General features: G+C 37.4%; 2 protein-coding genes across 2 annotated transcripts; one reads left to right on the forward strand and one right to left on the reverse strand.

The window, feature by feature from the left end:
- Nucleotides 1–5261: 5261 nt before the first annotated feature.
- Nucleotides 5262–20129, reverse strand: ARV1 (ARV1 homolog, fatty acid homeostasis modulator). The gene is made up of 5 exons (XM_058021465.1): nt 19993–20129; nt 10749–10868; nt 8954–9107; nt 7556–7780; nt 5262–7071 (listed from the first exon to the last, which is right to left on the reverse strand). The coding sequence occupies exons 1-5, from the start codon at nt 20089–20091 to the stop codon at nt 6965–6967; spliced, it is 705 nt and encodes a 234-aa protein (XP_057877448.1). The 5' UTR covers nt 20092–20129; the 3' UTR covers nt 5262–6964.
- A 200-nt stretch (nt 20130–20329) lies between these two features.
- Nucleotides 20330–59667, forward strand: TTC13 (tetratricopeptide repeat domain 13). Its single transcript, XM_058021170.1, has 23 exons — nt 20330–20528; nt 24057–24151; nt 26919–26994; nt 29777–29847; nt 32129–32194; nt 33676–33768; nt 34804–34920; nt 35741–35851; nt 38245–38327; nt 39435–39576; nt 40807–40981; nt 41401–41557; nt 41828–41958; nt 42262–42394; nt 42887–42979; nt 47101–47184; nt 48621–48705; nt 50990–51099; nt 52433–52568; nt 53238–53317; nt 54446–54524; nt 56028–56107; nt 59517–59667. The coding sequence occupies exons 1-23, from the start codon at nt 20330–20332 to the stop codon at nt 59638–59640; spliced, it is 2520 nt and encodes an 839-aa protein (XP_057877153.1). The 3' UTR covers nt 59641–59667.
- The last annotated feature ends 249 nt before the right edge of the window (nt 59668–59916 follow it).

Here is a 59916-nt window from a genome sequence, read left to right on the forward strand (position 1 = left end):
TCATTCTCTGAATTACTTTCATTTGTAGGCACTGATTGTATTTTTGTTTCAGCTTAATGGTGTGTTAACCAGTGCCCGTGTCTTTACAAAAAGTCTGTAGTAGATCCGAAGAGGTGCAGGCTGCCTTGTTCATTTAAAATCAAATCTCCAATGCTTTGTGGTCTTGCAGCCAAGGAATTTGATGGATTTTCATGTCACTGGCTTAGCAAGGCTAAGCAGGGGGTAGGGGAATAGGAAGCAGGCAACCTGGAGAATAAAATTGAAGGACAGAAACTTTCTAAAAGACCTAGCCACCATCTTCACAATGGATTCCTCAAGTAAAATCTTGTATTTTCACAAAATCATATTACTTGAATAAATGGTCATAGTTGAAAAACAGCTGGGCATCAGACTGCTGCTGCATGCAGTAGGAGCTGATAGGTCTCCTAATTTGGGAAAGGCAGCTCAGGTTTGGTCTCTGAGAGCAGAATCTCTGCCTGCCAGGGAGAACATCTGTCAGGAGTGCCTGTCCATCCCAGCGGCTGGCGGAAGGACCAATGACCTCTGAGATCACTTCTAGCCCTGTCTGATTCTGTGAAAACAAAACTGTTCCCAAGGGGGTGGCAGAGGCAGCTGCCTGCTCAGGACAAAGAGCTGAGCCTTCAGGAGCAGCTGCTGCAAGGAGTTTAGAGGAGACAGCACTTTCCAGTATAATGGCATGAAATGACAGATGGCACCTTCCACCCTGCCATTATGGGGAGGAAGGATCTGCACACGAGGGCTTCCTGTTTTGCCATCCTCTATTAGGTTGTGTTGGAGAGGATTAAAAACACCTCTCTGAACTTTCAATCAAAGTGCTTGTGCAGCTGAATTAGATTAGAATCACCATGCTGGCATTTTGTTACATAAAAGTGGCTGAGTAACAATGAGAGAAGGGAGACATGATCTCTGCATGCTTCTGATACTGTTTTGTCAGGGACCTGACTTTTTTTAACACTGATACAATCTGTTATGTTGCACAATACTCAAACTGTTGTGGGAGGAAGGTGCCTTTCTTGCTGTTGGCATTTTCTTTCAATGTAGGACCTTTAAACAGACAGAAGGTGCACCATTTCATACATAGATAAGGCAGAAAATGCACAGGCTGTAGGGTCTGGTTTGACCTTCCCTCTCCTTCCATCTACACGCACACACACATTGTTTACATAAATTGCACAATGCAGTTGAGCAGAAAAGTATTTTAGGGAAAAATCCACTTACAGAAGTGCAAAATCCATTTGAGAAGATGACAGTTCTAGTACAAATTAAGTCTTGTCATGTGGTTGTGTAAAGAAATGAATACCTGCCATTGTGTTCGTCCACAGCAAAGTTAATTTGCTTCTCTAAAGAAAAAGGTTCAAATTATGTCCATCATTCCTGAAAAAATTCTTCATGAGTCATCAGTGTTTATTTTCATTTTGCTTCCTCCCAGGATAAAATGAGTAAGACATGGATTGTGCTTTCCTTGCCATGCAACCCATCTGCCATTTTCACACTACTAAGTAGGATAAATGTCCTTAGACAGAAACAGATTCCTGCTTTGAACAAATTTATGAGGTGTATGCTCAATGTAATACATTCTCTTTTGGTCCCTATCCTGCAAAATCCAAGACATTTTTTCTGGTGCTGGTATGTGGCATGTTATTATCCAGTGCATGTTCTCAATGGGAAATGTTTTCTTCCTAGTTATTATTACACTTCTGTTGGCTTTTGATTTTCAGTGATCAAAAGAACGCTGTAGCCCTACTGAGAGAAAGAGAGACTATTTCTACTGTAGCCAAGACATGATACATGTGTGGCTTTGATGGTTAGAACCAAAGCTTTATTCTGGAAGAGAAGTGAGAGACCAAAGAAAGGATCAAAGTTAAGGGGTGATGCATGTATGACAGTATCAGATGGGCTGCAGCTTGCCTGGCAGGGAATCACTATAAAGGTAACACCCACAGATGCTCACAGAGTGGATAAGCAGTTCTGAGGAAGGAGTGCAAGGTGAGTAGAAGTGCTTATATGTTGTTGAGGTCTTGTTTAAATCTGTGCAATGTTATTGAATTTGTTTACTGAAAAGATACCAATGGTTTGTAGTATTTTTTTAAGAAATATTTTTCTGGAAAATGTACTAGTGCTTTCTAACTCAAAGTCTCAAACTGTCAAATAAAGTATCTTTTTTTTTTTTTTTTTTTTTTTTTTTTTTATTGCTGAAAGTAAGATCAGCTAATGTGCCAGCTCCCTTTGCTCGTTTTTTAACTAATTTTAGATTTATTTTGGCACACAACAGCTGCAATAACTTCAAAATCATAATAAGGGATCAGTGATTTGCTGTATATACTCCTAAAAGTCTTCAGATGTGTATGTTCCAGAACTGCATGCCAGCAAGGGTCAGAATTAAAGCTCCCCTTAGTATAACAAAGACTTTAAACATGTCACCTTTAATATTCACATTCTCTGGCTCCTGGCATGTCTGTTTCATATCTGACATTCACAGTGTTGACTGACTCCTAACAACCTGCAGCTGAAAGGACTTAATGCTTTTCATCTTTCTAAGCAGACATGAACAAATTAATCCTCCCCCAAATCCTGTGATGGTGGAGATACAATCATTTTATGGAGCCACATGTATGACTTGCTCAAGGTCACAGCACTGCTCGGTCTTGGAGCCAGGATTAGGATTCAGGTCTTAATTCAGGTCCCCAGTCCTGTGCTGCACTTCTGTGCAGCAAAACAGTTCTTCTGCCTAAAAATGTCCTCCGAATTACAGTCAGAGATTGGAAGAAATCAAGGGGATCATCTGGATTTATTTCAGCAGCAGCCAGCACATGTAAAATCTCTTAAGTTCACACTCTTATGCTCCTGTGTAAAGGAATTTAAACCACATTTTTACCCAGGGAAAAAAACCCAAACAAACCCAAACAATAGCTATTATTCTAATGAAAAGCAATTAAAACATCATTAGCAGTATTCCTTAGTTGCTTTGCAGACCTGTCATTTGTCTACAGAGCTCAAAACAAACTTTGCAAATTTAGGACAGCAGACCAAGATTTTGTGAAGCTCCTTATGTTCATATCTTCTTTCTTGCCACCTCAGTAATATAGTAAGCATTACTGGAAAGACTAAGAAGGTCTGAACAGCTAAGAGGCAGGAGAGAAAATGGGAATCTTGTTATATACACCTTCTTGCAAATTTTAACTGCAGAAACATGAGTTTCAAATAATTCATAAACAAAAATCCTATTGATTTTTAGCAGTGGAGGAATGTATTCATTCTCCCTCTTACCACATGAATTTTTGCAGAGCTCAACAAGATTCAGAATAATCCCAGCTTGTGGGACTACTTAGATTTTTAAAAGATGTCATCCTAAAATAATTTGAATTTTATAGCTTTTGTGGTTGTATCTTGAATTGACCTTGATACCAAGTCACCAAAACAAATATTTTGCTATCTGTTTGTCATCACTAATTTCATTCTCACATTTCTCCAAACTGAAGATGGATGTTCATTTTTTAAAGCTTGGATTTGTGATTTTAAAAAACAAAAATTAATCAAAGAACACATATGTAAGAGTGTCTGTATGTCCCTTCCAGTTTTGAAATCAACAGTGTTTCCTCATCAACTCCAGATTGGCCCTGCAGTGCTCAGCACCACTCGGCTGGGGAGTGCCCAAGGAATGCAAAAGCAACCAAGCCCCTGAGAAACAAGGGCCTGCTTGTTTTGTGAGAAATCAGCTCATAGTTTTCCAGTACAGATGTCCTGCTTTACTTTCAGTTTGCTGAAGACTGGGGTAACAAATGGCAGCTTATATGCCTCTGAGATAGGGTTTGTGTGGAAGAAAGGGCTCCCTTGTCTGTATGTGCAGGAGGGCACAAGGGTGGTAGCCCTTGCACCAGCAAAGCCTAATGCAGCACAGTAATGCAGAATGGAGGGAGAAGCTCTGCTGTTGCACAGCTCTTCCTGTTCACTGACTAGTTCTATCACTGTACAATTGCTAATTCTGCCTTATAAAAGTGTATTTTCAAGGCTGTAGTGCAAACCATTGAAATAACGAGGTTACTGGGACCTTTTCTAGGGAAACCCACAGACTTTACTGCTTGGAAAACATCTTTTGCTATGTCATGTTGTCACTTAGACTATTACAAAAATGTTTGCAATTAATACTACTCTTCTTTCATGTTCATCATTTGTAAACTTGGTAGCAGGATGTTTTTATATTTGCTTCATGATACTCATAAACATCTATACTGAGTATTTCCCTACATATTTTTCTTGAGATGCTATCTCCTTAGTTTTTACTGTCATCTTAATTTTGTAGAAGTCTGCCCGACTCCTATCTTCTCTTTTAACCCTCCTTAGCCTTTACTCCAATTCTCCAGTTTTGCATATGCTAATTTCTAAATACTTGCTACATGGCCTGTGGACCTGCAGGAGTTCCCAGCTCCCACTGCGCAATCACTGAGTCATTGCTCAATCCCAGTCTCAGTAACAGCCCTGGTTTTTCTGTGCATTTCATACAACACAGTTTTGAATTTGCTCCATAGGCCACGATACTCCTTCTGATTCCAAGCAAAACTCAAAAGTTTCTATAGGTTCACTTCCAGGCTGCTGGATTTTTAACTCAAATAAATCCTCTCCTGTAACTTAATGAAACAGATTATGATACATAGAAAGGGCTATTTGCCATCCATATTCCAGCATAGGTAACCGTTTCATTACAGAAAGTTGACAAAAAAGAGTAAAAGCAAGAGAGATGTGACAGTTTTAAACAGGCAGAAACTTAAAAGAGTCTTGGTTGTCTCTGAAGCACTATATGCTTTCAAAGCATAAAAAATGCACTCATCTCCCTCCTCTCCCCCAGTGGGTGTCCTTAAGCTCCCCCTAGATGTATGAAATATTAGTGTATTTGTCATGTTATTTCAGTAAAGGAGTAACTTTAACACCAAATAATGCTGAATGCCCTACATTACTAATGATGCCTCTGAAGACTGAGAACCTGTACCACACCTGCTTTTGTTCCACACCTCTGTAGCTTTTAATTGTCCTCTCTTGCTTCAAAGTTGTGTAAGGGCAGTGGTGGCTCCTGGCAGCGTTACAGAGTGCATAACTGATGCATTATCAGTGTATGTGGCACAATAGGTAAACACTGCTTCTTTCAGAATGTGTTAGTGTCCATTCTAGGTGTTCTGGAAAAAAACCTCAAAAAATACCTGAAATCAGTTTTTAAAAATTCAAAATCAAGTTTAATTTAAGAAGACTGTTCTCAAATAAAATTTATTTACATTGTATTTACACTTTTGCTGCTGACAGCATCATGTTTACATATAACAACCTGCATTAGTTACACCGAAATGGGCTCCACTCAGCCTCTAGACTGAATCCACTGCCAGTGCCACTCTGGATGTCAGATGCTCACCAAAGCTGCTCTGTCACTCCCCAGCTAGGCACTGGAGACAAAACAAAAGGAAGGGCTCATGGGCTGAGATAAGGATGGGGAGAGTTTAGTCACCAGTTACTGTCATGGACAAAACAGACTCAACTTGGGGAAATTAATCCATTACCAATCAAATTAAGAGTCCCCACATATTTAAAAATGTTGCAATTGGGGTTTCTTGCTTTCTCTGACATGCTCAGGAAGTTGCGAAGTGTAACACAAACAACAAAATTGCTGTCAGCCTTTGATTTAATAAAAGAGAATCAGCAACCATTTGCTTTTCTGATCAAATAACTTGCATAGCATGGGCAGTTCCATCAGAAAAACATGTTTGATGTCTTTTGTGGTCATAATCTAGACTTACTCTAAACCTGTTGGGAATTAACTTGAAGATGTTGCAAAATGTTTTTTGATTCATTCTGGAAAACACAGACATGAGACAGCATCTGAGGAAAACAAAGAATGGAAGTAATCCCTATGGACAGTACAGCCTTCCAGAACTCAAGCAGGAGAGTTAAATATTGGATGGGATGAATAGAAACTGGCCTGCACAAAAGTGGGTTTGTGCTCTTTTTACTGTCTTGTGGAAATGGATTCTGTCCGTTCCTTTGTGGGCCACTTAGCTCTCCTTTTGCCTGCTGAGGAAAAAAGTGCAGAACTTCTAGAAATGTTTCTTCATTAATTTAGGCCTGAACATTTTTGTTTGTTTTATTATTTTTTAACTACTACCCTACTGCTGAATGGCCTCACGTTTCAATTTTTGCTTCCACTAAATGTGCAGCCAGATGAAGACTGGGTGTGGGGGATGTGACTTAAATTCAGAAGAAGCAGTATCCTGAACAGCCCTGCATGTTGGGGGTCAGTCCTTTCACTCTCTCTTCATCTTTAAGAAGAAACCAGCATTTATGAGATCACATAAAATTTCAAGTACTTATGAGATCACCTAAAATGTCAAGCCAGTTTAAAACTATCATTCCTAGAGATTACTCTAGAACTAGATATTTTATTATTTTGGATTGTTAACATAAACATTCCAGAGAATGCAGCTTGGCTTTCCCACTGTAGTTTCACTCTGGAATACTTGCCTTTTCTCTAATAAACTATTTGCAAATGTTCACTTTTCTCTTTGAAAATCTGGTTTTACGGAAATATAAATTTTGGCTTTTACATTTTTCCACTGACTCCCTTCCTCTTAAGGGAACAATTCATCCTCCTCTCTGCCAAAATGCACTGATTGGTAGCAGGGCTGGGTTTTTTAGTGTACCTTTCTTCTTAGAGCCACAGCTACGCAGCCAGATTTATAAAACTGTTAGGATAGTGAGACATTCATATTTTTATTGGGAAAATAAACAACCTAAGGCTGAAGTTTTATGGCTCAGCACAGGAAATAGCCAAACTTCTAATGCTTTTTTGTTATCTATCACCTTCTTTATCCCTATGAAAACAGTGCTTTTGGAGCCTGCTGGCAGAAATCATTCTGAGAAAATTGTCATCACGTTGTTGGTATTTCTTCATTGGGCTGACACTTCAAACATCCCATCCCATTTTCTGGAACAAGCAGACCACACCATTTTCCAAAATTAATCCAAAGAAGATGGCAAACCAAGGGAGTATTCGGTTCAAGTTCAATGTAACTGCAAAAAAAAACACCAGAACAAATTTATCATGTACCATTTAAGAAGATCACAGAAATCATATGAGAATTCACATTAATTTGTGTGTATTAGAAATCACACAAATTTGTTAAAAGTCTGCATTCCAAAGACATGAATAAAATTAATATGAAATTTTAATTTTTCAGAAACTCAAAAAAAAATCTACGTTTCAATGATCCATGAGTTGCCTCAAATTGTAATAGATGGATCTGGTGGATATAATACTATATAAACAAAGAGATGATGGTGAGATAAGAGGTACTTTTTTTCTTCCTTTTTAAATTTTTTTTGCTTCAATCACTTTTTATTAAAGTTTAAGGAACACAGTTTTAAACCAGAGCTATTTCAGTCAGGTATCTGATATAGATTAAAATGATAACAATAATAGTGACTTCTGTAACATCAGCAGTCTCTCACAGATATTCTATACACATAATGCAGTATAATAAATGCAAAAATGTACCTCTAATTGCCTGAGAGTTTGATATCAAGACAAACACTTTTATAAATGCAAGGCACAAAGGCGTGTAGTCGTGCTCCCAAATAACAGCTGGAATTAGCAGGAGCTTTCCATAGGTGGACAACAGCAGTGCTTTGAGAAGTAAGATGAAGTCAGACTTTGTTTTCAGCATCTCAGGCGTCATCCACCACAAGGTAATGAAAATACCAATGAAAAATGAAGTTTGTTCTGAAAGGAAATAAGAGGTGTTGGAAAGAGAGAACAAAGTGCCAAAAATCAAGTCCAGATCTGAATGAATTTCAGTAAAATGGCATGTCCCAAATGCAATGAAGTCACTTTTTAAAAGCCACAGGCAAATACAAATGTTCTCTATCTCCTGTGTTCATTTTAATAGCCAAATATTCCTTAAATGACATTCAGAATAATTCTATCACAGGATTCTATCTGTAGGATTATCATATTTGTGACTTCTGACTCCGTTTAGGGCAAGAAGTTAAGCACAAAAGCTCTTCACTTTCACTTTTTAGCAATGAGAGGGGTTTTTTCCCAACTGTCTGTTAGGCTGTAAAACAAAAAAACAAAATCAATCCTCCTTTGCAAAGGATCACCAGCAATGAACCCTTTTCATCCAGCATGAGAAAGAACACCAAGGTGAAAACACCTTTGAGCTACCAGACTTTTTTTGACACTGCTCCTGTGATATGCTAGCATTAATGCAGATGTCAAAGAAACTCCCACAATAATTGTAATAGATGAGTCACTACTGAAAAATCAGTTCAATATTTTTACTGACATATTATAAAAACCTACTTAAAACAATACTAGACAATAAAGGACTTAATTTAAGCTCTGAATGTGTAAGAAAAATACTAGTTTTAGTGTGCAAGTTTGACTTAAACACTATCATCTGAAAAAGTATGAGAAAAAGTGTTTTAACCAGCAGAGAACAAAACCACTTCCCTGCCTTCAAGCACAGTCTTAGAATACACTGCTCTGTATTTTAGTGTATTTGTTTAAAAAAACAACCCCGAACAGATACAACTTTTCCCAATTTTTTACTTTAGTAAGGTTGTATCACCTTAATGAATAATAAACCTTGAAGTCAACATGAAACATGGAATAAGGCTGAGCTTTACACTGATCTTCAAACTATGTCAAGAGATATCAGGCAAAGATTTCTGAATATTGCCACTTTTCAGTCTCTTCATATCTAATGCTGATCATATCAGTCTGAACTGTAATCAGTTTATTTCCATTAAATGCAGGCAAATTAGAGAGTATGTGTGTAATTGTTTAACCATACTGGGTTGGACATCACATCCATTCTCTATCAATTTTTGCAGTATGGGCTTGAAGTTCTTCAATGCTTAAAGAGTATACAATACAAATCACCAATCTTACCTAAAGAAGCTATGCCAAACATTCTATAAAAATCCCATTCTTTGGCATATCTGATTAAGTCATCAGGATCTGTATTTTGGCTTGAATCCTGTAGTTGCAACCACCTGATATAAGCTTCACAGAGCAAACAAAATACACAGAGCTTCCCATGAATCTGGTAAATGAAAGAATAATAAAAGGAGTACTATTAAATCAGCATAAATTAAAGCATTAGTAAGAAATGAGCATTTAAAAAACATTTAAACACCTCCACACAAACTCTGTAGGTGTATTACTTCTCTTTGGCATATAAGCAAAATTACTTCTGCTGAGCACTAATTTATGCCATCATCCTTTTAATATCTACTAACATGATAGTCAAATTATAACATGCACAAAACTGCATCAACAGTTCTGTACAGAAGAAGGTATATAACTGTGGTTAAGGCCTGATTGGGAAGGCTATTCAGCTAGGAATGAAAAACCAAAATTGTACCATTGCTAGCATAGAATTATACTATCTAAAATTTCTGTTTAAGGGCAACTACTCTATTCAGCAAACTGGTTTAAGTAGCCTTGTTTCTCTTTTTCCCTGGGACAATCTCCATTAGAAGAAACTGGTAGTGTAGTTATACCAAAATATTTCTTACCTCATCTAAGAGTGAGGCACCAAAAATAAAGGCAGCAATATAACCAAACAAAGCTATTTAAAATATCTTCTGAAGTGACATCAAAAATTATGTTGTGAGGGCCAACAGTTAGCATGTTTCCACATTATACAGTCTGTAAGCCAGTGCATATATGAGGTGATTTCTGGTTTTAAACAAGATTTAAACAAGCCATAACAATTTCTGTGCTGGATTCTACTTTTTCTGTTGGAGGAAATAGTTATACCAACTGCACATAGATGCATAGGCTCTGCCAGTTTAAAATTCAACTCAAATTATTTTGATAGATGAACTTTTCACAAACAGTCCTTGCAGAAGCCTCACAGGAAACATCACTACAAGTGTCCAGAAGCACCGAATTAATTACAAATGTTTAGATAGATTTATGCTTGAAAGATGAAGCGAGTGTATTTATCTACACTGGCTAAGAGGTACCAACATGAACACAGCACATACTTATGCTTAGAGATTTTGCTCTAGATTAGCTTCCCTCTCCTGGGAAATCAGTCCTTACAGTAAAAATATGTAATACTAAAACACTGCACCTCCAGACCTAGCCAGCCCAACTACATAATTCTGCATCAACCACAATTCAAGTGAAAGCCACCAACTTTTGCTCTGGCTTTGAGGACATGGTTAATTACACAGTGAGAAACTTGTGAGAAATTAGTACAGTATGTTTAACTGGCACAGGATTGTTAATTTGGTATTTTATACTCCTATTGCTCATTTGAAAAAGAATTGTTTGCAACAGAAATTCAATTTGAAAATTAATCTGCAATTAGGTCTTTCTCTTACAGTGGAATTTAGCACATCATCCTTTTAGCATCAATTAACATGATAGGTTAAGTAGGAAACTGCATGAACAGTTCTTTGCAGTTCCTTCTCTTCAACATGTAAGATGACTTTGTATTTGCTGGTACTGCAGCATCACTGCTGTGAAGACAGAAGCTGTCTTAGTAACAGTGGGAGTTTGAGATTCCATGTGTTCTATTCATCATGTAACTGGTTCAGCTTGCTGAAATCTGTGGAGGGGCAGGAGATGAATATTCTTTAAAGTTTTATAACTAATACAACAGACTTACCAAACCTAAATATATTTTTAACAAAAAGAAAAAAAGCCACAAGGCAGGGACATAGCAACTTACATTTATCTTTGTGTTGAAAAGAATGTGCCTGTATGCTTGTGCTTTGCATAAAACAGCATTAATCAAGATGATAACAGGATCATACTCAATGTATTTATCTACAGGTTTCTGGCAGGATTTCTGAAAATCACAAAATAAGAAGAATTAGGGGAAAAAAGGAAAGGAAGAGTTTATAAAATTTTCCTCTGATCTTAGTACAACTGGATAAATACAAATTAGCAATTCAATTATAAGTAGTTTTTCCCTAATGCCATCTTCATTTTCAATACAGTTTTAATCCATCCAGAAAAATTGCTTCTTCTCCCTTGACACTTTACTTGACACACAGAATTCCCTTATAAAGTAGAATGATTTATTATTGATTGATTTTTGCAGGCTTTGGATTAAGATCGATAATGAAATATGCAGGAATAGACTTAGTTATCATTTTGTGCTCCACAGATGCAAAAAACTAAACTACTTCCCTAAGACTCAAGAAATGCACCAGTATCATGCTAAAGGTTAACTGATCATGGCTTATCTGCATATTTGGTGTTATTTTGGGTATTTTTAGAAATAAAATTAATTTCTTCTATCACTTGTTTATTTTCAGAGATGCTTTATCCTCCTATCCTACCTTTTTCTTCCTTTCAAGGAGACAGTAAATGTTTTTTGCTGTTGCATTGTTCTTCCATACTGTTAAATTGTCTGGATATTTCAACCAGTTTTCCATCATTAAGCAAACAGCAATACATTCAGAATACTGATAATGTAGTTTTCACACAGATCCACAGCCAAAGAGTCATTTGCCTCTAAGCAGTGGTAGGACACTAAACCATCACTTCTCCAACACATCTGCTGTTCTGCTAGAGAGGTTATTTCACCCAGACCACTGGGAGCTGCTTGCCATCAATCCCCTCCAGCTTCATTGACTTACCTGCCTGCCTGATCACTCCTTGATTTGAGCTAGGGCTAATAAAAGGCAGTTATACTGTGAGCAGGGGGGTTAAATAATCTCACAAATGGCTCATCTAGCAGACCTAAGGGGGAAGTAACTTCTAGCAGAGAGCTGAGGAGCAGCAGAGCAGCAGCAGCCACCACTTCAGCTCAAACAAGTGCACTTGCAGCAGGGTGCTCTCCTGCAGGCCAGCTTTCTCCTGCTGCTCATCCTCTGGTCTGACTGCTTGTTTCCTCCAAGCTGTCCTTAGCTAATCTTGGTCCCCCACGCCTTCACATTAGCTGTCATGCTGAGAACACAACAGTCACAGAAATTATCTTTATTTCCATTTTAATGAGTGCATGGTGGTGCACTGCCAGAAGAGAAATGTTGGCACACCGCTTTCTGAATTGCTGGAACATTAAAAAAGGAGCATCAGACAACACACATCTACAGACAAACTCCCAGGACAGAACATATAGGTTTTTCAACTTTTATTTTTCTGTCATACAAAGACCAACTGAGTATTACACTGCTGCTCACTTACCCTGCAATAAGATGAGGAGGAGGCTCAGAAGAAGGTAAAACCCATGGGTGGTTAAAAGAATAGTTTCATAATTGAAATAAAGCAAAATATAAAAATAATAATAGTAATGAAATGGAAGATAATAAGAGGGAGATAATGCCCAGGAGAAACAAGAGCTGCACAACACAATTTCTCACTGCCCAATGCCCATTCCATCCCTGAGCAGTGATCAGCCCCTCCTGGCCAACTCTCCCAGTTCATTTACTGGGCAGGACACTCTCTGGGCTATGGAGTGTCCCTTTGGCCAGTCTGGGTCAGCTGTCCTGGCTGTGCTCCCTCCCAGCTCCTCGTACACCTGCTGGCTGGCAGAGCATGGGAAACTGAAAAGTCCTTGGCTTGGGGTGAGCACTAACAGCAACAACTAAAACATCAGTGTGTTATCAACATTATTCTCATTCTGAATCCAAAACACAGCACTCTATTGGCTGCTAGGCATAAAATTAAACCAGCCAAAACTAGGACAGTGTCCAAAGTTAACACTGCCTTGCTATTTAACAGAATCATTTTTGTAGCATCTTAGAATGCAGAATTTCACCAGCAAATTGACTCAGAAGTCCAACATCAATGTCAAGGAAAGCATCTGAACAAAAGCATAAACTGAATAGAGTGTCTAGAGAATGCTGCAACCTATAATCAATGTTTCTTTGTCCAGCTTAAGGAAAAACTAATTTCAATAAGACAACACTGTGTATGACAGTATACAGGTTGGACATAATGAATTAAAGAACTCCCTCAACTAACCAAGAGTTTGAGAAATCTAAAGATAAAGTGAATTAGATGGAAAAAGGACATAACACAAGACCACAGTTAAAGGATTTAATAGAGTGAAAAAGAAATTGCTACTTTGATTAGAGGCAGTGTCTTGCTTCATTTCTTTCTACTGGGAAATCATTAACAGATATTCTTACAGGTGACAATTTGCATATGTCAAATCTCTGGGTTGATGTAGCATTGGACAAGCGCAATTTTTAAAATAGGTTTATTCACACAAGCACTGGACAAGTCCATTCAAAGTAAGATTATTCAACACAATGGGTGTCATAAAGGTTAGATGAAGGGTATCCTACGCACACCCAGTTTTATTATGCTCTCAAATTCTCCTACAACAGAACATTTTCTGACCAGGACCAAAAATCTTTCTGAGTAAAGAATGGTATTTTCAACTGGAGGATCCCAATCAAACACTAATTAAAAATTTGCAGTTAAGAGGTATTGAAAAATTTTCACTGACAGCTGACATGAATTTTAGACAATGAAAATTTATCAGACCAACCATCCAGGCAAAACCAACAATTCAGAAATTTACTGTAGATATATATGGAGACTGCTACAAATGAATACACAAATAGTGGCGTCTTCTGCCCCACAGCTTCTGGCAGCCAAATACCAAACCTCCTCTGCAGCTGTGAAAATTATGTTCAATTTAGTATTTCTGTCTTCTAGAACTAGATGAGAGCCCTATTCTTAATATACATTACATTCCTAAGATACTTTATTTCTGAGTCTCTGCCGCCAGAAGGAAAAGTCCTCTGTGCTTACCCAGCCAGTGACCTAGCCAGCGTGAGTTCACCCAGGGATTTGAGAGACCTACAAACCACCTTTGCTGCAAACACTTGTGTGTGCACTGCTACAGACTAACTGGATGATGGCTGATGTATCATTAGTACACTACAGAACTAAAATGCCCTCTAGGAAGAATTTTTTCCGTACCTGGCTATTTCATTATTTTTTCCAGCTGCACAACTAAAACATCTGACACCAATTTCAAATGCCTAGGAAGGAAACCTGTGAGTGAAGCCTGACTTCAGCAAAATCAGTGCAAGCAAGGACTGATGCAGTTTAATACACATATGTTTCACTAGATGGTTTCAGCTAGTTAAAGGGATGTAACTTTGGGGACACTAATAATCACTTACACTTTGAGAGCAGATTGGTATGAGCAGCTCAGCTATGGAGAACTACTTGCAGACTCACTTTAAGATTTTAGTCAGGCAGTTTAACTCCAATCCTGGCGCTCATGTCTTGTTCCTCACTGCTGTTCTGCACAGCTGTAGTCAGTGGCCTGGGCAGCATGAGTGAAGAGGGCACATCTTTAACATACTGAGCTTTCTAATCCTCTTTGGACTTTCTCAAAGATGTGCCTCAGTTATCACAAAAGCAGTAAAAAGAGGTAACTGGATTTCTCCATGCTTTTAGCCATTTCCCAACTTCTGCCTTAAATATGTAATTGGCATCAGAAACAAGTAACTGGTAATTTTTTCTTGAAAAACTAGACAATACTTTGATTAAAAGGTACTTTCAGATTACATGTCAGAAGAAAAGTCAAGCTTCACACTATAAATTCTATTTACACATCTTCTTCTGATTTGGTAAATTTAAGAAACATTATGAGTGTTTGATAGTGACATACAAAAGTCCAACAGATACTGTGCTCCCCTAAAAAAGGATGTTAAAAGTATATCAATATTCTAGCAAATTTAAATGGCTATTACTTTAAGAACTGTTTGATTAATCAAATATTTAGAATAATCTGACTATGCTTGTTTGTTGTTTGAAAAAAAATCTTCCATTTTCATAACTTAGAAGTTTGCTTAGTCATCTTAAAAAAATTAAAACCAATTATCAAAGGCAAATTAAAGAAAAAACAAAACTTCAAAAGCCAGTACAATCATCTTCATAGTGTAGTATATGAAATTCTTTTTGATCAAAGCAATCCAAAACATTTAAGGAAAGTAACATACAATTTAAAGTCTCAGTTGTATTAAATATGACCAAAAAAAAGTACTGATAAGTTAATTCAAACTTCATGTCTATCAGGCTTTTATAAATCACTACTCAAAAGACATAACCCTTGCTTTGTTCATCAAAGATACTCAGCTTGGAAAAAATGTGTGCCCAATACAGTACAGTAAACAAATATTTGAGAAAACACCTTCTGTCTCTGAAGGATAAAGCTTCTAAAGTATATGAGCATGACTTTTTTGGATTCATCTCTCTAGTTTTAAAACATTACTTATTTTTAAATAAAAATATTTTGGGATGGGGTTTGTGGAAAGTAAAAGAATTCTTGAAGAGGAAGCCATAGGACATGACAGAAAGTAAAAATATACAGTCAAGAACTAAGCTTCATCCTGATCTAAAACTACCATGAAAACCACACCAGGAATACATTTGCAAATCTCTGGGCATTAGAAATATCAATGAAACAATCTTATTATAGCATTCCTTTCTCCAGGGTTTGGAGTTTGGCAAAATTAAGCTACAATTTTTTGCTGGACTACACATACAGCAAATTGTAACAACATTTACATAGCTTCCACATGAACAGGGGTCCATTTGCATAGATTCATAGGCAAATTAAAGACTCTTGTGAGAGTGCCCTTAATCCCAATTGCACCCTTAAATAATAAAACACATTAGCTGTGCTGCTTTCAGGAATGGATTCTTTATTAGGGACGCAGCCAAGTGTCACAGCAGACTGAAAAACAAAACAGCCCAGTTTCAGAAAACAAATTAAAAATATTTTTTTCCAGTAGTGATTTGGTCTGTAAACAAAGTTATGTACAATTAGCATATATCATTTTCCAGGATGATCTTTGTACTCTTGACAGATTCTTTACCATACCATATAAATGCTTTGCATTCAAAGCAAGGTCTCTCTGCCTTGCTGCAAAAAAAAAGAGCTTTTCAATTATTTTTTAATTGCAGAAAAGCTAAATGAAGTGTGCACTGCTCAGGCAATTTGGCTTTCTTATTACAAAACACAAGGGGGATCCTGACTGTGCTCTATATATTGCAATAAGTAATTTATTTTCCTTTGTTATGGTCTGAAACATTTTTAACATTTTATTTTTAAACATAAAAACATATATGAAATGGAAAACCAAATTTTAGAAATGTTTGTATGCTTTTCCTTCCATTTCTGAATAACTGAAGTTTGCCAATTTCTTTCTGTATTCATTGCACTTCACAGTTTATTTCAGGTTAGGCAATCGTGTTCCCACCCCATGCCCCAGAATTATTACTGTAGCAGCAGTGTTATTTGAACAGTATTTTTTCCTTACTGCTCTTAATGGTTGCTTTGTAATATATTCAGTGAGGATTTGCTGTATTATTTACCGATTAATTAAATTTAAGGGTCTCAAAATAAATAGCAAAAAACCTTCTCTAGAAGGAGAGCCACCTAGGCTTACCTTTACCACAACTTCTTGCTGGGAATAGGGAATATAACTGTAATTCACAGATTAGGACTAAACCCAGACCCAGGAGATGAAAAGTGTGTGCCAACACGCTCATCCTAACATGCCCACAGATTCCACAGCCTCCCCTGCCACCCCTCAGTTATCACACTGAACAAAAACCATATTGAGGAGGTCCATCTGCCTCTTGTAATGCTACTTCCACAGCTAAGTACATGCAAGATGAAAAAATCGTTCATCCACTAAATGTGCAATGCCAGAGGTCTGGGCTAGGCTTCAGCTGAAGATGGCCTTAATTAAACAAAACAGACTTAAACAGAAGTTACAGAACTTGAGGAATTTGTGGCAGTTAGCCACCTTGCCGAGTTATTAAGAAAAGACACGACCCTTCCAACCCAAGGGTACTGTGTGGACTTCTACGTTTTATAGAAGAAAGTTTCTTTAGTTCCTTCAGCATCTATTACAAATTTATTCCCAGAGTGGATAATAACACTTGTGAGGTCTTTAATGCTTGCCCACATTAAAATTACAATATGGAGTTCAAAGAAACTTTTAATTATATTAAGAGCAGTAACTAAACTAAAGCAACATTAGGCTGAATTTCCAAAATTGTACTCTAATATTGTGGGCTGGAAACACATGTTCTTTAATGAAAGCTTTTAGTATTTGCCTCTGGAAAAAAATTCATTCTTCTCTTCAACAAATTAATAACAGAATATAAAATCATGGTATTTTGCTTAGGCATTCAAATTTAAATCTTCCACCTCAAAATCAATCCAGATCAGGTTAAACACATTCTAAAATAAATGTAGGGCTAGATAGAAGTTGCTGTTGGGAAAATTTAGATAATGTTCCAAAATGTGTTGAATGACAGGGTTGTCCTGAGAATGGCAAATACCTGTTAGATGCAGATTTCTTAATGTATCAAGGATGACTTTAAAATAGTATTGAGGAAAGTCTGTAGGTCAGTATGAAACAGTGATGATCTTGACAATGTTCTGCTTGTTCCCAATTTTCTGGGGCCTTCTATTTTTTTATTTACCATACAGAACAAGTGTTGGGTTGTTTGTTTTTTTTTTCCTTAAGGTGTCAATATTTCCAGGTACTACTTGAAAATAGGAATGAAACACAAGTGCTTTTAACAAAAAAAAAAAAAAAAAAATCTAGATTATGCCCACTAGCCTCACTTTGAGTATCAACATACAATCTTTTTATGAATTTTTTACTTCTTCTCTCTTAATGCTACAGTGGAGTAGCAGTACTCAATGCTCTCACTCCATGAAGACAGATGAAAAATGTTCTCAGGCTGAGTGATCACACCTTCTAATCTCACCTCAGACCTTCAATTTTTCTTAAATACCTTCAGCTTTCCTTAAGTTTTTAGAGGCCTACACTCTAAGTTTTATATATAACTGATATAAATGATGTTTCATACTGTTAAGTGGGGTCTTCATATATTTTTAATTGAAGACTTCTAAGCTATCATTATTTTCAGGTTTGATCATCAAGAAGATTCATAACACAGACACACTCATATCCCTACTCATGAAAGTCTGTGAAGGGTATCAAAGGACACTCAGTACTTGACTATTTTTCATTGTCAGCAGCATGATGATGAACAACTTTCCAGGTCTCTGGCCAGAGCACAGCCTTGCCTGCATGGAATAGAATGCCTGCAGAGAGTTGGTACAGTGACAAAACCATCCTTGCAGATTAAAAAGAAAAAGTAAACCAAGCACTGCTCTATTGGAAACCATGGGGCCTTGGTAGCTGGAGACAACATAGGGCTTTCCTGCCCAAAGTCACATCAGTTCAACTGAAAGAATCTTTTGATCTTGGCAATCTTTCAACATTCTCATCTCCACTTAATGTGCCATGAGCTAACATGTCTCCTGCTCTCAGCACTGCCTGGGTGGCCAGAAATTGAGGGAAAGCTTTGTGATAATATGACATGTGCCACGTAAGAGCAGCTAGAACTGAACCTGAACCATGAGGACTCACAACAGAGCCAGAGCAAACAGACTGGTACAAGTCAGTGAAAAATGGTACAGATCTGGGGCTGCATGGAGAAAGGTGGACACAATTCCAGATTGCTAGGAATATGTGATTCTTTGCTCTTTCTTTTACTCAATTCATTACTCTTTATATATGAGTTTAGCATTTGTGATGAATATAGCAACTGGGACTTGTGTCTTTTGATTCTACATGGCATGCCACAGCTGCAACAGACCAGGATCTTTGGTCCTCAAATGGTTAAATGCCAAGGGGAATGAGTGCCATCTACTGGCTCCCAGGATGCCTTAAATCTGTTTATCAGCATTAGATTAATAAACCAGAGGAAGTTGTAGATTTCAATGAGGTATCCCTTCAGCCTCCCCTTCTCTAGGCTGGATATGCCAAGTGACCTCAGCTGCTCCTCACACAGCTTTCCCTCTACATCCTTCATCAGCTTTGTGTCCTCCTTTAGATGCTCTACAACAGCTTTACATTTTTCTTACTCTGCTTTGCCCAAAACTGCCCCAACAACTCGAGGTGAGGGTGCCCCAGTGCAGAGCAGAGCAGAGCAGGACAATCCCCTCTCTTGCCTGGCTGGTGATGCTGTCCCTGATGCCCCCAGGCCAGGATTGGTTCTCCTGGCTGCCAGGGCACTGCTGGCTCATGTTCAACTTGCCACTGACCAGGACTCCAAATCCCTTTAAATCATCATCACTCAGACCCTGGCATTCAGGTCCAGTGGCACGGGAGCTGTGTTCAGCCATGGAGCCACGCTCAGATCTGCCCTCCAGCAAGAGCCAGGGCGAGCACACACAGCAGCAGACACACTGCAGTGCCAGTCAGGACAGCTCCAGCACACAGGTGCACTCAAGGAACAGGAGACAATGACACTGGGAAGCAGAGCAGACAGAAAACCTGCAGAATCACAGAATGGGTCAGGTTGGAAGGGACCACACGGGGTCATCTGGTCCAACCTCCCTGCTCAGGCACGGCCATCCAAGACCATGTGTCACAGGGCTGTGTGCAGATGGTTCTTGAACATCTCCAGTGAGGGAGACTCCACAACCTCTCAGAACAATCAGTTCCAGTGCTCAGTCACCTGCACAGTAAAGAAGTTCATCCTCATATCCAGGTGGAACTTCCTGTACATCAGTATCTGCCCATTGCCCCTAGTCTATTGCTTGGCCACCGACAAGAGTCTGGCTCCATCCTCATGACACCCTCCCTTTAGATATTTACACTCCTGGATGAGACACCCTCCCTTTAGCTATTTATACAATTGATGAGTCCCGCTCTCAGCCGTCTCTCCTGGAGGCTGAGCAGGCCCAACTCTCTCAGCGTTTCCCCACAGGACACCAGGACTCGGGGAAAGCGGTTCCAACGCGCGGGCGCGGCTCCGGCCCGGCAGCAGGGGGCGCTCCAACGGGCTCAGCCGCCCGCGTGCCACGGGGCCCACTACCACGTGCCGCGCGCCGCCGCCTGCTGACGTCAGAGCTTCCCACGTGCATTCCTGGCCTCCCCCGCGCACTGCTCGCCGCCCCGACTCACGCAGATGGAGATACGGAGCACCCCGCGCTGGTAGTCCCGGTACAGCTCCGTCGCCTCCCCGTTGCACTCGATACAGCGGTAGGCGCCGAGCGCCGCCATGGCGCGCGGGAGCACGCCCAGCCCTGTCAGCGCTTCCACACCGCCTCCTCGTTTCCGCGTTCGGGAGCGCCGCCGAGCCAGACCGAGCCGCGCTGCATCCCGGGAGCTGTGGTTTTCCTACCGCTGCCGCACGCCCGGCTGCGCCGGTGGAGAACTCCATGTCCCAGGGGGCAGTGCGAGTGCGGCCCCGTGGGAGGGGCGGCGGGGACACCCCGCGTTCCCGGGCGAGGCGGCGCACATGCGCGCCGTGAAGATGGCACCTGCTGGCGGGCTGGCGCGGGGTCCGTGGGTGCTGCTGGCCGTGCTGGCCCTGCTGGCCCCGGCCGCGCTCGCCCTCACCGAGCGCTACCCGGCGCTGTCCCTGTTCCAGCAGGAGCGGCACCGGCAGCGCCACGGCCCGGCGGCGGAGTGGGCGGAGCAGTACTCGGCCGAGTGCGGTGAGTCAGGGACGTCGCCGCGGTGACCGCCCGCGGTGCGGGGTGCCGGCGGGCCCCGGGCCGTGCCGCCGCTGCCCTCGGCTGCCGCACAGCGAGGCTGCCCGAGGGTGAGCGGCAGCGCCGTGCCCGCCGCGCCCGTGTGTGGCGCGGAGCCACAGGGGCTGTGGCAGCGAGCCCGGGAAAACCTCTCACCCCTGGGCGGGCGAGCCTTAGGTACCACACGCAGTGTCCCTGCTGCCCGTTCACCTCCGAGCCCGGCTGCTGGACTCTGCTGCTTTTTCATTCCCGTGCTCAGTAGTTTGGGGTATGCCTGTACTCCCTGCTTGTGTTACTGGGTTTCTCAGTACAAGGAGCTGCCGGAGAGGGTCCAGCGGTCTGGAGCGTCTCTCACGAAGAGAGAATCTGGGAGCTGGGCATGTTTAGTCTAAAGGAAAGAAGACTGAGAGGGAATCCAGACTTTTTAGTGATGCCCAGAGACAGGAGGAGGAGCAGTGACCACAAACTTAAATACAAGTTCCAGTTCAACTTGGGGGAGAACCGCTTTGTATGAGGGTGTCGGAGGACTTGGAGCAGGCTGCCCAAGGAGCTTGCAGAGTTTCTCTATCTGGAGACGTTCAAAACCTACCTGAATGTGTTCTTGTGTCACCTGCTCAAGGTGACCCTGTAGGAGGGTTGGACTGGATGATCTCCATAGGTCTCTTCCAACCATATCAGTTCTTTGTTTCAGTGAGTGAGGTGTGGCTCGTTTTCAGTTCAGCTACATTACATCTATTTTACTGGTGACTTGGATGCTTCTCTTATGAGTACCAAGTTTGAGTAGCAGATCTTCTGCTGTTTTTCAAGTTAATTGATGTCTTGTAATGCAGGCATAGTTAAAACTGTTTTTATCTGCTTGAGTATCTTTTGTATCTGGATCATGTGGTTTAATGTGTTGTGATTGTTGATCTTGAGCCTGGTGTGAATGAGCCATACAAACATGCCAGTCTGAATCGCAATGTGCACACAATGCAGATGAAGAAAAAGGTCTATCAATTGCTTGGAATGTGATACTAAATTATGTATAAGAGAATAAACAGTGATGTGTCGTAACATCCTAGCTGTCAGCATGGTTTTGTGATTTTTTTCCCCTGCCCTTTATTTCATAAAGCCTATGCTCACATCAGCAATTCCATGGTCCCTAACAACTAATATAAAACTAATGTAATCCACTTGAATAACAGACTTAGTGGAAATAACTTCGTATGAGTTTCCTGCACCTGGGTTTTTGCTTTCTCCCCTCCCTTCTGTATGTGCTTTTGTCTTCACACTATAAAGTTCTTTGGTTAGTTTTTATCACCTTTGTGTGTGTGTGGCTGCAGTGGCTGAGAGCCATAGTACCTAAAGGTGAAACCAGATCTTGAAAGTTATCTCAGGTAACCGTTGCTACAAATTATTCAAGCTTAAGCATAAAACAAGAAGACTTTCACCCAGTGTTGAGATAAAAATCTGTACACCCTACAAGTTAATAAATGGCAAAGCACTTGATTACATCTGTTACTAGACCTGACGTGAATGATTGACTCAAGGCACTCCTTCAGAGGTGGAATTGGAAGATTAGATTCTGATTTAACGGCGGATGTTGTTTTAAGGAAACCGGTGTAGCTAGGATTGGTACAAAGAGTTCTGCTTGAATCATCAGGTGTCTCAGGTGCCTTGCATGCACTGGGAGTAAGATAGGCCTTACTTTCAAATAGCTCTATACCAATTCACCCCTTGCTGTTTACGTGCTAGGACTAAATGAATTGCCAATTGAAAAATTCCTTGAGCTCTCAGTCTTTGTTTTAGTACAACTTGCACAGAAGCTGAGATTTTTTTTGGTCTCAAATAGTTTACCCTGTAGCCTACTACAAGGTCCAAAGTACTTTCTCTGAAGTTGTTAATGTGGTTCAGTTTTGATTGTGTCTGACTTGCAGACAAAGGCAGATCCATTTCTCCATAAGAATAAAGCAGTTTGTTTCCCCAAGAACTGCAGGATTTGAGGGAGTCTTTCCCTGCTGTAGCTTGTATCAAGCTTGTGGCTTGGCTGTCTAATTACCTACCACCTAACAAAAAATTAAATTATTTCAGTAAATCCTTGCTGTTGTGAAGAAAATTATTTCAGAGGTAGGCCATGCCTGCACCTCTTTGTTCTGATGTCTGAAGCAAAAGTTCCTTGTTGAGTCTGCAGCCAAAACTCTGAAGTTATTGAATCACAAGCACCAACAGGAACAAGTAACGTGTTAATAGCGCTGGCGTAGCACAGGAGTGATTGACCAATGTGAAGAACAAAGGGCAGTGATGAAACGTCATGCTGGCAGCGCTCTTTTTGGATGGTTTGCCACTGTTCTCACAGGACTGACTTTAAACTTTGAACTTCTGCTTTTTACTACCCTTGCTTTTGTTGTAAAACTTCTCCCACTGGTTATCATTTATGGCTCAATGTAGATCCAAGTTCCTGTTTACAGGGAATGATTTTAGATGCTTCCTTTATTTCTCTTTACAAGAAGACTGTTTCTTTTTCTTTTTTAGCTCTGTGCTTATGAGAGATAGGGAATTAATTACTACAATCCTTAAGAAGTCAAAATATAAGAGCACACCCTGCCCCTCAGCCTTTCAAACTTAGCATCATTTAGATTTACAAACATCAAGGGAGATGATAAAATTTGGTATTTGTGACATGGTTTCAAGGAGATAATGCAGTATATTTTCTCTTTCTTGTTTATTCTTGAAGTATTTAAAGATGATAGAAGCTCTAGGTTCCAAAGGTTTGAAAGTTAACAGTTCTATTGGAATAGCAATTAAAAGCATGACATAGAGGAAGGAGTAGTTTCTGTTGCCTATCAATCTGAGGGAGTAGTTGATTATTATTGTTACTTCTTTATTTGTTTGATATCTTAAACTTTTTCTCTGCTATGCCAACAAGCTGTGTTTGACTTTTAGGAGAAATGAATCAGCCTTATGCTTTTTGAAATGACATTCTTAGTAGCTTAGCTTTGTATATGTTTGGTCAATTAGAGTTCATTATTCTGTCTGCTTTTTACAGTCTTTATACCTCTGTTTTCTGCAGCTTTCCCCTATGTCTTTGTGGTCCATTCCATTTATATCCTTCTCTGGGATTGGAATGAATTTCATCTGCTACTTTTTGGATGAGAGAATGAAATCATAATGCTGAAAGAAGACATGCCTACTCCAAGCCCTTGTTATTTGCTTCCAGCTTCCTCCTTTTTCACCTCTTCCCCATTTTTTTAGCACTTCTTTTTATTAATCTATTCATAACCAGAAGCATAAACATAAGTAGGGATAAAACTAATTAGACGAAGCTTTCATGTCAGCTATTGCTTCCCTGGCTCTGTGGGTGTAGTGCTATGGGTAGAGAGCACTTCATGAAAGTTCTGCCCTGTGGGATGCCCTGTGGGGAAGCTGTTCAGCCAAACATGAGGAAATGTGAGATGAGATAATAAAACATATACTCTATGAGTTCCTAAAAGTATTTTCTCTCTCTTTTCCCAGATTCATCATTTTTACACTTCCATGAATCGGATTGTGACATAGGAGGATCATCGTCCTGTGAATCTATACTTTCCTTGAATACAGAAAAAATTCTGGTATGTTATCAAGAATATAATGTACAAAATAATTTTACTAGATTGTTGAAGTTGCAGACCACTTCAGCTGCATAACCAGTTAGAATGAAGTTCAGGGAAATAAATGCAAATAGATCTGTTAATCAGTAGGCATTGCTGCCCAAAAGGCTTCAGTATGAATAAACTCAAGTTGCTCATAAAAGTATTACTTTGTAGTTATCTGTCATGAGTCTTTAGGGCTGTCAACTAATTGAAGCAGATGTTGTCACTGAGAGCTAACCTTCACCTCAATTAATTAACCAATTAATTTTTTGGTTTTGGGGGTGCAGGGGCTATGCCTGAAAAAGGGAGAGGTGCATTAGCTTTTTCCCAGATTAGCTTCCTGAGGTTTACTGAAAAATGCATGTAGAAGTAAGAGTAATAACTTCTAGTCTCTACAGAAGTAGCACTGTGCAAAGATGAGAGTTAGAGGCTTCAGACTGTGTTTCACTAAATGTGATACTGACCTGGCATGTGAAGAATATTCTGACAAAAGAAGAGTATTTTTTGGTAGAGAGACCTCAAGAGGACTAGTTTGGAATTTGGGTTTTCTTGCAACACTATTCTTAGCCTTTTGAGAACAAAGGTTTGATGTTACATCTTCAGTCCAGTAGAATACAGGTGTTGAAAATTTTCAAATCATTTCCATGTGAATTAACAAAGTAGCTTTGGCAAATTTTTAGAAATTTTTGGCTGAGGGAATGTGTAAACAATATTTTAACTGGAAACAACTTCTTCAAAGGTGGCCCTTGGAATTAAAATTACTGTACTGCAAATCCACTAAGCCAATTGTTTGACTTGAATATTCTCCTATGTTCTCAGACTTCATCATATATTGGTCAGGAGATCTTTCCAGTCTAGTCCAGCAGTACCAGCAATTCTTTCTAACAATGAAATGTGTATTTGTTAGAAAGAAATTTCCCCGTTAAAAAAACTCAAAATATTTGTTTTAAAGAGAGCAAGAATTAAACCTGTTGGGATATGGTGCTATGATGAGAATTCTGTTTCTTGAAGACAGAGTGACTGATGTTTTTTGAGTGTAGAGCTGCAGGATGTTTAACCTGTACCTGAATTCAGAGTTTGTTGAGGAAGTGTGAAACCACTTCTCTGCCACCACAACGGTTCTGTTACCCTGTAATGTCAAAAGACATGAAGTAGTGGTACTTCTCTTGCTGTCACATGCAGCTCAGTAATCCATAGGAAATCATTCTAATGTATTGTGAGATCCTTCTGCTTGGGGCTTATTTTCCAACACCAGTGTGGGATCTGGCTAGATCTTTGTCTGCAGACAAAGATGTGTAGATCTGCTGATGTAAATCCATCAAGGAAGAGATTGTCCTTCAGTAAAAATGTTGTGCCCTTTTTCCTAATATTAAGACAACTATAGAAGAATAATGTTTTGTAGAGTTGTTAAAGGTCATTTTCTGAATATTGCATGATGGCCATTGGTGATATGAAAGCGTTGCGTTGGTAAGTACATGTGGATTGCAATATAGATTCAGTTTTCTTATTGTTATATCTGTTGAACTCTGCTCATTTTTGTGCTGTTTTACTTATGGCTTTTCTCTATAAGGGAAATAACTGCCACACTCTGTTAGTGTAGAGGTGCAGATACAGGCAGAGTAACAATTTTCAGTGGTATAGTGCAATGTAGAGCTCATACATCGCCTTCAATTGCAGTAAAAAATAAAAAGTTTCTAAAATCCATTTGCTAATCATTCTTGTTTTCCAAAACACTAAATTCTTAGAGCAGACCAGATGTTCTCCTCATTATTAGACACACAGGGCAAAAACTGTGCAGTGGAATCTGGCCATTTAACTTTTGCACTTTTTAGGTAAATGATATGTCTGTGTTGTGGACACAGTTAACGAGACTACTTTTGATTGGACAGGCAAAACAACCTTAAAGGAGAACGGTAGTGGAAACAAGCTGTTTAGTTGAATTGAAAGAAGATAACTGAATGGAGAGAGATGTTATTTTCCCCCCTTCTTGTTTCCTAAAACAATTTGAAAGACCAATTGATTTAAATGAACATTTTTTATTTTTCTAACATAAATTGCTCTGGTAGGCTTTCAGCTGTCTATGAAAAGTATTTGTGGAAATAAATAGAGCTGAATATTTCTACATTTCTAGGGGGGTTTTCTTTGACACTGTTGGTTTCTATAGGTGCATTTTTATGGAACAGACATCCTAGATAAGACTACAGTTTGAACAAAGTGTGGAACTGATAGAATGTCATTTTTGAAAGGACAGCCTCTTTAGTATGGCATTGTGAAGTTTAGCTTTCTAAACTTCTATATTGATGTGTTCTATATTGATGGAGTGATGCTCTTTTCAGTGTTTATTTTCAGTGTTTTACTTTTCTGCAGTACTCTTCCCTTGCAGGAGACAAAGGAATAATTATAGGGCAAACAGTATAAACTTTCATAAGAAGTAAGGTGTCTTAAGAAGGCCAGAAAACTTGACCTTAAGCAATCCAGAAGCATCAGTCCCTGGTAAAATGCTGACAATGTTGTTTCTGAGGTTTGATTACCCTTATGTTAGAGCAGAAAACAGCAGCATCTGACTGAAGAGGAGCTTTTCTCCCTGTGGAAGACTAGGAATGAACTTGATTTCAGTTACCTTAGTGAAATCACATTCGTTTTGACTTTGTGTTTTAAGGCATTCTCTTAAGGATTTAAGACATGGATTTTCTGTTAAATTCTGTGTTGTTGTTTGCTGAACACTTGAAAATATGATGTTTTACAGAGTCAAGCAAAGTTGCTTGCAGAACAAAAACGATTTCCATTTGCTACTGATAATGACAACACAAATGAAGAACTGGGTAAGATCTTTATATAAGGTTTGTGCAGGTGAATGATGTGCTAATTATTAGCATTAAATGTTTTGAAAATTGATGATTGAAGTGATGCATTAACTTCAAATTGATCGTAATAAGTCTGGAAATGCAGCAAGTTTTCTCTGGTCGTATAAAGCAAAAAAAAATGATGCTAAAAACCTTTCCTGCTTTCTTCACTAGAATTCTTCACCATGTCTGCTTAAGCAGATGTTCAAAAAGAATGCTGATTGAATCCTTTTTAATATGCTCAGCTACTTCCTGTTTTCATTTTTCTGTGATTATTGATGACTAAAACTGTTCAAGCATCCAGAAAATGCTACCAATGCAATATGCTTTCTATGAAGCATAGATCTTGGATCTGTTTCCTGTCTCCACACTCCTCCCATCAAAACTTACGTGCAGCAGGAAGACTTTCTGAATTATGTCTTAGGCTGCTACTTGAAGTTTTTTCAAAGCACACTCGGCACAAAGAAATGGGAACATTTCTAATAAATGAGCAGGAAATACTTTCCTCAGGGGACTCAAAAATGGAGTTGCAATGCTTCTTCAAATAGAGGTATTGCAAGGTAGCCAAGAGATTGTTGAGGACACGTGTCAAGGAAGGCAGCAGACCATCTTTTGTGTAACAGCAAAGAGAGATTTTAATCCCCTCTAATGAATTTAAAATAATTAAGAAGGTTTTTTTTCTGGCTTAGTTTCTACCTTCATGAATTTATCCAGGAAAATTTGGGGGCTTAATCTTTTTTAATATTCCTAGACTACCTAGCTCTATGTTCATAGAATCCTGCAAAGAATACGAAGCTTCTATTCAGATGAAAATATCTGGTACTTCTAGTATGTGTTCTGTAGACTTGGAATACTCTGCTAGAAGGTCTCTTTCCTCATGTTTGGCATGTAGGCTGGCACCTATCTACCCACTTTAGTCCAAGGATGTTGTGGTGTGAGAAGCCTGGTTTGGTCCTTCTTGTTTTTGCATGTTGCTTTTAACTGTTCTGAGGAGAAGTAACACAGAATGTATGGGGCCTTCTGAAGGAAAGTTGAGACTGAAATACTTTGGCTAATGGGCCATTGTTAACCATTAGATTTTTTTCATAATGAAGTACTTGTAGTTTTGTAATATTAAAGATTAAAAAATCAAGAGGATACTGTTTAAAAGAAGTTGGTACTGTATCAGGTACTAGCTGTCAGCCGCTTGCCAGAATTTTGCAGACAGTTCACAGTTCAGTGTGGCTTTTTGCCAAGTATCTTGTATAAACTGAATACAGTTGTTATCAGTAAAGCAACTGAGTGACAATGTAAGTCTTGGTTATCTTGTGTCCTCCAGATTTTTTCTTAACCCTGAAATGGTTGAGTTGACTTTATTTTATGCTCCACTTTTTCTGTGTTCTGGGATTCGAAGCCTAAAGATGATAGTAATAACTGTGTAGTCTTGAAGAAGAATGAAATGAGGAAAATTCAAGAGCTCTTCATCCTGTCCTTCCCCCTGGCCATTTTTTTCCCTTTTTTGGTAATCCTGTGTATTTGTGCCAAGTGAAGCTTTTTATGTATTGAGGAGAAAGCTTATATTGCACACAAATATTTCCTTCTTCATAATAGAAGTGCTCTGAGTATGAGACAAGCTCTGGATTAAATACACTTCTTATTTCTTTTTCATTTAACTTTTCCTTTTTTAATGAACTGTTTAGCAGTTCTTAGCAGCACTGCCAAAACAATGTGGCTCTGCCTGCCTGAAAGATGTCTGTGTCCTGTTAATAATGCCTTTGCTTTAAATGACTTACTTGTCTCTTCTCATGTTTGAATAAATAATTAAGCTAAGAGGTGCCTCTTCTGTTGCTAAATTCACTGTAAGTGGGGAAAGGTGAAATCTGCTTGTAGTTCCACTGCCAGCTGTTTGAACAAACTGCCTGGGGAAAAGTTCTCTCTATCTTTCATAGCTGTGGGCTTCAAGGTACTGGGTAGATAGAGCTTAGTCCAGAGTTAAGAATTGTGAGAGATTAAAACATGCAAAATGAAACAATCTTGAGATATTCAGGTGTCAGAACTGAACTTCAGTCATGCAAGCAAAACTACAGCTTTCCAGTCTTGTGATTTGACTGTGTTTTTATATCTTGTGGAGATTACAGGCACGTATTTCTAATGGTCTGTTTCTTTTTCAAACACTTGGCTTCTACTTCAAAATGGGGGGATGCACAAGAACTTGAAAGCTTTTCATAATTATAACATAGCTGAAGATTCAGTTGTTTTTCAGTTTCTGTTTTATAAGTAGTGAAATCAGTTTAGTTGAAGTATTTCTAGGTAATTCAAATGAAGGAAAATCTTATTGTGAACTAATAAAGTTTATTAATATGTGCACAAACAAGTAGAAGTTCCCTAATCAAAGTGTCAAAAAAACTTAGCCAGGTGACACTTCTGAGAAAGCATCCAGAACTGTTGTATTGGGATCATAGTGCCTTTTCTGATCCTAAGTATTTGAGAAGCAAACATGGGTCCTTTCCTAAAGGACTTGTAAAAAGGAGAGAAAAAGCCCACAAGTAGATCACAAAATCCCAAAAGAGCTCTGAAGAGCGCAGTATGAATTGAGTAATTCATGAATGCTAGGTAATGGCTGAGGGAAGTCATGTCATTTTGGTGGCCATTCAGGAATCCTCTGATTAAAATAATCTTCACTGCCATGTAGCAACTTAAACATTTTACAATTTGGTAGTATTTAATAGCTTTAAAAAGTGATTTTTTTTCTGTGTTATTTACATTTTTAATGTTTTCTTAGCAATTGCATACGTGTTGATTGGCAACGGCTTGTATGATGAAGCTATACGACATTTTTCAACAATGCTGCAGGTAAGTTTTCTGCTTGGACCCCAAAAAATAACTTAATGAAAATATCCATTGCCACATATGGCTTTTAATAAAACAAATATTAAATTAAGGATTTAAAAATGAGAGTAATTATTCTACTGTTTGTTCATTTTCTTTTCCATCCAAACGTAAGCATACTGTTAGAACTGGGTGATCAGTATCTTGCTTATTTGGTGAGTATTTTTCTCATCTGTAGGCATAAAGTTTTTATGGCACTTTGACCATAAAAAGCACATGTTTTCAGAGGCCTGACCTCTGCAGAGCTAAAGTTTCTTAGATTGTCTGCTTGTTGTGTAGGATGAGATATTTTAAAGTAGACTTTTTTGGGTGACAGCATGGTGCCAATAACATGAGAAAAAAAGCCCTGATAGAGATAATTTATTGCTAGTGGCAAGTAACACATTGCTTTCACAGTGATAAATTATTTTGTATGTTGCCTTTGTCCTTTTTCAATGTGAGAATTTAATTAGTTTAATATATAAATAAAACATAACTAATACTTATGAGTGTTTTTCCTGACCAAGATAAAGAATTCAGAATCTTCTACAGTTAATCAAGTAGGAGGTAGTCACATTTAAAACAAAATCAGCCCCAACAATATTATAAGCTTCAACTAAAGATGATTTTAAAAATACTGCATTTTTATGGCTAAAAACCTGGAACGTTCAGAAGCATGGACATACTTTTTCATTTAAACTGTTTAAAGTACACAAATGCAAGCTGGAAGCAATATTGCAAATAATGGCATGTATTTCTTTTAAGTGTCACATGGCTTGTTCTTAAATTGACTGGAAGTGTGGCAATTTAATGGAATTATTCCAGGGAATTTATCTGAGGACAAGAATGTTTGGGGGTTTTGTGTGCTTTTATTTTTATTTGGTTGATACCAAATAAACCAAATAAAGGTTTTTAGTGATATCTGTCTTTGATTTGCTTTAATGTGAGGATTTTTTTTTTACCCTAATGAGAAATCCTGCTTTCAAAACCACTGGATTTACATATTGTTTCCTGTGTTTATTTGAAGGAAACTTAATACTTAAAAGGTGAAGATAAGCAAGATACACCAACTGTAGAAAGATTCTGGGAGAAGCATTTATGTGCTAGAGTTCTTCTGCAGTGCCCACATCTCAGTTTAAAGTCTGCTTTAATATCATACTTATGGTATGCCTGAAAGGCTGTAAAGTAATCATGATTGTTCACTCAGTTTTCCACAATGCAATTTTAAATACATATAAAGTGAGCATTAGAACATTTAACTGAATAAACCAGCCTTGCTTAGCCATAGTATTAAGAGTAGGAAGCTATACCTACTGTTGATGTAGCCAAGCATAAACTTGGAATAAATTGGAGTCTGGCAAGCTGCCAGCACTGATATGCCACGTATTCTGTTGTTTTGTCCAGAGCAGTTTGCTTCTTAAGGAAACAGTTTGTTTCTTGGCAGATGTCCCAGTTAAAAAAGACCAGGCCTGTGCTACAGACTTGGTAGGACAGCTGTGTTCCTTGCAGGTGTGAAGGTGGTGATTCCTGCCTGGTTTTCAGGGAAACTTTGCTGTATAGGTATTGTTGTGTTGACAAAACAGTTTTGCTGTATAGTTCTTGAAACTTGTATGGGAAACTGTGGTTGGAGTAAACGACATCAAACAAGAAGTAGATTTACTATGTAGGGTGCATCCTGTCTAAGTGCCCAAGTAGGAAAGTCACAAAATTAAATCTAACCCAGGGAAAGTTGGTTTGAATTTTACAGAACTATTTTAGTAGAATACCTCTGGTTTTAGCTGCTGTCTGAATATAAATTTCATAAGGATGTCATAATATCTTGCTCCCAAATTTTAAATCTCAAATTTAAATTGCATGGAAAATAAGCTTTGAGTTGCCAAATTGTATGTTTTTTATCAGTTCAGTGACATGAGACCTAAGTTACATAATTACCACTAAAGTTACAACTATTGCAATGGGTAACAGAGTATTCTAATGAATACTGTGTATTGTAATCTAGTCTAATGTACACAGGGTAATAGTTTTGGTAGGTGGCATGATAACTGCTCTCTGTTTGGCTTCTTTATCAGCGAAATACTCCAGAACAATTCCATTAAATTGAATTAGAAGTTGTGAGCACATGAAAGTATGGACTGTAATACGATAAATTTCTTTGCCTGGTAGCTGTGATTGTTCATTGCTTACTACTTTAGATCAGCTAAAATTAAATACATATTGAAAAACCAAAAAACCCACACCACAAATTAATATTTTATTTTTTTAACAGGAAGAACCAGAGCTGGTTAGTGCAATTTATGGACGAGGGATAGCATATGGAAAAAAAGGACTGCATGTGAGTAGATAATTTTTTAAATTAATATCTGATTGAGTTATTTGAGTCTGAACTATCAGAAAGCCTGTAATAGGAATAACTAGACTGATGAGAATGTGTTAAGTACACCCCTAAGTCTTTGTGCTCCTCTGTTTCATGAGGACTCTGTCCCTTGGCTGGTGCACTGTATGACATGGAGGGATCTAGCAGATCATGCTGCCCAAGCCATGGGTGCATTTGCTTTGTGAGACTGTGGAAGTAAAGCTGCACAACGTAAGTGTGCCAAAGGAGGAGATTGGGCACTGTTGTGAGTGCTAGATAGTAAGGCTGTGAGCCACAGCTTCTTGAAAGAGTTGCCTATTAAGATAACAGGCAGTATTTTGCCTCTGAGAGAAATTTATGAAGTCCCACTGAATTCATCTCCGTACCTCAGCTGTATTTGGAAATTAAAAAGTCTTTTGCAGCCTGGAAACATTGTCAGCTCATCCAATACAGTGGACTTTGCATTGCTTTTTGGTTGCTTATGCCTCATGATAAGTATACCACTTTGAATTTGTGAAAAAAAATCAAAATTACTTGGTTGCAATACTTAATGCTCGAATAACTTCTTGATCCGAGAGAAATTTGAGAAATTTATGAGTAGACTCTGGTCCCTGTAGGAATTTGTGGCCAGTTGAATCATGGTTGAATAGTTGCTAGAGTTCTAGAAGAATGAATAATTTAATAACTCCTTGAAAATTTTCAGAGTGTTTAATTATCTAGGGATACTGTCAAGAGCTTGAGGTCCCTCATATTTGCTTGTTTTTAACATAAATGTGAGTTTGTTTTCTTGGTTTAGCTAGGTGCTGATACAGTTTCACTTGGTAAAAGTTTTTGAGTGACACCTTCAAGACACAAAGATGATACTAAGCACAAAGTTTCTTTGCTTTGAGAAAAAAAAATCAATGGAATCTAATTTAGAATGTGCTGTATAATTACTTAGAATTTTTTTCCAATGAAGTAATTACTTCCATCCTATTGATTAACTACTTAATTGAGGACAGTTTATAATTTTAGATAGGCAGGATGCTGTTGGCATCATCCCATTCATCAGTACTACTTGGCTTAAGTTGCAGACAGTGCTGATGACAGCACTGTGGATATGAGTGTTCCTGTGTGTTGGAAGTCATGTGGGAACTTGAACCAGCTTTGCTGCCAAGCAAAGTACCTCTGGAGCTATAAATCTAATATTTATTCACAGAGTTACTTAATAAATTATTAGAGGTACAACATAAAGATTATGTGTAGAAACAAAGTTCAGTTTCGTTGTTTGTAGCAGATGTGGTTTTATCCAGCTCTTTGCAGAATAATGCATCTTGATGTTTTCACCAAAGATGTGAAGAGCTTTTAATGTCAACTGTTACACTTTCAAACACTTAGCCAATCTAGTTGTCCTTCATCTTGAGAGTATATCAGTCTAAGTGTGCACAGTTGTTCACCTTGTTTATTTTTCTCATTTCCAGGATATGAAAAATGCTGAACTTGCCCTGTTTGAGCTCAGCAGGGTGATTAGTCTAGAACCAGATCATCCTGAAGTATTTGAACAGCGAGCAGAAGTGAGCATTTTTGTGTCTTCTCAGACTTTAGGAGAAGTTGCAATTATACTGTGTTTCCAGTCCTATCTTAACTGACTTAATGCCTAAAGCTTGGTGTTCTGTTCTCCTTTCTTTTAAAATATACACATTTCCTCTCAAACAGTGTAATTTGTGGAATATTTAGTTTTAAAATAAGACACAGACCATATAGAGTTATTTTAGCCAATGGAACTGCATGTATTATGTTGACATACTATATAACATGATCATTTGTGTTTAAGTTTTTTATGAAATTAATGAAAATATCACTTGAACCTTACTGTTTGCACCTTTTGTCGCCTTAGTAAATCTGCAGTGAATACTAATTGTTAAAATACCAAATTTTTAAAAAATTTAATGTTCTGGGTTTATATTTTTGCATGTAATTTAAAAATCATTGCAACCCACATGTATTTTTTATTTTAAAAATCAAGTCTTGTTTTGCTAACTACATTACAGAAAATGTTAAGAGTGTTAAGAAGCAGCTTTGTAGACAAACCAAAATATTATAGTATATAGCTATCACTGTATAGTGATAGCTGCCATAATATTCAAAGTTTTAATGTTTTTAGTGATCTCTTAGCACATTTGTGAACCTTGATCTAAAAATGTGAAGGACATTAAAATAATTGGAAATGGACCATTTTCCACTGGGGGAATGTTTTTTTCAAATTAGGTTGTGGAGGATACTTTACATTTTCGTTTAAATATGTTGAAATCACTTGAAATTGAGTATTTTGCTTTGATCGACTTGTTTTTGGTTTGGAATACAGGATTTCTGAATATGTGGTGATGTTCATGTACACTGATAGTTTTGAGAAAAATTCTTCCAGATTTACTCTTTCATAGGGATTTAAAAGCCATAATTACTGACATTTACAGTGGAACTTTCCAGCCTATTCTAGCAAATACAATTACTCTGTTAAAGCTGAACATGGAAAAGAATAATCTTCTATTTCTAAAACAAGTCCATTCAGTCTGTCTGCTCTAAACTGTATTTTGGTTTTGTACTCTTAGATATTGTCCCCACTAGGACGAATCAGTGAAGCATTATCAGATCTCACCAAAGCTATTCAGCTACAACCATCAGCAAGGCTCTACAGGCACAGAGGTACCCTTTACTTCATATCTGAGGTTAGTGGAGTTTGGGGATTCTCTTTGGCTTTGGTTGTTTTGGATGTTGTTCATGATTTTGTTGACTTCTGTTCTAGTTCTTAATTTTGTTCTAGAACTTCTTTCCTATTTAGTTAAAAAAACGTAAACCATTCTAATAACAAAAGCCCTGCTTCTCCTGTAGCTGCTTTCTGACAGTTCAGGAGTATTCACGAAGTATTTCATTGACAAATCTATTTAATGCTGAGAATCAGAGGACAAGTACCTTGCGTGCACACCTCAGATACTTTTGTGTTTGAGGAGTAGGAAGTAGATAAAGACTTTGACTTGATTTATAACCTGCAGTTTATTAGTATTGATAAACACCAGTCTAAGAAGGAAAATACTTACGGCCAAGGCAGTAAGTCTTTTATATACTTAAAAAAACACTTCTCACAATAAACAAAAAACCCCTACAAAAATGCTAACATCCCATTTTGCTATGTGATCTGTGTGTGGTGTTCTTAAAGCTTTAATGTAGAACAAGTAGCTTTATCTTCAAAGATTGTGTGAATACTAGATAGCTGATTTCCTGCTTGATTCTTTTGATTTTACTGTTTGCCTCCAGCTATTTTTCCATTTACTTTACTATGTTTTATACAGCACTTTCTGTAAAAGTTGGAAGTGTGTTGTACATTCTTTAATGTTCTGATTGGTAATTGATAATCATTGCTGCTTAGCCATGAGACTGACTTCATATATTAAACAAAATTCTGTAGTTTACTTTTATGGAAATAAAAATGCATATTCCTCTTTATTTGTATGGTGTTTTCTGTGTCATCTGAAACCTTCTTTATCATAGGATTATGCAACAGCCCATGAAGATTTTCAGCGCTCACTGGAACTGAACAAAAATCAGCCTATAGCTATGCTTTATAAAGGCTTAACCTTCTTTCACAGAGGACTTCTGAAGGTAAAGCTGTATTAAACAATACTTCATGTGGAACAATGCCCTTTATTTGAAATTATTTCCATAAAACAGTAGAAATATCATTGGTGTTGTATTTTCTCTCACATAAGGAAGATTTTTAAGGTAAGAGAGTGCAAGCAAAACAAAAAGATTCCATTATATGATTTGTAAATACTGCAGGTCTTGTTGAATCTCATTAGGTCAGTGATAATAGGCATGTTCAAGGATAATGCTTTGAAAGATATTTGTACTTAGCACCTCTGCTAGTATTTGTGTGATTATGTTCAAAAATTTCAAAATTAAGTAGAGATTTCCTAAGTTTTAGGAAGGGAAGAGGGATGAAGAAGAAATTAATTTTGAACTCTTTCTTGAATGAGCTAGGGAGTAATAAAGGAAAGTGCTGGTAAAGCCTTGCATTTATGCATGTTTATTTCAATCCTATGTTGTTTCTGGAAGGCTGATATTTAACTTGAGGGAACATACTTGCTCCTTCAGTTTCTAAAATCAGCAGGGAAGTAAGTTCATCCCATGTCTTTAAGTTTTCACCATTTCTAACTCAAAGCTTCTCTCTGTTTTAGGTGTAGTAATATTGCCCGTTTCTTGTTTGTAAAGTATTTAGAGGTGTTGCTGCCATTTTCCAGAGGATAGAGTAATTAGACAAGTTATCTGAAATCCTCAGTTGGAAAAATTAAGATGCAATGGTGTGATTCCTGAATTCAATAGTGGAAGCTGTCTTTTTTGTTTAACCTCTGATAACAGCTTGGGGTTCCTTAAGGGTTGTATGCAGAATCTGGAGGCAACCCAGGACTCTTGAGTTTCAGCCCACTATCTTTCATAGGCAATCACTATTTTTTTAATCTCTATTTTTTTTTGCAGTACACTTCCTCACTTTTTTAGTACCCAAGCAGGTATTTTTTCCACAGTCTCACTGTATACTGTGAGAACATCAGACTGTCGTTGAACTTTTATTGTCTGTGTCTTCTTGCAGTAAGAAGAGACACTTACAAATAATAGTCTGGATTTCTGATTTTCGTTGTAGGCAACAGAGACCCCAAAAAGTGATGGTGAAAATAAAAAGCTGACTGAAAAGTTGACAAAAATAAGTGCTGTCTCAGTTAGCAGAATAGAAGCAAAGTTTTCTTCTTTCTGATACACAGGTCAATACATTTCTGTATTGCCACATCCTTCTCCCCAATTTCTTTTCTCAAAGGAAGCATTTTTCCTCTCTGATGTTCATGTTCAGAGATTATCACTGACTGGTTTTTCATTCCCAGGTACACCTTAGCTTCCAGTCAGATTCAGGCTGCCTTTTAAAGGAAAGCTATGCCATGTGTTAGGTTTTATAAGGCTTGATGAAAATTGAAGATTGGAGTTGAGGGTGGATGTGTTCATTTTTGGGTGAAAAGAGATTTGTTTGAATCACTGGTTTTTGGAATAATAATCTTGATTTTAAAACTTATCTGTAGGATATGAGCCTCTCTATAGTTGTAGGTGATTGTCCTACATTTTTGTTCAGCGGGTATTTTTGTGCACATTGTAGTGCTCAGAATATATTTGATAGTTTTTCTAAACAAGAATTTCTAAAGTGACTAAAGATACCAGTAATTCTTTACTTACTGCATCAAATTTATTGCATTGAAGACTTCAAGATACTTTCCAGGCATTCCTTTGTAATATAAAGTAGTTGATTATTCCATCCTTAATTCTAAGTCTCGGTATTGAATATTCCAGTTTGTGTAGCCACTCTAGTTAAAAAAGCTGAGTTCTTAATCAGATTCTTTGAAGAGGAATATTTCTTTAACCGCATGCTTGTATTGTTAGCTTTTGTTTGTATTACATTGTATTCCTTACAACAGCAATAGCAGTGATAGCAACACTACACGCTGTTGTGTGAAGATGATCACTTACTCTGTAATCCCTAAAGGGAATGTTTCCAACTGAGACAATAACAAAGAATGCAATAAGACAATTAAAGGCAGAGTGCAGATTTGAAGGAGTCTTTTGGTCTCCAAAACTTAAGAGGTGTATTATGAATGAAGAAAGAAGACTGTAAGGAGAGACTGCTTTGCTTTTGGGAGCAGACTGTGCTTTGAAAGCAACTCTGAAGGGATTTCATCTCTAAACTCTATTAAAATGCTAAAAGAATTGCTCATTCCCACTGCATATTAGACAAAGGAATTTCAGCTAAATCTGTCAGTACTGTAAAGGATGTTTTGGTATTTCATTTATTATGTAATAAATTTTACTCTATAGATTTTGTAATAAATTCATGCTTCTTTGTTCCTTCCAAAGCTTGTGATATATAACCATAAATTCCATAGCTAATAACTACTGAGGATGCTGAAACTTAATGAATGTAGTAAGTTACAGATTTTTCTGTTGATTCCTTTCTGTAGGAAGCCATTGAATCCTTCAAAGAAGCTCTGAAGCAGAAAGCAGACTTCATAGATGCATATAAAAGTCTTGGACAAGCCTACAGGTACTCATATTCTGAAGTAGTTGTAAAGTCATTTTTTCATCTGGTTGTGTTCTTTAAAATGCACTCTAAGTTTTACACATTTACTACAAAGTTGTGCAGAACCAAATGTGATATTTGGTAGCTCCAGCAGTTGGTATGGCTATGTCAGGATATGTTCAATATAAATAATTTCTATGTTTGCTTTGTATTTTTAATTTAGTCCCTGGGAGCTCTTTGAGTCTCCCAGACACAATGGTTAGCTAAATGGCAGTTTTCAGTAAGATGTGTTTTAAGTATGCTAAATGATTTTAAAATGATAGAAAGCTCATGATACAACATGAGCTATAGCTGATTAAATCCTGCTTCAAATGTAGTGGCTTTGGTGTTCATGCATTTATTTGAAAGTAAAGAGCTGTGGTTAATCACTATTCTGCTAAAAATTCTTCTTGGCAAATGAATTTAAAACTAGTAAATCTTGTTTGTTTTTCTTGACTTGCTCTTTTTTGAATTACTGAACTAAAAAATTATGATAAACTAAATTGTATACTATTTCTATTTTAATTTTCTCATGACAGTTTCTCTGTGACTGTTTTTACTATCAGCTGATATGTACAGCTGTCCTACACATGGAGTAATTCCAGTCAGTAAATTTTTAGTTAGTTTCAGTTTTCAAACACCATATGCTTTCTTCTTACTCAACATTTAAGTAGTTGGTAAATTTTTAATAACATTTTTGTATTTTAAAAGTTAAAAAGTCCTCTCAAAGATAATTTTTTCCAAGAATGCTTTGTGTGGAAGTTTTATTTACTTTTTTTAGTTTCTGAAGAAATACCTTAGGTATGTGTTTTTATAGTTTTAGTGTCTGCTGAGGATTTTGAAGATCTGTGCTCTTGTGGGGTTGTATATCAGAGTACATATTTCTGGAAGTAACAAACTGTGCAGCTGTTCTTTCATTGGCACAGGAGAATGGTTGCAAAATTTCTGCTTTTGTTATAGAAATTTTGCTTTAGTACTTTGTTTCTCTTCAATGATATCCCCTTTGGACACGTTAAAATCACCTTTAACAATTTTTTTTTTGTCACTGTTGCCTACTGTATTTTTCACTTTCCGTCTTCTGGAATCACCTAGAGAGCTTGGCAACTTTGATGCTGCTACAGAGAGCTTCCAGAAGGCATTACTGCTGAATCAAAATCATGTTCAGACATTACAGCTCAAGGGAATGATGCTTTATCATCATGGTAGCTTAGATGAAGCATTAAAGAATTTTAAGGTAAGCAGGCCCTAAGTAAACACAAAATTTACATGTTTTAACAAGGTCTTGTATTCAACAAGTGCAATAAAACGGGAAAATTTAAAAGTTTTTCATTCTGAGTGTGTGTGCATCTGAACTAGAAATATTCTTTTCTGAATCTGTCTTAAAAGATAAAACTTAACAGTTTGTAATTAAGAATGTAATCTTGGTAAAACTAAAGTGGCTTCTATAACTGTTTTCTGTGTTTGTAAAGCCAAGCGCTAACTGAAATATTTTTCTTTTTAAACTGGTAATTGTGTTCTTGCTGATACTTTGACTTGAAACTTAAAGTTTTTTCATATTGCATAAAAGGTAAAATGTACTAGTCTGTAATTTTGAGCTGAAAACAATTTACAATGTTTATCTAATTTTTCTAGAGTATTTTCTTCTGAAAAATTCAGCATATGTTGTGATTCATTGTGCTTGCAGAAATTTTCATATTGCCAAAATCTTGCCTATCTCTACTGGCATTAAATAATTGCCTTATTTTGGAGACAGAACAAAAAAAGGCAGATGTTATTTGTATGCCCATATTCTTAAAACAAGGAATGAAATAAGATCCCTTTCCAAACGAGTCTGTGCTTATCCCAGGGAGAACACTTTATGTGCATTATTACATATTCACCTTCTATAACCCAGTTTGTAGATAGTGTTGTAATTGAAAAGGTACTTCAACTTCTGAGATGGAGATGCTCTTCTAAAAACATGTAATTACTAGAAGAATTGGAGCATTCATTTCTGAATCATAAACAGGAATTTGCTGTGTGTTTAACATACAGTAAATAGCTGACTAACATAGAAGTGTACTAATGCATGAAGTAGTGAAGAGATGAATGGGGGAAATGACAGAAGAGATGTATGTCTATATACTTAACCCAAAATAATTTGCAATATTGTCAGTATATTTTGCCTAATTTCACCCAGCTAACATTGAGCTAATATTGTTAGAGCAAAGTATGCAAAGACATATTTGCATTGACAAGGTTTGGGGTTTCAGTTTTTTTCCCCTTTTATAAAGCTGAAAATATTTTTTCTTAAATTTGCTAGCAATTTAAGTGCTCAGCAGCATTTGAAAGAAAATGATGATGGAAGTGGATCTTAATAATCAATAAATCTTTTCACATGTCCTGTGGCCAGACAGGTTGGACTATTTGAAGATGGTCTTTCTGTCTTTTGATTTATGGGTGCTTTGTTCCTTTAATCTCCTAGAGATGTCTTCAGCTAGAACCATACAATGAGGTGTGCCAGTACATGAAGGGTCTCAGCCATGTTGCAATGGGACAGTTTTATGAAGGCATAAAAGCTCAGACCAAAGTTATGTTAAATGATCCTCTACCAGGACAGAAGGCCAGTCCAGAATATCTGAAAGTGAAATATCTCCGAGGTAAGTTGGAATTATTTGGGTTTGTAAAAAATTTTCTTAAATGCTTCAAGGACCCTAAAAGTGTAAGCTTGCTTGTAATTATGGTCATCCTAGAGAAAACACTGTACATTCTCATGAGCACTGTTGACTATGGATGTTAAGAAAAAAAGACTCTGATTCGTATTGTTCATACATGTAAAAACTAGATCCAAAAATGTAATACACATTTTTATATAAATGTAGACTGTTGGGATACTTGGTTGGAAAGTACTTATTTTTATCTTGGAAATTGGCTAATAGAAAAATGATACTGTCTAAAAATAATGACTATTTAAGTCATGTTGTTTAACTGCCAAGCATATAACCTGGTTACTGTTTTTGTGTAATGGCATAAGTAAACTGATTATGCAAACAGTATTAATTTTATTTCTTTCCTTCAGAGTATTCTAGGTATTTGCATGCACATTTGGATACCCCTCTTACAGAGTATAATACTGATACAGATCTTCCTGGAAATTTCAAGGATCACTGGGCCAAAAATCTTCCTTTTCTTATAGAAAATTATGAAGAACAGCCAGGGTTACAGCCACATATAAAGTGAGAATTTTTATTTTTAAAACTTATTTTAAATGGAGGGGGGGGAATCTACCATTGAATTCAGTAAGACTGAATTAATTTGAGATATTGCATGTAACTGCAACATACTATGTATGTTCAGTGGGCTGGAGGAGGAATGAGTGTTCTTTGTCCTTTAAAATGTTTCTCACACAAATGGTATTGATTTGTAAAACACAGATTTGTTTGCCAAATGCTTTCAGGACTTTTATAACCAAGCTATGTCTGATGCATGTTTTTCTCCTCTGTAAGAGATGTGTTATTTCAGAATTTCGAAAGCTATAAGCCTGATGTGCAAGAGCTCATATGTGTAGCTGATCATCTGGGTTCCATGATGCAGTATGAGACACCAGGATTTCTTCCCAATAAAAGGATACATAGAGGTATACTGAAAATGTTCTGTAAATTTGAGAGGGGGCAGGGGAGTCAGTGTGATAATTGAATGCTGTATCTTTTCTGTCTGCAAATTGGGTTTCTTTCAAATCAGATAGAAACTTTAAAATAATGATTGACCTAGCTGAGCACTGGAAATCAGTATCTCCTAGACTTTTTGATGTTGTCCATTCTATTCCTGTAAATACATTGCTTTCCCACTTCAGTTTCCTGTCTGTGCAGCACTGAGTATTTGGCTCTAATTGGTTTTCTGTTTCTGCTGTTGGTACCTGTGTCCTCGTGCCTCACCTCAGCAATGGGATTGGCCACTCTAGAAGTGATGCAGGCTGTGCAGCGGACTTGGGCAAACTCCAAAGTTCGGATGAATGGGAAGACCAGGCTGATGCAGTGGAGAGATATGTTTGATATTGCTGTGAAGTGGAGAAGGTAATGGTCACAGAGGGCAAGGCTGCACTGGTTCTCATGATGATGAGTGCTCCAGGTAACCAAAGGGCTGCAGTCATGGACAAGAAAATGAACACTAGCTGCCGCTCTATAACTAGAAAAGTTCCGATAAAAGGATGGGTGTAGTTCTGATAAAAGAAAAGGAGTACACTTCTGAAAATACTCCATTTCTTCTCTTCTATAAAGGAGAGGAAAAAAGGTATAGCATTTTCCAGTTGAAGCAAAGCTATGAGAGACCATAGGATCCATTGCAGCTAAGGCAAATAAAAACTAACAGTTTCAACTCCAGAAACATCAAATGTTTGAGTTGTATGGTTTTTATAAGAAACAAACCTGTGTTTTGGGAAAAATTCTTTTCTGTAATCTCTGAATTCTAGTTTTTGCCTAAAATTTTTTTGTCTGTGGAAAAAGCTTTATTAGAAATATTGCATGGATTGAAATGTGTGCCAGTGTTGATGTCCTTTGTCTTTGTAGGATAGCTGACCCTGACCAGCCTGTGCTTTGGTTGGACCAAATGCCTGCCCGCAGCCTTAGCAGAGGTTTCAATAATCACATTAACTTAATCAGGTATGAGAGTTTTACCAAACAGCATTCCCACACACTCTAAGGGATTGCACCAGAATTGCCAGCTCTTTGTGAAACAGCATTTTACAAGGTTGAATGTGTATGTGCTTACTGTTTTACTTTAATATTCATTTTATGATTCCTGATGGAACATTTGGGATTTGTGCACAGTTTTCCCTTATGACATTTCCTCTTTTTCCTGAATTGCAGTTGTATTACTGAGTTGTAGCAGTGTCTAAAAAGGATCCAGAATATACATATTTTCACATGCTATTTTTAATTCCCAAGTAACCTTAAGTGTAAAAATTTTATTAAGTTTATCATAGTTGTAATTTTTGTCAATCCTGCTTCTCAAAGGCAGATTGAAACAATGCTGTTCTATTAATTTTAATAGTGATTTACAAAGGAAAGGGAAAACAGTTCTCATACTTGTTTTCAAGGCAGGCCAAAGTAAAGAAAAAATGATGAAATAAGTAACCTGTGAAATGTAACAGTTGCACTTCCAAATAAAGATAAAATTTAAAAGATTCAACCACTGTTGTACGTTCCATCTTCTCCCATGCTGCAAAACTTTGTAGTCATGACAGTGCTACCCCCTTTGAAGTGGTACAAGTGTGACAGACTCGATGTGGCAACATCACTGTCAATCACAGGAGCAGTGTGTTTGTGTAAGTAAATATGTAGCCAGGTTTCATCTTACTCCACCCCCTCCTAAGAAATACTGAATCTTTGATCTGTCATTCTGCTTTTATATGTGTCTATCTCTTTGTTCTTTGAGAAGCTGTACTGAAAAAGAAGAATGAGGGAGACAAAGCTTTCTCAAGAATTATTTCAGGCAGAGAAGAATAGTGATGTTCTGATGTTCATATGCAGAGGCTCATGAGGATTTGTCCTCACTCTTCCTTTCAGTCTGTGGAATGGACCCTAGCAGCCTCTCCTTTACTTGGAGTGGTTAATGCTGCATTAAACTCCAGTGCAGATCATTTACTTTGCAAGATGTGCTGCTTTTTAAACAGTCTTGTGCTCAGGCTTCTCTCTTCACCTAAGCCAAGGGTTACATTTGGGCTCCAAGCTGTTTCCATCTTTGCTGCATTTCTCTCTTGTGGTATGTACAGTGCAGCAGAAACCACAGCCATCTGTTCTTGGAGACAGAGATGCATTCCATACTTCACCTGTTTCTTCATGGTTTTATTTCTAAATAGGAGAGTAAAAGCCTAACTTCTAGGTGACCTGTATTGGCAGAAAGGCATTCATGTAACAACACTTAATTAACATCCTGAAACTAATACTGAACATTTAATCTGTGGAGATATGTCCTTGTACAGAATCTCTGTGTCAGGAACTCTGGTTTTGCGGTGACCAAGGTACTTGTTTTCCTTTCATCAGAATGCTGGCAAAACTGAAGATGTACTGTTACAGCTGTTTTGGTCATTTTATAGAAGTCTGAAGTAAGCTTCAGAATTGTAGGCCCACAGTGAACCTAATTCTAACCTTTTTGGTTTTGCTCAGCCTTGGCTTTTGGGGATGCCATTAGCATTTTGGTTGTGCTTGTTTGATAGCTAAGTAGTGGTTCTCTGAAAAATACTGGTTTGCTGCCTGTTTTGAAGTGATAGATTTGAAGCAGCCTAAATACCACTGTCTTAAGAGTTTCTTGTGCTTTAGTACTGGATGGTGATTGCATTCTTTTTGACTCTGGAAACCTGGTCTAGTTTGGTCATTCTCCAGCCTTAAGTAATAACCTCTTTCTTTGATCAGCTTTCTCTTATTTGTGTCTGCTTTTGGCTCCATCCTGATTATTTCATGTGATGTGAGGGAAAAAATAAATGAACATATTAAACATTAATAGTTGTTTTTTCACAGTTTTGAAGCATCTTCTAGTTCACAGATTTCTAAATGACAATTTCTTCTTAAATAATTATGCAGATTTGTATCATTTCATTTTTACATTATTCAGCTTGTAAAATGGCTGCTGATTGAAAAGACTAATAGGGCACAGAGCTAATACCCTTTTCTTGGTAACTGAGATGGCTTTATGGTCTTTTGACTGTCTTTCAGGAACATATACTTTGTTTTATAGTTAGGTTATGGTTTGAAAGTTATTCTCATACCCATATGACTAAGGCTGAATTCCTTCTAAAACAGCATGGCTACCTGACAGCCAGGTGTAACAGTAGATTTAGGCTGACAAATAGCAGTTTGCATGGTTGTTATGTATATTAAGATAAAAGCTGTTCAGTCAAACAAGAAATGTAGCAACAGCAGTTGGGTGTTCTTCCAGCATTTGTTAAAGATCTAGTCATGCTGAGCTCAAGCTGTCTCTCTTGGTTTTATTTCATCTGAATTGCACACCAAGAATTTCTGTGGGCAGAAATACTTGGATTACTTGTCTTTTTCTTTAGTAAAGTTCTTTTCATTGGAAGTCCAGTATTATTCAGTGATTCCTGTCAAATGAGTCTTGTCATGGTGGCATTAGCATTCAGTGTCTGCTAAATTAATTTTTTTTCTTTTCCAGAATGGCAAAATGTTTGGAGTGTGTCACAAAATAAAAACCTTTTTTGTTTGTTTTGTGTCAATTTGGGGACCTTTTTAAAAAGATATATAAGAAACATCTTGCATTTCACAATTTTTCATAGGATTTCTGATCTTAAGATGCAAGTGTCAGTCAGCTGCCTCTTTGTTGGTCCATAGACAAGGGTGAATTTGGCTTATCTCCTTTCTGGCTTAAATGATGAAAGCTAGTAAGTTTGATCTAAAGTAGAGAAAATGTTTTGGAAAGCTTTAGCTGTTTTCATAGCCAAAGCAAGGATTTGTGATCAGCTAAACATTAATGATATGCTTAATGTTCTTATGGGAAAAAGAGGCACTCTGGAACACTGCAACTTTTGAATTCTTGGTGGTAATGTTTGCTAAACAAGAAGAAAGAGTGGGAATAAACACAAATCACTTCTGACCACCCACCAAAATTCTTTCTTGGTACAACAGCTTCTCGATGGCCTTATAGAGGAGAGGTCTGCTTTGGATGTATTTTCCAAGATGACGCTAAGGGAGAACCCTTATACTGACACACTACTGCCTGTTGTACAGATATTTTTTAATACAGATGGAAAAGGATGGGACGTACAACAAGGGCAAATTCTGTATATTAGGTTTGTCTTCATCCTTCCACTTTCCCTGCCTCCCTTTTCTATGTGCAGACGTGTGTATGTGTTCTAATTCTGTTCAGTTTTTGAGGACTGATTCTGCTGGTTTTCTGAGACTAGCCCTCCTAAGGTGAGAGACTGTCAAGTGAGACATTAGACAGGGACTTGAGCTGACAAAAATCCCCTAAAGTGGAAAGAAAAAGCTAGGTGCACACAGCTTCCTGTGATTGACAGTGGTTTTGCTTCCTCAGAGAGCGATAACGCTTGCTTTATAAAATCTTGTTTTGTAGACTGGGAGAAGAGGAAGGACTCCTACAAATGCAGTAATGGTATGTAATTTTTCCTCTCAGAGTGGTTGTAATCCCAACAGGTTTCTACCACATCTTAATATTGATTTTTAATTTTTTTTTACTTAGAAGTCCAAGGGAAAAAGCAACACATTTAATGTTTTTGTTTTTCAGTTACTACTTGTAATTCTTGGGATTAAAAGCAAAAATAGTTCAATATAAAGGAACATAGGTGAATAAAGAAACATATATATGTGGACAGTCAGAGCAGATCAACATGTATATTGCCAAATATGAAAACTGGAGCATGTTGTTATCTAGATGTGAAAATTGAGAATTCTTTTCTAGTTGTGTTGTATCTATGAGTCTAGGGAAGAATATATCTTGTACAAATTCATAATTATTATATATAGATAAGATTTGCTAGAATCAGGCACACTAAAAATGGAGAAATATGCATGGAATGTAGTTTATCAGAGAACACCAATTCTAATCATACATGAATTTGAGCAAGTTCACTATGTAATTTAAAATGGGAGATAGGCAATTTACCATGTAGATAAATCCTACATGCTTCATTCCTTTAATTTACAGAGCAATTGTGAAAAAAATTGTGTCAAATATTGAGTAATATTTGTGTCCTGAAATGTTGGGTTGAAAAACAAGACTTCAAAAAAACCCTTTCTTTTCTTTGTAGGGGACAGGTCATTAACATGCGGTACCTGGAATACTTTGAGAAAATTCTTCATTTTATCAAAGACAGGATCCTTGTTTATCATGGGTAAATTACAATTTTTTTGCCCCCTCCTTTGTTCTCCTGGTAATAGTGATCTGAATTTTACAAAATATTCACTTTACAAAGTCCAAAAGACTTTTTTCTTAGCTTAGTAAGTTCTGGTTTCCTTAGCATATATAATTGTTTTAATTCCTGCCGGAAATGGAAAATTGTATTCATTGCCACACAAAGGAACTTAATAGGGAAAAAAACCCTGTGAATTATAGTATACCTTGAAAGTAATAACTGCTTGGAATTTGTAGCCATAGTTCTGTCATGATAGGATCTCTATTCTTTCTAAGCATATGATTTATTAATGATGTTGAGGTTCCTCCTGGTAGAATCAAGTACAGTTACTCTGACTATTGATATAAATTTATTAAGAAGTGAGGAGAAAAAAAGAGAAAGATATGGAAGGTAATTTTCATTGAACAGGTATTTGACAAGGAGCTTTAAATGAGCAGAGAATCTTTACTATCTGTTACATAGATGGGTTGGTAGATGCTGCCCTGGAACTGAAGAGAGTTGTAGACTATTGAATGAAATAATATGACTAAAGGTAACATGAAAATTGATGTTGCCATCTGTCCTGAATACTGTACAGTATTCTGATAACATAAAAAACGAAAAAACTCTTTTAGCTTTAAGCCCTCTAATTTTCCTCTGGCCTGGTAACTTTTATTAAATACTGAGTTCTGTTTTTCAATCTCATTGTGCTACTTAAATATCAAAAAATGACAGTGCAGAAAATCCTTGTAACAGTTGAAAATGTTCAAGTTTTAGAAATTTATGATAGTTGTTGAAAATATGTAGCTGACACTCTGTCCTCTGTTGCTAGGAAGTTTTTTCACAGTAAGCCCAGTAGCATTTGACCTTAAACCAGACCAATTTGTGGTGTGATTTCTAAGAGAATTTTGTTCTTAAAATCTGGTACAGTGTAAGTGTTGAATTACTGATTAGAGCAGTAATTCAACAGGTTTCTTCGCGATCCCACTGTGCCTGCATCTGAAGTATTTACTTGCCTTTGAGGCTACCCAGATGCGTATTTTGTGAAGAATATTTCTAATTTTAACTCTCTCCTACTTCCATCTTTCCTTACCTAGAACCCCCTGCCCACACACACTCATGCAAACACTGTTTGATGCTTTAGAGTGGTCAACAGCAAGAGTAAGACAGAGTAGTCGATTAGAATAAGATAAATCTGAATACTGAAATTGAGGTTTGAAGCTGAAAAAAATAAGCTGAGCTGATACAAGAGAAAATTACTTTTTGAAATATAGGAGAACATGTAGACAAGTATAAGGGAACTTATTTTCAGAACATAAATAATTAATTTTCAACAACTTACTTAACTATGGCTGATTAGATTAAAGGTATGTGTATTTCCAGAAGTACTACATGTGTTCGTTCAACTGTTGTATTTCATATTTAATTTTTTCCAGTGCTAATAATCCAAAAGGACTGCTAGAGGTTCGAGAAGCTTTGGAAAAGGTACATAAAGTAGAAGATCTTCTCCCCATAATGAAGGTAAATTACAGAAAAACTTCAATATATGGTAAAAATCATGAAATGTGTTCTGGGAGGTATTCAGTTCCTCAAAATAAAACCATTGTATAAGCTTGAAAAGAATAACTGGAAATTCTAGCTCAGGTTGCTCCAAATCTGGATATAGGATTGGATCTTCCCTTTGATATGTGTGAATGGGTGATGTATATTTGAAATCCTTTGCCTAACTGTGGACTGGTAACAAAATAATGGGAAACCAGAATGTTAAATGTAATTCTTGGAAGCCAACCTTCTCAACCCAAGAGCGTTTTTGGTCAGATCTGCCATAGTGGCCTCACTCTGTGCCTGTACAGTAGGAAGGAGAAAAATTGATTGATGTGCATGTAAGATTAGGAATATAGAAGCTCTTTTTACTTTTTGGTTCATTGGTGCAGCTCAGTATGTGGTGGGGTTGGCATGAGGAAGTGGGGGAGTAGTTGTTCTTTGTGACTGACAGCTAAAATGAAATCCTGGATAATATTTTTGAGCTTAGGAAGACTTGCCAAAAAAAGGAGTGGGAAACCTGCAGGTTTTACTCCTCCTGCTGGTGGTATTTGTAGAAAGGCTTTGGATATATGACCTGCAAAATGATTTATACTTCTATCTTAACTTGAGTAGTAAGTCTTGAGCTGGATTTAAGTAAAAGTTGTTCCCCCTTTCCCCCCCCACCCCTCCAAATTAATCTGGGGGTGAGGAGTGTGTAAGTATTTGGGGTTGGGGAAACAAAATTACAAAGTATGTCTTTTTAAAGGATTGTACAGGATTTTAATCAGAGCAGAATAAAATTTGGGAAGAAACCATTATGCTAAATAGAGACAAATTCTTTCTTATCTTGTGTGTCCACACTGGAATTTTGTATCTAAGCAAAGCAGCTGGGTTGCCATAGAGCAGAAGTCTCTGAAGCTGCCTTGCTGCTACTCCTGACAGACTGTCTGGGTTTGGATGAGTCCTTGATACTCGTGCTCACTCATGCACTGCAATTATCTTTGCAGGAGCTACGTGGTTTAAGCATTACATTTTTCTCTGGGTTTTAAAATGTGTTGTGAATATATGTTCTTTGAAGACGCCCCAATTTCAGAGCCCCTTTTTATATTACTGTCTTGTTCTTGGCTTTGAAACATGAAGCCAAGTGGATACAAACTGAACCTTAACAAAAGCTTTCCCTGAAGAGGTAGTAGATGCTGGGGTGGGCAGCTAAGTGTTCCCTCCTGACACTCACATGTGCAAGTAAGACCCTGTAGGGCATCTAATCTTGTTACTTTTGAATTGTAGGCTAGAAAAAATGCTACCAGTGGATTTTAAAAATACAGGTTACTCCAAGAAAATGATGAAAATATATAAACACAGTGGACTGTATAATTATTTCAAAGTAAATGTCTCAGCTGGCAGAAGTTTCCATACCTGTACAATTTGGTCTGGTTTGAGTCTCCTGCATCCCATTCCAGACTGTATCAAAGTGGAATGCTGTCTCATTAGAGACTTTTTGTTCCTTTAAAATAAATGCAGATTCTCTTGAAACAAAACACCCTGGAACACAGGTTTGGGTTAATATAAATGGCTGCATGAGTAAACACTAGTGCATACTAGTTTCATTAGTGCCTGTATAAAATGAATGTCTTTCTGATAGTGATGTAATTTGGTTATTTGGGTAGCTGGCAAATGCTCTATGTGGAAAGCTGGGATTTTGGCTTTACTTAAATGCAGTTCTGCCTGGTTTCATGCAACTCTATGGCTACAGTGTTACTCTTACATAATGTAGCTTTGTAAAGTTCTTAAACCTAGAGATATTTTCCTTCTGATGAGAATAAACATCACTTGAAACTGGATCACAGTTAAGAAACTGTTGCTTTGAGTTTTATTCTGGAATTCACACTTGGACTAATGCAACCACTTCTTAGTGTAAACATAAAATGGGGTCTCAAATTCCTGCTTTTCCATTTACATGGTTGCACCAAAAGGTCACCATCAGTGTGCAACTTGGGGACAAATCTGTACAACTTGAACTGCTTTGTACAGTGGCTTTTCATAAACAGCACATTTTATTCACTATTTAGTTATAAAGTTAAATGCCACTGTGCCTCATTCAGAATTTATGGTTTCCATTCAGAAGGAAATAAAGGATGAATGAAATAATGTCACTGACAGTAACTTTGTGCTGTTCTGTAGGTTGTCCACATTCATTTCTACTCCATGTATTTTATGTGCTTCAAAGCAATAGGTAGGCAGCCTCTGCTACCTCTAATATTACTTTTTTTTCTTTTGAAAGCAGTTTAACAGTAAAACCAGAGATGGGTTCACTGTGAACACAAAAGTCCCCAGCCTGAAGGATCAAGGGAAAGAATATGATGGATTCACAATTACAATAACGGGAGATAAGTATGTTCACTGTTTTCAAGGGTTAGGGTACATTAAGCAGTGATGAACTATTAGCAATTAATTGTCTGAAATGCCATTTCTGTTCACATAAAAGTGGGTTTTGTTTTTCACTAGTGGCATTTTTGTAAATAACTAAAGTTTATTCATTTGAGGGCTTGATTCCTGTTGTGTTTTCAACAAAAAGGGAATTTGGATAACACTGGTGGAACTGAGGTGATTCTCAAACACAGAGCACAGAAGTGATAAGAGACCTTGTTTTTCAGCTTAGACTATAAAATGCCTAAAGGAGAAAAATATCAACTACCTCAGTCTTCATACATATCAAATTGCATTTCTTCTTGTGAGACCTTGTCTTTTGTGTTTACTGAGAAGTCCTGAATGGAAGGGAAATTTCTGTGATCTAAGAATAGAAGACACGGTCTTCTATTTGAGATTTTGGCTTTTTTTATGTTTGAGATGCTTGCAGACCTTCTATCTGCAAGTGAAAATTTAAATAGTACCTGAATGTCTGACAATACAACAGGAGGCTTTGGGTCACTCTCTGGATGAGATAGTAAATGTCTCACTTTATTGATTCTGATTCCTTGTCTTTCTGAAAGTGAGCAAATTGAAGCTCAGAAACACTGTCAAACTGTTAAATTAAAACTTTAATTTAAAAAAGTTAAAATTCTATGCATTGGGATTTTTCCCAGAATTTGTGTGCTTTCAATGAGTGGCATGGAATCCAGACTTCCCTACTAAATATTAATGTATCTCTTGTTTTTTTATTTTACATTCTAAATCACAGGCTTATGTATGATGAAAGGGCATTAAATATATGGTCTCACTATTTTGAGGGAAACTTTTTGGTGTCAGTAAATAGCCTAACTTTGTTCCAGACAAACTTTGTTCAGTGTCATTCAGTCTGTTTTGATCCATAGTTGGTAACTGCCTTATACCAAAACAATCCTCTTAGAAATGAAGAAAACTACATTCAGCATTCTATACAAAAATCCAAACTCCAGGAAGATATTTTAAAATTTCATATTTCTTTTTTTTTACCCACAATTTAAGTGGAACACTAATGCTTGTCAGGTGTTCTTCAATGTAAATACTTCATCTTTGATTAGCTGGCAGTCTTTATGCATTCTTTAAAACTTAGGATTGATGTAGCATTTTTAATTCAGCGATTTTTGGGGATTTTTAATTGGATGGGAAGTAATGCACATGCTTAAGGAAGATGATGGGGAAAAGGTGATGTGTAACTGTAGTAGATTTGTAATTTGCCCTGCATATGCATCAAGTTCTGTTCAAAAAATGTCTTACCTCCTTTTCTTTTTCATTTGCTTAACAGAGTGGGGAACATACTATTTTCAGTAGAAACTCAGACAACAGAAGAGAGAACACAGCTGTATCATGCAGAAATAGATGCACTATATAAGGATCTAACAGCTAAAGGAAAAATTCTAATTCTGTCTGCAGAGCTGGGGGTAAGGCTGTTCAAGCAATTATTAATTCCTTAAAAAAGCCTTTTATGTTTTTATACTCTCTGTTTAATAGTCCCAGTTGTAACAGTTTTTGACAGAGTTCATAGGTAATAAAGTTACTTAAACCGAGTTATGACAAGTACCATAAGAAGTTGCTATCATTCTGTCTGTCGTTTTAAAATTTTCTGGGCTTTGCCTGCAGTACTAGAGTGTCCAGGCAAGGTCTCAGTATTGCAGTGTGTTCTGGTTGTTTCTTATTTTTCTCGTGTTCACCTTTGCCATCATCCCTGTAAGTGCTGTTTAGGGTTTGGCTCACAGTGGTTACATATAAGATGACTAACACAAATTTGTGAGAAGCTCTAGAATTGGGTTTGTGTTGATTTGATTTGCTAGGACAGTCTGACTACATTTGAGCTTTTTCTTTTTCATCCTTTAATATGTGTATAGATGAACTGTGTTTCGCCTAAATGTTAGAGATACAACAAGGTAGTTTTTTCAAACTTCTGTTAATCAGACTTCAGTTTCATTATTTGACATTTTCACATTGGAAAATGGTTCTTAAAAGGGTTCTTAAAAATACTTGTGGTAATGTATGACTTTGCAATGTATACCTTTGTAAGGTATTACCCAGCTATTAAATTATCTTTAATTCATGCTTTTTTCTTCTCTTAGGAAGTAGATGCTGTTTGCAACTTGATCCTGTCACTAGTTTATTACTTCTATAATTTAATGCCACTTTCAAGAGGATCTAGGTTAGTGTTGGTATTCATCACCTCTGTTACCTTTGTTGCCTGCTGTACAATGTCCATGCCTTGGAGTATCTTAATGTATTTTTAAATTTTAATATTAATATTATTTTTAATAGAGCTGTGTGCCATGCACAGCTTTTCCTTTTGTGCTGCTGTGACAATGGGAACTGACTTGGTACTGTTTTAAATGCTAGTTTGTAATTGCTAATGGTAACTATTCATAGCTGCATGTATATTTAAAATGATGAGTAGTCTCAGCTCACACATTGAGAAGTGTTATTTTTAAATTTTAATGCTTGGTTTTCTAATCCATATTGTGTTACACCACTGTAATTTCACTTAGGAAGTTTTTCTAAAATGTGTACTTAAAATGAGATATACTTTGGCATAACTTACTTCAATGAAGTATACATTAAAATATTATGTTAGTAAATTGTTGCAACTGTTAAGGTCACCAGATGAAACTGTAGGATAAAGTTGCATATATCACAGAACTCTTCAACTGGAATTCTAGTTTAATGCAAACCTGCTTACATGTAAGACTATTCTGAATCTCTGTTCTGTTCTACAAAGCACTTAACATCTTTAATCTTACTTCTAGATACAGTTCAGTATGAAGAAAAAACCTGAGATTTTGGGATTTTATAATCAGATTTTGCATTTATCTTATTGATTGTAAAAATTAGGGGACATTCTGTCTGAGATTCACAGTTCAAAAAATTAAGTTAAAAATGAAATAACTGAATAGCTTTACAGTGCCTCTAGCTCTATTGGAGTAGAGTTAATAAACTCTTCTGGGCTACAGCTGATCTTCTTGGGAGCAGGAGTCTGCTTTGTTTTTAGCCCTGTAGAGTCTTAAGAGCTCCAAAGTCTAAAAATATGGTTCTGACTAATGTAGAAACAGTAGTAAAACTCCATAGGTTCCTAACTTTCATTCTAGTGATGTTGGATAATTACAAGGATTTCACTTTTTAAGTGTTTTGTGCTTGTTTTTTTCCTTCTAAAATAACTGGCACAGTAATCTTTACTGGCCTTCTATGAAACAATACTATGCTCCATTTCTTTTGTAGTCTAAAATAGCATTATGGAAAGACTTTACTCCATTTGTTGCTTTTAATTTTATTTTTTTAGTGTGATAGCCTATTCAGTGATCATGGGAGCACTAATGGCAAGTGGAAAAGAAGTATCAGGAAAAATCCCTAAAGGAAAGGCAAGTATCAAAATATCGAAGTGCATTAGCTCAGTCTTGATGGAGGAGATAATACTTGTAAATGTGGGGAAAGAGCTGGAAGAATGAACAGAAGTTGCATGCTTATTTGCTGGAGATGGGTCATGTGCATGCCTCTTGCAGCCTGAGAGAGTATTGAAAATTCCATTGCTGTTCTGACAGCTGGTGAATTTGGAGATGGCATGTGCAGTAATGTGGATTAGTCAAATTGTAGCAGTTTGGTCCAAAAGGAATTAAAATCTGTTACTGAAGCATTTCCAGTGTGCTGAGCTGCTCTTTTCAGCTTGCTTTAAGGGTTCTGAGAATACTGGGGCAGAATTAGTGATTCTTCTGATGCACAGCAGTAATTTTCTGCCTGTACTCTCAGTGTATTGTAGAGCTTTAGGGCTTGGTTAGTAGAAGTGGATTTGCAACTTCTCTTGATTTCTCCTTCCCCTCTGTATTCTGCTGAAGTCAAACTAAGTCCTGGTTTTTAAGTGACTCCATTTGAGTATTATGCCACCTTGTTTAATAAAGGTTTTCCTTTTTTTCAGCACTTTGAGGTTGTTAGCTGTATTCCCTTTTCAGCATGACAGGAGTGAGAACACCTCTGTCTCTTTAATGTATTGTCAAAAGAATCAGTAAAATTCCAATAAGAATCTAAGTTGTTGAAGAAAATACCCTGCATGGATAACTGAAGAAAGGGTGATTTTCTCTTTTGTTCTAGAAAGCCTTGAAAACAATGTACTCCTTTGAGTGCAGTGAACTTTTAAGAGCAAACAGCATTTGCTTAGCAGCAAAAAAACTTCAGTACATCATTAAGCTGGTATCTTCCCCATTCTGTGGGAGTTCAAGTGAAGGTAAAACACTTCTGTGGGGTTTTTAAGTATTTTCTTAGAACTTGATAGAGTAATATTTTGCTGACTGATTTTTATGCAGGCAAACTGAGTTTCAGGATTACTACTAAGCAGGATTTCTGACTTACAGGATCACTGGAGACATCTTTACATTTGAGAGCTTTTCCTCAAACAGTGTGCCTGAATACAAATAAAGTTGTTTTTTAGAAAACCTTTCATGACATGGAAGAAATTGTGGAATGAAACTGAAGTTTTTTTTTTTTTGCCTGAGTTGTTAGAAGGGCTAATCTGGTCCCAGAGTTATGACAATATGGATTTTCAGGCTGAAAGTTCATTTGTCTGAAGTCAAAGGTGCACAGTAGCCAAGAGTCCTGTTGTTGCCTGGCAAGTCATTCAGTAGCCATGGCCAGTGTAGCTCCCAGTATTGGTTGTTTTGGGGTGTGCAAACCCACAGAGGATTTTAGTGTCTGGCTTGAATGCTTCAAACAGATGGTGAGAGACAAAGTAGTGAGGGCACAGACTGGTTTGTAAGCTTACTCCTGTCTTACCAAGAATATAGGTAGCAAAGCCCTCAAAGCCTTTCCTGAAGTTAGAGAACTTAAAAATTCTGTAATTTCTTAATATTTCTTTTGTTTTCTTAAATTTTCAGCTGGTTGATTTTGAAGCCATGACAGCACCAGGGTCTGAAGCATTTACCAAAATAGCAAGGAGCTGGATGAATCTAAAAAGGTAAATCCTTTTGTTCAGATGGGGAATGGGGAAATAAAATATGAAAGGCTATATGTAAAATTCAAACCTATACTAAGAAACATTACTTAGAAATTATGAGTTTAGTAAAGGATTCAGTGTATATTTTAACACTGTTTAGGAATTGATGAGATTTACATTTACAGACACATCAGTGTATTTCTAGTCTAACAGAGTAGTTAATAGTCTAGACATCCAGTTATGTGAGTAAACTCTCTGAGGAAGTTGGTTGGGTTAATGTTTTCTTCATTTTATCCAGTGGGTTATATTTATCTTTTTATATTATGGATTATCACTGGCAATGAGTGAACAAAGCAAGGGGAATTTTTTGACCCTTTTTTAAAATTCCTATGGGTCTCTTCAAACTGTATATCCAAAGTAATTTGCTTATCCTTTAGTTCTGTTTTGATTTGGAGATTAAGTGTTTTCAAAGTAGGTAGACATTTTAAATATGGAGAATTACGTTACTTGGTATAGGTGCATGACTTTTGTGGAATGCTTCAAATTTTTGATTTTCATATGAATTTATAATTTAATACTGCATAGATTGACAAGGAATTAATATTATGATTGGGGTGTATTTAATTGGTCCCCTAGTTATTCCCCGTACAAAATCTAAAAATCAGGCCAGACGCAACACCAGTTCTAGTATGCTTCAAGTCAGGGTCAAGACACTTAAAGGGTTCTGAGAGAATTGGCCAAGGTCCTTACAGGGCCATCTATAATCTTGGAAATATGGTGCACATCAGGGGACATTCTTGGTTACTGCAGGAAAGGAAATCTTGAGTTCCTCTTCAAGAAAGCCAAAAGGAAACCCAGAGAAACCGTAGGCTGGTCAGCCTCATTTTGATCCCTGGGGAAGCCATGAAGTGAGTCCTCTAGGAAAGCATTTCAGTTGATATGGAGGAAAAAGTCACAGAAAATAATCCATGTGGGCTTACCAAACATTCTGTGATGCAATGATGGTTCTCTGTGGTAAAAACTGACTTTTGGGGATGATGAAAACAATCAACATTGTTTATTTTTATTTACTTCAGCAAGGGTCCCACAGTACTCTCATATCAAGATAGCACATTATAGTCTGGACAAAAGGACAACTAGATGGATTAAGATGATGTTTGGATAACCAAATTTAGGGGGTACTCAGCACTTTGGACCACACCTAAAATACTGCATTCAGCTGCAGTAGAGACCATAATAAACCAGAACAAATTCGGTGTAGAGCCCCCAGTATGGCCAATGGTCTGGAGCACATGCCTTAACAGGAGAGAGCTGGGCTTGTTCAGCCTCAAGGAGATCAGGCTTTGATCTAAGAGCAGCTCTGCACAACCTATGAGTGTTTGGTGAGAAGACAAAAAGCCATGTGCATAAGCTGAAACAACATTTAGACTTGGCCTAATCTTTTCATCAGCAGACTGCCCAAAGAGGCTGTGCAGTCTCCACCCTTGGAGATTTTCTAGACTTGGCAGGATAAAGCCCTGACACCTTGATTTGACTTCTCAGTTTACCTTGCTTTGAACAGGATCTTAGATCTCATACCTCCTGAGGTCTGGTCCAACATCCTAGAGTCTGTAGAACTCTGCAGCTGCTCTTAGTGCCAAACATCTCACACTGATGTGTGTTACTTAACTTTATGATCAGGGGTCCTGAGCCTGGTAAATTTCACTAGACTGTCCCTTTTCACTAGAAAATCCCTTCCTAAAGGAAGAAGGCTAATAAGATTCAAGGACATCTTTGTCAAACTCAGGCTAAAAATCTACTTGTGAATGAGTAAAATTCAGTATTCATTAAGGAGGGACATTTCTAAACTACAGGTGTAGCAAGTTGTGGATTTTATTAGAAGTAGTCTGTACAAATATTGAGACATACTTGTCTTGGAAATATGAAATTATTTATGGTTCCCACAATTTTTTTCTGTAATTCTCTCAGTTATATACTCTTCTTTATTAATCCTCTGTTCATGCTGGTTTTGGTTTTGTGGGTTTTGTTTGGTTTTTTCTAAAGACATATCTTACTTCCTTCTTGGAAGTAAAGTCAGCTTAAGACATTTTGGTGCTACCCATGTGGTTCTGACTCCCTCAGCTGTACTGTTGAAACTTATGGGAATCCATGTCAAACCAGATCAGGGAAGTCATTTCTGTTAAAAATAATCTTGCCAAAACAATTTATTTTTAACCAATACCATTTTGTAGTATAGTAGAACCTAGGAAATTGCTGGGTCAAATTAGAGATGTATATATAATAGGTGAGGAAATGTGCCAGAGTGGAGAAAATGCTAAAGTTGCCTTTGAGGAAAAAGAAAAAAGAAATCTGAAGAACTACAGCCCAAAGGACTTGATGTAGTAATATGAAGGTAATTAGCCTGAGTGGCTTATTTGTCTGTGGTAGACAAATAATAGTGGATGTGGTAAATAAGGCTGGAAGACTTAAAGCAATACATTTTTTTCTTTAAATTCTGCTGCTTTGGAAAGCTCTTCTATGTAGACATTGTTTTCATTCTGTATGGTGATGGAGTAGTCATGAAAAGCAAGAGCTGTTTGTAAACAGCAGATTCTGAGAATCATTGAATCATTAAGGTTGGGAAACAACTTTAAGATCATTGAGTCCAACTGCTCATGCAGCAGTGTGTTCACCACTAAACCGTGTCCCCAAGTGCTGCATCCACACACTTTTGATGACTTCCAGGAATGGTGGTTGCACCATTTCCCTGGGCAGCTTATTCCAATGTCTTCATCCTTCCCATGAAGAAGTATTTCCTAATATCCAATCTAAACCTTCCCTGGCACAACTTGAGCTAATTTCCTCTGGTCTTGTCCCTTGTTAACCTAAGAGAAGAGACCAACCCCATGTGGCTACACCCTCCTTGGTGAGTGGTTGTCAATAAGAGCAATAAGGTCATCCCTGAGCCTCCTTTTCTTCAGGCTAAACAACCCCAGCTCCTTCAGCTGCTTCTCCTTAGACTTGTGCTGCAGGCCCTTCACCAGCTCCAGCCCTTCTCTGGACTCACTCCAGCACCTCAGTGCCCTTTTTGCAGTGAGGTGTCCAAAACTGGGCACAGGACTTGAGGTATGGCCTCACCAGTGCTGAGTACAGGGGGACCATCAATGCCCTGCTCCTGCTGGCCACGCCATTGCTGACAGAGGCCAGGATGCCACTGGCCCCACTGCTGGCTCATGTTCAGCTGCTGTCAGCCAGCACCCACAGGTCCTTCTCTGCCCAGCAGCTTTCAGCCACTCTGCTCCAAGCCTGCACGGAGTTAATTCTTGACACAGGTCCCAAATTTGTTGGAGAAGGTGATAAGAAAAAAGTCTTAGTTAACTAAGTTAATGTGTTAACTTGCAGGTAAATTATAAAACTCATTAAAAAATAACTTTTTTTTTTTCTCTTTCAGTATTTCACCTTCTTACAAGAGCCTGCCATCGGTATCGGAGACTTTTCCAACTCTGAGAACAATGATTGAAGTACTAAATACAGACTCATCTCATTGTTTAAAAAAAACTATAGTTGTTGTATAATTTATACAAATAAAAGGCCAAGAGGTACTGCTTTGTAAATTATTTTGAATGACAAATTATGATCAAAATGGTTTGATTTTATTTTGGTTTTTTTAATAGAACAAACTTAATTGACTGTTTATCACCAGTAAAAGAAATCTTCCTGTGACCAGTAATATTAAAGAGGAAAAAAGAAGTAGAACAACTACTTTTTCATATTAAGACACACTCTAACAGAAATAGTTATTCAGGGGCCAAACTGAAGAGCAGTAAGAAACTTGATCAGTTACAAACTGA

This window comes from Melospiza georgiana, chromosome 3 (assembly GCF_028018845.1).
Source record: "Melospiza georgiana isolate bMelGeo1 chromosome 3, bMelGeo1.pri, whole genome shotgun sequence".
Classification (NCBI taxonomy): domain Eukaryota; kingdom Metazoa; phylum Chordata; class Aves; order Passeriformes; family Passerellidae; genus Melospiza; species Melospiza georgiana.

Excerpts from the sequence above, each read along its gene's own strand:
- TTC13 (XM_058021170.1), top strand. The coding sequence starts at position 20,330 with ATGCGCGCCGTGAAGATGGCACCTGCTGGCGGGCTGGCGCGGGGTCCG. Across the intron at positions 29,848-32,128 it reads ATTTTTCAACAATGCTGCAG|GAAGAACCAGAGCTGGTTAG; the intron begins GTAAGTTTTCTG and ends TTTTTTTAACAG. Across the intron at positions 41,959-42,261 it reads CAATAAAAGGATACATAGAG|CAATGGGATTGGCCACTCTA; the intron begins GTATACTGAAAA and ends GCCTCACCTCAG.
- ARV1 (XM_058021465.1), bottom strand. The coding sequence starts at position 20,091 with ATGGCGGCGCTCGGCGCCTACCGCTGTATCGAGTGCAACGGGGAGGCG. Across the intron at positions 9,108-10,748 it reads TTTTCAACACAAAGATAAAT|ATTCATGGGAAGCTCTGTGT; the intron begins GTAAGTTGCTAT and ends TTCATTTACCAG. Across the intron at positions 7,781-8,953 it reads GTTTGGCATAGCTTCTTTAG|AACAAACTTCATTTTTCATT; the intron begins GTAAGATTGGTG and ends ATTTCCTTTCAG.